We start from the raw sequence: 71855 nt of genomic DNA, 5'->3' as shown, positions 1-71855 counted from the left end.
CTCGTTACCCCCCAGAAAAGAATCGAAAGAGAGTTTCATATACAGAGGTTTTAGGCTGAGTTTTTTTTTTCGTAGGTCAAGGGCAGAAAGGGATGCTCTATTTTTTTTAATCAAAAATTCAAATTCTCCATGGAGATAAAAATGGATTAGCTGGAAACAACTCCAAAATGTACGAATTTCAACGGGTATTCTGTGAGGGACATTCGATTTCTACTCTAGGATGAGAAGGACGTTGGGATTTTGCAACCTCATCTCGTCCTTTGTACGAAATCGTATTGAAATGCAACAGGAGGATGAAGACGAGCGACGCTGCTTTCCGTCCAGCTCCGTTTGTTGTTGCTTGCTGGAAATAGGTGCGTCAGGGAGATGGTGCGCGTACGATATCAGGTGGTGACATTAACGCGTGTATTCTCATTTTCCGTCAAAGTGCTGTGAAAGAAATTCGTAATATTGGGAAGCTGCAGCTGCTAACAGGCTTTCTTACCTTGATTGGGCTGGGTCAAACGAATTGGATGGGGCTAAAGAGGAATAGAAATAAAATAAACCAATTGAAATGGGATGTTGGGCTGCTACTATGGTCTCCAGAATGATCTGAATAGAAGTGCTGGAATTAATTGCAATCTACTGAAAGCTGCGAAGTAATGGTTGTAATTTGACAAGCCTCTAAAAATAAAATAATTGACTTACTCATAAAATAATTAATGCAAAACGCAAGCTACTAAGGATAAACTAAATAGAAACGCATACTAATTATTTCAAATCGCTAAAGTTGAAGAAGCATCGATGAGTTGATTTTTTTTTGGGAGGGGGTTCCTATATATATATATGACCCCCCCCCCCCTCTCCAAAAAAAATTAACTCAACCATAATGTGTCCCGTGAAATAACTATGTCTAGTTGGCTTTGTTTATTGTTAACTTATTATGTTTTGTCTAATGACAACATACAGAAAATAACATAACAAAGACTGGCTATCCTTCCCAAATTCTGCTGAACAAGAGTTACAGAAGGAAAGGAGAAATTCCTAAATGTCTAGGATGGACTGAAGATCAACACTGATAAATCAAGCAAAATTTCAAGGAAAGCATCTCCAGCAAATCATCCAACAAAGGAAAGAAGATAGGCTTACCAACCAGAATTGAACGATCAAGCCAAGATTCAACGAAGGCATTCCCAGCAAGCTAACTAAGAAAAGGATTGATTTAATCATGCATATATCAAATATAGACATGATTAGCAAATAAATTCCAAAATCAAGGAATCAATCAAGTGACCCTTGATTGATAAATCCCTTGAATTTCCGAAACAAAGCATCATCCTCAAAATTCTATATAAATCATTCTAAGACCTAGATGTGAAGTACACAACTGCACTTAAACTTATTTGTCATCCTCTTTCATATTTGATAAAGCTTTGTACACATGAGTGAACAATTGTAAAAGAAAAAGAGAAAGAAAGATACTGAGAGTAGGTTATAAAAGTAGAGGCTGTGTCAAGTTTAGAACATCTTATTTGCACATCAGACAGGATCAAGAGTCTACTCATTCTGAAACCCAAGTTCATTGAGTTCTAAAGGAAACTCTTGAAACCCAAGGGGACTAGACTAGGAACCACATTGGTGATCCAAACCAGTATAAATTTTTAGTGTGCTTTTATTTACTGTAAATTCGCTTATCGTATATTGTTAACTAATCTGCAGGATAGTCGACTGACTTTTAAAGGCAGCTGATTAAGAGAATTTCAATTCACCCCCCCCCCCCCTCTTAAATATTATTTATAACCAGATTGTTGGCTGATCAATGAGATAGGTTCTTGTGACACCATGAATTGGATGCAACAATTTTATAGTAGCGGAAACAAGCGGGGACTTTTTTGTAGCATATATGATTAAGAAGAATTCTAGTGTCTATCTACAGGCATGCATTGGGTTTACATTATGTAGATGTAACCAATCTACCAATAATTTTAAATCTATAACTTAACAACCACATTACAAAAAATTGTACAAGGGATCTCGTGTATTCTGTGATTAGTCAGCTACTGGCAGATGCAAATAAATAATACAGAAATTTATCCGATTTATCTTCTAAAACAGAGATACTCTTTATAAAGAAAGAAACTTTTTTATGTGAGATAAAACAAATAACAACATGAAGAACAGAGAAACTTGTGATAAAAGGAAGGAAACAAGTTAATCTAGATAAAGAAAAATACAGTAAACAGGAAAAATAGAGCAACTCTTCATAAATAAAGAGGAGATTTTTGTTCTTACCTGCAATGATATATTTGGTTAAGGGACAGAGAAGAGAAACAAATTAATGGAATAATGACATGTTGTTGGAGATATTTATATAGATCATTCAATATCTGAAAAGGTTTTGGAACAACTGATAATAAAAGCCATGGAACATGAACATACGAAAAAGACGGTTACGGTAATACTAAGGGATAGCACATTATAAAAAAAGAAAAAAATCCTAAATTTGACTCCGTTTGGAAGTTGCACACCAATACTGCATTCCACCAACATAAAACTACTCTTGCTTAGCTGAAGTTCTGATTCAATTATACCTGCATTAAGGTTAAAACCTTATTTATTGTTATGGTTATAACATACAATTACAAAGAATTAATAAAATTACAACTATATATAAATAACTAAATAAATGTTTTGTTATGTGATAATTACCACTCAAACTCCAAGGTTATTTGATGAGTGCCTTCTCTTGTTATTTTAGAAAGGTTATGTGAGGCTAAGATGCACTGATGTTCTCGTCCTTTCTCACATCCTACACAGAGCGGGCGTTTACCATTTCGGCCTTGTCTTTCTTGTTCTATAACTGTAAAAATATTGGGTAAATCTACTGATAGCCCCTTCAGGTTCGACCCTTCCCCTAAACCATCACATAGCGTGGACTTATCACACCGGACTTCCCTTTCTTTTCTTGCAAATGCAATTGATCCGAGGATTGCAAAGTTTTTCAATGCACTGTACCAAAACATGTTCTCACTACATTTGTAACGTTTAGTGCCGTCTTTTTTCCAGCTTTTAAGCTCACTCACTAGGACCTACAAATTCATAACATAAGTGAAGATGGGAAATTCTTGAGGTGAAAAATGAGGTCATTATAATATTGCATAATACCTGTATAAAGTCATGTTTTCGGGCATCTGGATTCACTCTCACCACCAAGATCCGCGGATGGAAGTAACCAAATAATTCAGCAAGAAAATATTCATATCTTGGTTTTAATGAAGGTTGTATTACCAAAGTTATGCGATTGATACGAAGTGGTTCAAGGTTTACTGGATGAAATGTTACACCCTTCAAACATAATGAAAAATAACATTAAACACAAAATGACTTGTCAAACATGAAACAAAATCGAATTGAAAAATACTAAAGATGTAAGTACATACCTTTGCTCCACTTGTGCAAGTTTCCAAGGACAACGTGGTATTTTCACCCAAATTTTCAGCAAAAGTTCTCAACTCAAGCAAGTTATTGGTTGCACGAGCACCCATTTCAACTTTCATTTGCCTTGATCCCACTATGGGACATGGGAATTTGAACTTAAAGCTATAAATTATGTTAAACAATTGTAAATTAGGAGTATCTATGAATGTTTCCTCCAAGTCAATGATGTTATTCAATGTCAAATTCTCCAATAGAGGACTCACAATTTTGATTTTTTTCAATCCTCTACATAATATAAGACATAAAGATTTTAAAGATGGGAATGGTGAGCAAATGTCATAAGGAAATGAGTCAGGAACTTTTGCAGAATCTATATGGAGGAGTTGTAGTTTAGTAGAAGCGGACAAATCAAGTTTTGTAACGGCAGGAGAACACAAGTGAAACTCGAGGAGATTTTGAGCTTTTACTTCAACTTTTGTTATTTTTTTGCGAGTATTGACATGAAGCTTTTCGAGACAATTGAGATGGGGAACTGCTAATTCATTAAGGTTGTCACAATTTATCAAAGTTAACAGAACAAGGAGAGGACACTTGGGTATAAAATTGGAGAAGGTGTGCGAAAAAATGCAGACAGAATGAAAATACAACTCTTTCAATGAAGGCATTACATTAAATTTTCGAATAATATTCATGTTGCAATTTCCTTTTATATGGAGAACGGTTAGAAAATTGGAATCTAAAATTTTGGGAGACGCACAATACCTAAAATTAGGTGGTATGAACAAATAAAGCTCTTTGAAATTGATCTTGTCTGCAGCAAGTTTAATAAATGGATCGACATGGTAGAGATCAGTGTCGGAGCATAAACAGGACTCTTGACGGTCTGATTGAGAGGAGCCGCAATATCCACAGGCTATCTTTGCAGAATAATTGTAAACTAAATTGAGATCGTCTTCGAATGATTGTATTATTTTCCACCATTTTTTGGAAACAAGAGAAATTGTTGGTCGCTGTTTTAGAGTTACACAAGACAGTATTTTCTCGATGATGTCTTCTGGTAACTTGGAAAATATTTGATCGGAATCAAAAAGCGTATCGGTGGCCATTACAAACAATGTAGGGTTTTGAACATCATTTCTAACATATGTAGAGAGAGAGAGAGAGAGAGAGAGGCGAAAATAGATTTGAGAAATCTATCATTTTTATGGAGGAGTTGTGTATTTAATAAAATAACACAATGGTTTAGGAAGTTGGTAACTATTATGTCTATCAAAAATAATAAAATAATAATATTAAATAATTATATCTTTACATATTTTTACTAATTAATATTATTCTTGATTGGCAAATATACATATATATCATCTTACTTCTTTTTCATAATTCTCTTTAATAAAAAGAGATTGTTTTACAAAAAAGTTGCTACAAATTTGTGATATGACAAAGAAATAAACAAGCAGAGTCCAGGAACGTTTGAGAAAAAAAATAAAATGTGTTTTTAACTACACATCTATCACGACTTGATTTCTCGAGTCATGATGGCGCCTACTATAACCCACCAATAGGTAAGCCAACCTGTAACCCAGAACAACAAGTAATAAAACTGAGGGTTGAAGGTAAAAAAGAGTAGGAAAAATTTAAGATAACAATATAAACCGGCAAAAGCAAACCGAAACATATATACAAGTAAAAATCTCACCTAAAACCTGGAAGTTACTAGTACGGAGCTACCAATAAAACGAGTATAGGTTCCAAAAGTGGACCACATAAATCGAACTATCTCAAAAGGCAAAAGACAAGGCTACATATACAGATGGAGACTGAAATAGTACAAAACATTGTGTGCTCACCCCCGTCTCTAGGTCAGATCGCTCCAACTCATTATTTTTGCAAGAAATGGAGATGGACTTGCGCTGGGAATTCCAAAATCAACCTCAAAAATAGGTTACATTCATTTCATCGAGCTCATCCCAAAGAGTGACACGATTCGGGGCTCGAAAATATCACAATATCAACATGCAAACAAAACCCAAATTTTCTCAAGAACTAGAAATGTGACAGCGGATGAATTAGTAATTTACCAGAAATAGGATGTTTACTCAAAATAGCCATTGGAATCAAATTCAAACTTTGAATGAGGAAGAAATCAAGTAACAAAATATTCCACATGATGAGTTCACAAAATAGTCATGACAAAAGGTGAAAGCAATAATTTATAACAAACGAGGTCCCAAAGCATCTTTCGAGCTCATCAACACGTTCTTCTCAAAAAATTTCACAACCTAACCTCTTGAATCACCCAGTGTGGATCTCTAAAGTTCAAGATATCACATTTTTAAAATGAGGTCTAAAAGCTGAAATTGAGCTTTAAAATGGCGAATCCAGTCGGTAAATAGCCCAAAAATCTAGTCGTTAAAAAGGCTGTACCAGATTTCAACTTTTCCTATTTTTTTAAAGTTTCCAATAGGGTGCTCCGAATTCTTTTGGAATCTCTTGCGCAAACAGACTATGTTGCACAAAAAAATGTGACGTTTCAAACCCAATGGCACGATCGAAATTTCCATACAAGTTCATCATAACAAAAAATAGGTAAGGCTATTTTTAACCAAAAACCACCGAAGGGCTAGGAATGAGCCAAGAGGCCTTGAGAGTCGAATGAAAGGTTTTTTTTAGACCAAAATCGACATTCTGGAGATAACCACACTATCAAAAAGTTTCATTCAGGCACGTTTTTCAAGCATGTTGACCAAAGCCAACTGGACAGTTTTCAAGGTTAAAATGCTAAAAATTGTTTAAATTGACACAGAAAGCCTCATGACTCAAGTCAACTACGGCTCTCTCCTAATTTGTCCATTTTGGAGTAGATGAAAATGTTAGAATTCCATTATGAGGACATTTTCCTAATAAACTGACTAAAATCACTTTTTAAGCTTCTAGGTCTCAAAAACACAAAAAGTTACATAGAATTCAAACGAATAACCCCGAACTGTTAGTCTCATAAATGACTTGGGATTGCTTTAGGAATATTATAAATGAAAAATAGAGGCGTTAAGGTAAAAATGACATGTAGGGTCATTACAACATTCACTGCTAAAAAGAGGACTTCCGTCCCGAAAGTATGAATCAAGAAGTACCTGAAGACTCAAATATGTTGGAGAACTGCTCCCACATCTCCTGCTTAGTCTCCCCGGTAGCCTCCTCGACTAGATGATACCTCCAAATAGTTCTTAACAACAAGAATGACTCTCAACCATAACTGCTTGACATTTTTGGCTAGAATGGCACTGCTTCTCTATAAAGGTCAGAGGATCATCCAACTCAATTGAATCAACTCATAGGCAACCACACTAACTGCCTTTAAAATCTCAAAATAAAATATATACCTAGGGTTAACTTTGCCCCGCCTACGAAATCTCATCACGCCTTTCATGGGCGATACTCGGAGAAATACTTAGGCACAAACTACAAACCTCAATTGCCGACGCCTCTGATCCATGTAACTCTAATGTCTACTATGGGCCGTCCTGAGCTTATCGTGAATCACCCTCATCTAATGTAAGGCATCCTGAAGAAAATTAGTATTATACGGCATAGGCTTTGTAGACTCAAACCAACCGAGTGGAGAGCGACAACGCCTACCATATAAGGCCTTAAATATGTCCATTTGAATACTAGCCTAGTTGTTGTTGTTGTTGTTGTATGGAAACTCCACCAAAGGAAGGAACTGGTCCCACTAACCTCCAAATTCTATATCACAAGATTGCAACATATCCTCCAAGACCTGAATAGTATGCTCCGGCTGGCCATTAGTCTGTGGATGAAACGATGTGCTAAGGTGGACATGAGTGCCCCCCCAAAAATGTTCTCCAAAATTTGGGAGTGAACTGTGAACCCTGATCTGGAATGATAGAAACAGGCACGCCATGAAGACGAACTACCTCCCGAATATGTATACGAGCCAACCTCTTGGCACTGAAGATAGTATGAATATTAAGGATGTATTAACATGGTTAATCGATCCACTACATGTTTCCTCTTCAAACATGTCTTGTTTCCTTTTCAGTTGCTTAATCTAGTGTCATGTCTTTAGTTGAAGCACATTGTTGATTGGGACATCCTTCTCTAACCTATTGAAGAAGCTCTACCCTCAATTATAGAATATTCCATCATTGAAATGTGATTCATGTCAGTTTGCAAAACATCGTCGTCACTCAATTGTTCAAGGGTTAATAAGTTAGTTGAGTCGGCATTCGAGTTAGTTCATTCTGATGTTTGGGACCATGTCCCGTCGTCTTCAAAATTGGGCACAAGTATTTTGTCACTTTTATGGATGACTTCTCTCGATGACTTGTATTTATTTTATGAAGAGTCGCTCTAAAGTGTTTACTCACTTTCGTGCCTTTTGTGCTGAAATAAAGACGCAATTCAATGCTTCTGTGCATATTCTGATAAGAGATTGTGCAAGAGAATACATGTTAGAATTTTTTTGGTTCTACATGGACAACACAGTGTTCTCCATCAATCTTCGTGTGTTGATAAACCCTCTAAAAATGGAGTTGTTGAGAGGAAGAATATACATTTACTTGAAACATCTCGGGCCCTCTTATTCCAAATGAAGGTGCCTAATCATTTTTGGGTCGATGTAGTCTCAATGACTTTTTTCCTATTAATCGCATGTCATCTGCTATGCTTGATGATGATATGCCTTAAAGTGTTCTTTTTCTAAACAAGGCATTATTTCATGTGGAACCTAAGATATTTGGAAACACATTTTATGTTTGAGATGTTCGACCATCTGTCACTAATTTAGATCTCAAGGCATTGAATGTGTTTTTTAGGAATTTTCTCGCCTTCAAAAAGGGTGTCGGTGCTATTCTACTGAACTTGGAAAATATATGGTATCAAATGATCTGGTATTCTCAGAGACTACACTATTTTTATATGCACCTCCCATTTGTATGAGTCAAAGGAAGAAGATCAATGGTCAGCCTATTAGGTTACCCATTCTGTTTCTCCATCTCCCAGTTTTCCTAATTGTAACAACCCTAAAAATGAATATGCTATGTAATGCTTAATGGTCTAGAATGACTATGATTAGACTGGGTTCACACTGATTGATGCACGTAGAACCGGACCTTTGAACCCTTGATACAGCCAAGCCAACTAACTTGGGGAGTTATTGGATCTAGAAAAGGTTGTGTCCAACCATGTAGGGCTCTCGAATACAAAGATTTACTTGAAGGAGTCTTTACCGGACTTAAAAAGGGAAAATCTTAGGTTTGGAGGGTCTAGGGGTAAAATGGTCTTTTTCCAAGCTAAGGGTAGCATTGTAATTACCCTAAATATATAATTAATTAGTTAACTAATAAGGTGGTGGGGCATTTTGGGGAGAGGGACAAAAATTATCTCTTGAAGTGAAGTCTTGCTCCACCCGGGTTCGAACCTAGGTGGAAGGAATGAATTAAATTGTTTTCAATTTAAGTTGGTAAATTAATGTAATTAATTTATATTTATTATTTATTATCTGATTTAAATTAAAAGGAAATAAGATTATTAATAATTAAATAAAAACCTTAATTGACTAAGTCCTAAACTAGACTCCTAATCCTAAGGAAACTCTTCTCTCCCACGCTCATCTCACTCTCACACATCTCTATCACTCTGACTCACGATTCTCTCTGCCAAATAACTTCAAAAAAAGTACGTAAACCAAATTTCTTCACACTTGAAGAACTCACAACGAAAAAAATAAGAAAACAAACGAAATCAATCACGTAGGCAAAGAGAAGTTTGTCCGTCGAGTTGGTGTTGACTTTGAGGGAATTTGGACATGATCTTGGGTGAAGTTTTTGGGCAGCAATTCGAGGGTTTAACTTAAAAAAGGTATGGGTTCTCTTCTCTCTTGGTCCCTTTCCCAAGAGACCCCCTAAGGTTCAGACGAATATAATCCAAAAACTAGGGTTGTTCCCCGCTGCATGTCCCTGTCACTAGCTTCCATTGAATCATAGGTTGGTTATGTTCGCTGGTAGAAAACTATGGGATGAAATGTGTTTTCGTGAAGATTATGTGTTTATATGTATGTTCTTAATTATGTGACTTATGTTGATGCTTTTCTGAAATTATGTGTACGTGTATGTGCAATGTGAACCGTATCTATATGCCTCGGGTTAAAGCTTTAAAAATGTGATGTTGTGGTTGTATTTCATGTACAAATGATCATGTAATTCGTGATGTTCATATGAGTTGAAATGTGGCTGATTTGAGTGATAATCTATTGGCTAAACGAATCCATGAAAAATGCACCTAAGAACACATTAAATGATCTACGAATTACCCTATGAATTCACGTGTAAATGTTGAAGGAAGTGAGATGAATTTCTAGTAAATTACAAGTTAGTTTGGCTAAACATAGATGAAAAAATTTGGAATTCTAAATGAGTATAAATTAGGTGAGGTACTCAGGAATCGAACCCGCGACCTCACCCATGAAAAGCACTAAAAAGGTGAATAAAGAAATGGGGTTGAGGGGGGTTCGAACTTGGGTACTCCTGGCTGGAAATTAATATATGAAATTAAGAATTGAGAGGAGTGGGATTCGAGCCCACAACCTTTCAATCAGAACTTAAGGAAAAATGAAAAGAAAATAAATGTGAGACGTGGTAATCGAACCCACGACCTCAAGGCATAAGAGGAGAGTAAGATAAAATGAAAAGATAGAAATGTGATCTGTGGGAATTGAACCCACGACCTCAAGGAAGTAAAGCAGAGTTAAGAGAAAATGAAAAATAAAAGAAATATAAGGCGTACGAATTGAACCCACGACCTCTAGGCAGCATAGGCGAATTAAAAGAAAAATAAAGAGAGGATGTGAGGGTTTAATCCCACAACCTAATGGTCAACTCGAGATAGTCAATGAAAATTTAAAAGAAAAATAAAAGGGGTTGTGGGGGTTTGAACCCACGACCCCTCGGCCAAGAAAGAGAATTTTCAAAGGATAGAAATAAAAAGGAAATGGTGATGTTGGGGCTCGATTTAGGGTCCCAATGTCATGTGGACTGGAATTAAATAAAACGAAAAATGTTAAGTGTTGTCCAAGGGATTTGAAACCGGGGGCCCTTGCCCAAATTCCCTATTGATACATAAGTCATACGTGAATTAAATATTCAAGAATAATGCTGCCTACTTAGATTGAAATCGAGATCTTGGCATACATACAAAGATGCGTAAGTCTTGTACCACATAATCTTAGGAAGATATGAATCACTTAAACAAACTATGAATGAAGCCTCATGGCTTGTATGTATAGACCCATAAGTCTAGCATACGTTTAAAAATAAGTGAATCTAAGATGTATGTAATGAAATGATGTAACCCTAGAAGGGTTAAGTAAAAGTGTAAAACACACTAAATGTCCAAGTGCATTGGCACGTGATCAAATGAATAATGAAATGATGAGATTAACAAAGAAATGATGAAATGAATAATGAAATGATGAAACCCTAGAAGGGTTAAGTAAAAGTGTGAAACACACTAAATGGCCGAGTGCATTGGCATATGATGAAATAAACATTCACGTAAAATGGGGTGAGTAATTATGAAAAGAAAATGTGTTAATGTTAATGAATGTGGTGACAGCATGATATGAGGCTAATATAAAAGATGATAGCAATCTCAAATGAGCCTAAGTAAATGTTACCAAAAGTACTCAACTATGAGAGTGCAAAGTTAATGAAGAGACTAGTCTCTATGAACACTCTAATGAAAGTATTGAGATTAACAAACTTGATACTAATGATGAGATGAAAAATCATCTATTGAGTTATGATGTCCTCATACTAGAAGCCAGCTTCCATGACATATGAGTTGAATGTAATGGAACTTTATACTGAGTATTGATAGATGAGCTATGAGCGGTGATGCCTTCTTTTGGGAAGGGCGCAGGTTCTCGCAACTCTCATGAGATGATACTGTCCAGCATGCCGGGTATGGGTGTTCTTATATCTCCTAGTCTTCGAACCTATACTGCCAATATAGGGATCTAGCAGGGTTCAATTCCCATGTACGCTAGCATGTTTTGGGTCACTTTGGCCGATGATTCCACCTCTTTTCGGTGTGGGGGAGACATTAGATTTCATAATGCTCACATGATCTATGTCGGTTAAACTTAAAGTTCCCTTTAATGAATGAGGTCAGCCTCAAATGATGCACATAATGAAATGAATGATATTAAAGGTGTTAGGATAGGATAATCAAGAGGTGAGCTAGACTTAAGTAATGATACTAGGTCATTCTAAATCATTGTACAGCGAACCCGATGAAAATCTTAAACTACATCCTAGGTATAACTGGTGTTACACTAGCCTATGAATGAAATGAAATGAAGTACCTATGAATGAATGAAGCAGGCTCTGTGTTTGCTAAAAAAGGCTCCCTAGTTAAGGTCCCATTTGTTGAGCCCTCATTTTTGGGATGTCTTGATGTCATGATTCCAAGGTCTCATGGCATATGAACGAATTATATGAAAAATGTTATGTGTTATATTCAATATGTTATATGCTATGTGCTAGATGTTATGTGTTGTGTGCAATATGATAAGTATGATGATACATGTTACTTTCATGGCATGACTTTCCTAATCAAAATTTGGAAAGTTCTCTCACTTTCTTAATCCAAATTTGGAAAGCTCACCAACTTTCCTAATCTCAATTTGGCAAGTCCACTGACTTGACTTTCCATAATCATGTTGTTAGGAAAGAGCTATTCTTACTCATGCATATCCTTGGTGTGTGCTTGCATATATCCATACTTAGTACAAGTGTGTACTAACCCTATACAAATCTACAATTTTAGGTGTAGGCACAGGTGGACGCTAGAGCTACATGTTGACGCTGAAATTATCCGGACGTGGAGCATTCATTCAGACTTGGTAGGCCCTCATGCATTCGAGGATGTATACCGTTATTATCTAGCTTAGATGTTGGCTATAGCTATTGGAGCATGTTCCATAGTGTTTCTTTCCATTTTTGTTCAGACATTATATTGTGCCATTTTGGCAAATATACCTTTAATGCTATATTAAACTATTTCTTTCATTTGATGATCTTAATGTTAGATGGTTAATGGTGAACAATTCTAAATTTAATAGAATGATTAGTATGTATGTTAAGAAACAAAAAGTTTCAAATTTTCCGCTAAAATTAACCTAGATGAAGTAAGAATGACATAAGTAGGCTTGTGTGCGACCTCAGAGAGGTCAACGACACCGGTCTCGTCTGGGGTCTAGACTCCAGTCATGACACTAATTAACACCAATAGAGTATTTTGCCTTTACACCTGCTCCATCTACGCTAGCAAAATAACCAATTCTTCAAGTTTACTCAAGTAGAAGAGACATCAGTGATAAATGTGTGGCACCAGTTTCTTCATCATCAAATCTTTTTTTGCTTGATCCTTCTGAAAACATTGACCTTTCTATTGCACTTTGTGAAGGTACACTTACTTGCAAATACACATATTCAACTGCTACTTTTGTTTCCTATGACCGTTGGTCTTCCACTTCTAGATCTTTGGTTGCTTCTGTAGACTTTATCTTTGTACCCCAAGATAGTGAAAGAGGCCTTGAGTCATACAAGATGGTCTAATGCAATGCTTGAGGAAATACATGCCTTAGGGGAAAACTACACGTGGGATTTGGTGGATTTACCTGAAGGGAAGAAATCAATAGGATCTAAGTGGGTGATTACCGTTAAAATAATCATGATGGTTCTGTGGAAAGACTTGTGGCTAAAGGGTATGCTCAGACTTATGGGGTGGATTATTTAGACACCTTCTCTCCGGTTATCAAACTCACTTTTGTCCGCTTGTTCATTTCTCTAGCTGCTTCCGAGAATTGGCCTTTACATCAATTAGATATCAAGAATGCATCACTTTCATGGTAATCTTCAAGAGAAAGTGTATATGGAGCAACCACTTGGTTTTGTTGCTCAGTGGGAGTATGGGAAAGTTGTCATTTGAAGAATTCTTTGTATGGATTGAAACAGAGCCCCCGAGCTTGGTTTGAAAAGTTTAATGAGGTGGTTCAAGAGTTTGGTTTGAAAATGAGCAAATGTGATCACTCAATCTTATATCAACAATCAACCACCGGCATTGTGCTCCTTGTTGTATATGTAGATGACATTGATTGCATCCCTCAAGTCTTTCCTGCATATGAGATTTCATACGAAGGACTTGGGACAGTTAAAATATTTTCTAGGAGTAGAAGTAAATACTTTCACGTGTCGGTAACAGATTTTCCAGCATTTTGATGAGGTGGCACGTGTAAGTCTGATTTTCCAGCAATCTGGAGATTGGATCTGATTTCATTTTGGGCACAGTCGTGACGTGGATAGTACTTGATTCTATTGTCAATTGTGAAAACTTTGAGTACGCCAGATTCTACCCAAGTTTTTAAATTCAATCAATTTATTTTCTCTGTTATTTGGCTGCTTGATGACATTCTTGGGGAAGCTTCTGTTTCATCGTTAAGATTTGGGTGTCAGATTTGTTCTCCATTTCAACTCCTCAATCTTGTTTGCACATTGGATTTATCAAATGGGGTGTAGTGTGCTTTTCATTGTTAAGGAAAGTGATTATTCTTTGATCTGAGATTAATCTGTTGGTTATTAACTTCTGGTGGTCCAACTTCATTTATTAAGATATTGTTATGATCTATATCTATATCTATATCTATCTATATTACTTTAAAAGCATCAATTCCTAACTTAAAAGTTGAATTACTATTATACCATTACCCCACCCTTTACCACCTGCGCTGAATTCCAATCACCCATTCGCAAAAGCCGCCACTTCAAAACGCAAAACACAACCTTGACCAAATGCCACCACTTCTAACTCCTTCACTTTCAACAAACTTGTCTGACCAGATTTTCCAAGCCGACATACCTCATTGGTTCCCACTCTATATAACTCTGAAACTTAGATGGTTCTCCACATTGAACACCTATCAAGTAACGCATAAGTTTACATCAATTTAATTCCTTCTCCTTCAAAATTTCCGCTGAAAGAATCTATCCTTTTACTTAACCAATTCATTTGTTTGTCCTCTATGCAACAAATTTTGAAGCACAAAATATGGCTTTGCTTTGGTATTTATCAAGTTGTAAGTCATTCCCTTCTATATATTGCGCTATTAATTTCAAATTTCATTAACACGGCTGTTGTTTTGCACCATACAATTTCTCCCACCATTCTTAAAGTAGAGAATGTACATCACATCCCACATTGAATATTGCTATGACTACAGCGTACTTATTCCCTTGGTTCATTGTTAATATTGCAAAAATAGCATTCATCAAATACAACCCAGATGACAACTGAAATGGAACTAGCAAAACAGACTGTACCGATAAACAACATACCTAAAAACTCTGTTGATTCAGTCATGCGAGTCTTAGTTATTCGAAGAGGTTATGTTATACCTAACAAGAATTCAAGGCGTGAAGGAACTTACATAACGATAATATTAGTTGACAAAGAGGTATCAACGTTGATGCTTTAATTTATCTTAAATTACAATGGTTCATCTTTGAGGTACTTATCCCACCACTAAGCTGCTCGATGATAGGGGACAAATAATCAAGGCACACTATTTAATAAGCATATTGAAACATGGAAGGACTCCTTCAAGAAAAATAAGAGTTACTACATTTTATAAGAACTTTTAGACGTCAACCTCATATACTTTTCTGTGCATAAAGAAGTTGAATTGGCCTTCACGGACATTACAATCATAAAGGAATCTGAACATGAGGTTCCAACAGACAAATTCTCTGATGGCTTCTCTTCGTTTAAACATGCTGATAAATTACCTATTCTAGGTAACTATCCACACTATCTACCTCTTATTTGGTTGCCCCATTACATTATCGTTTTGACTAATCGTCATGATCTGATTGCAGACTTGATTTGCATTTTTTTTGGTGAATCTCCTAATCGAAAATGAAAATTCAAAGAGACGAGAAATAGTGGTTACAAATGAGTTGTAAGTTGCAATGCTACATAACATTATTCAATTTTAACTTTTGACGAATAATCCAGCATGGAGCATACAACCATTACTCTATGAGGAGATTTCGCAGAAAATGACGGGGCATTCCTAGAAAAGCTGAAAGATGATAAGCCTATAATTGCCTTATGTAACGTTAGAGTATCAATCTACAATGTATCGACACTGTATTGTGTGTGTTTATCAACTATAAAATGTTTATTATTGTTGTTTCTGACTGTTTAAATTGTCCTGTTGCACTAGGCCGATTTGGAATCTCTACTATTCCTGTGAGCAACATCTTGATCAATCCACTATTTGAAAAAGCAAACGACCTTCGAGCATGGTACATTAAAACATTCACTAATATGTTCCCACTATTAGTTTACCCCCGCTCCCGCAACTATCAAGTAATATTTGATAGTGCATGTGAAGTTTCAGAAAATCAATATAAATTCGATAGTGCCACGCACCAAACAGACCTCACTTTAAATGGGTGATACAGTTTAGTAAACTCATTGTAAATCCGAGCATGAAATCATAAAGGCCGACAACAAAGATATTATAATCACACTGACAATGGTAATGACAAGAGCCATAGAAGTATCGTTGGAACATATTTTGGATGGGTTGTTGGTCGATGCACAGGTACACACTAACATATACCTGCACTACCCATTAATAAAATTCATTGTATATTCTCAAATATGGTATAATGTCAATTTGCAGGATTGTATGTACAAGTTCCAAGTCACAATTGAGGACATACTAAATAAATAAAGATGATCCATGGAATTCGTCATGCAAAAGGTGCCACAAGAAAGTGAAATTTATAGAAGAGACTGCAAGTTGTAACAAATGTAATACTGAGAATGTCAATTATGAAATGAGGTTCGACTGCTTTAAAACACCATTCAATATTTACTAATTACTGACCAAATTATATTAAAGATACTTCCACATATTTTGCAGGTATTGCTTATGGCTTGAAGTTTGTGCAGGAGAACGACGTGCGACAGTAATTCTATTAGAGGCAGCTAAATATTTACTAGGCTGCAGCGTGCAAGAGTACATCAAATCAACGTCAGTAAAGGTAAGGGATTATTTACGTACTCTATTGTGTCTCTTAATGAATCCTTTCCAACTAACATATCCAATTGTTTACATATTATCAAAGCGGGAAGAATGTTACTACTACCGCAAATTGATGTTGAGTAAAGACAAACGATTCAACTTCCTTGTGCGAATTGATATGAATGATTCCAACAATAGACGCAACATAATTAATGAAGAAATACATCAAGCTGAAGAGCAAGCACCAATTATTGTTGATGGTGAAGTCAAATCAACGATGAGGTATAGAAAGAGCGGAAAGAAAACAACAGCAGGAGTGTCCCAATTCAACAGACACAACATAATTGCCAAAGAAACACACCAAGCTGAAGAGCAAGCACCAATTATTGCTGATGACAAAGTCAAAAGAGTGAGGACGTACAGAAAGAGGGCCAAGAAAACAACTGCAAGAGCGTCCCAAGTCAAACCGAACAAACCAAAATCCGTCAAAAATAGATGTCTTTCTGAATTATGTAATATGTAACTAAACAATGTGCACATTTACAAATAATAATCCAATGTTTGAATCGTATTTAATACTTTGTCTGAATGTGTAATTGTTAGTTTACTATCTAATTCAAATGTTACTACTTACAAAAAAATTGTTGTTGGCATTCTTATACTAAAATCTAAATTCACACGAATCACTGATACTCTAAAACACTAGAATCACGCTAGACTTAACCAATACGATATCACAACCCTTAATTAAAAATAATAACACAAAATATAGCGACATATCAGGAGCGAACGACCATTAGTGAACAATCACAACTTTTCAAATACATCGGAACTTTCTGATTATGTTCACAACTCTCCGCAAAAGTTGTATACTGTAATGTTGCCACCACTTCGTCAAACTCATTTAAAAGGAATTAAGACACTCCCAAATCACTGTAACATAATTCTACAAAACAAACACCTTAATCAAGTTATTCAATATTTTTCGAATACTATACTCGTCACATACCACAGTTTCATCTGTACAGAATAACTTCACATTTTGAGTCACATCGCCTGTGTTCTGCTTTCATTAAAATAATGTGTTGTTTATTATTCATAAAAACATATTAAATGTTTAAATTCATACTATACTAGCACACCCTGTGACAAAATAAACTACTAAATATACAAATACAATTATTTTCATACAGAAGTCAATTACCTTTAGGGCACTTCAATTAACCATGGAAGTTCAACAGGATGAGCAAGCCAAAACTAGAGGTATGTTTACTATAATGATATTTCAATGGAAAACAACATCTAATAAGCCAACTTAAGATTATAATTTATAATAGCATCACGACATTTTTGTTACAGTGTACAAGCGAAAAACAAAGACAGATGTTGAAGCATTGCGAAGGGTTCACAAATGCATAGCAGCAAATAATCAAATAGAAGATGCCCAAGTTCATGAACCACAGGTGAAGAAGCGGAGAAATACAATGATTTGGTATGATGTCAAATGTTAACTAAGTCGAATCTGTGGTGATGAAAATGATACTATGTTGAATGTTAAAATGTATTGCAAACATGGAGATCTACTTCAGTGCAAACTTCATGGTCAAAAGACAATCCAGGTCGCAGATTTTGGTCTTGTCCACGATATCGTGTATGTATGTTTATTTATAAAATATTTGGAGACTTTAGATCTCTTTATTTTTTTAATAAAATTTATTTCTTAATGGTTTGTATTTTAGGAGAATTCATGCAACTTCTTTAGATGGAGGGATTGTGAAGATGTTGATATATGATCCGAGTTCGTTATTCTCCAATTGACAAACAAAATTAAGGAGTTGGACACTGTTGATGAAAGTCATATCAAAAGAAGTATCGAATGGGGGATGAAGGAGAAGAAAAAGACCAAATTAATGAGTTGGACACTGTTCATGTACTAAACAATACATATAAAAGTGTGCATGGATTTACCTCATCATTCCAGCACTTATTGGGTTGAGACATTACATAGAACCAGTCCTTATTCATTGAAAATGCAACTACTAAATCAAGTTGGTCAAATTCAAGTTTTGAGAAATTGGCTAAGTATTGATCCTCCTTGTTTCCTCTGCAATTGTGTAATCATTATTTATTGGACAACAATAAGAAATTCTAATAATAGTTTAACGGTCATACTTTACTTACTTTTTTGCATGATGCTTGTAAAGACCCTCGTTTATCCATTGCGAGAAGGATGACATTAGTTCAGCTGGACCCTCGCTGTCAATGTTAAAAGCTTCAAATGGATATTGTCGCTTCACATCACAACTGACAACTTCGACTGTCTTCCCTTTCTTTTTCGCTTTCGCTTTTTCTTACTGCTTCACCTTCTCTTTCTCCTTCTTCTTCTCCTTCTTCTTCTCCTTCTCCATCTTATTTGTCTTCTTCTTCTTTTACTTCTCCTTCTCCTCATTTTCCTTCTTCTCCCTCTCCTTCTCCTCCTTTTGTTCTTCTTCTTCTCCTTCTCCTCCTTTTCCTTCTCCTCCTTTACATTCTTCTCCTTCTCCTTCTACTCCTTCTCCTTCTTTGTCTTCTTCTCCTTTTCTTTCTTCTCAATAATCATACAAAGTGTTTGAGAAATAGATTTTTTCAATCTCCTACATTTCAAAGGTTGTGAAGTCTTCTTGGATCATTGCACATCAATAGTATGAGATATTTTCTTTAAAATATCAGTGAGTTTTTTAACACGACTAATAAAATAATCATGTTGCTGCTCACATTCTTCGCATAGACAAAAAGAGTATTTCATGTTAGAAGATTGAGTTGTTGTTATGGATGAAGCTTTTTTTATCATTTCATCTACAAGGTAAATAAAAAAATATTGAGATTTTACAATTCATTATAAAATATAATAGCAGTATGTTGCAACCGATGGGTAGTCTGTTGCGATAAATTAACATTGTGTTGTCACATTTGTACTTGTTGTTGCGCAACATATACATGTTATGTAGCAATAGATGCATCATATGTTGACACATCTGTAGAGATTATTGCAACATTTGAATTTTATGTGGCAATAAATGACCAACATGTCACTAAAATGTGGCAACATACGCTAAATATTTGAACAAATGAAATATATTTTGGACGCCTGAACAACACTATATTTCTAAAATCATATCAACAAAATGACCAAAAAAAAACAACAACAACAAAAAACGACTATTCACTGAATGATAACAATACATATACATTTTCTCAAAATAAGGATTTTTTGAGTTGGCTGATTTTCTTTTAAAAAAATGATAAATAATACACACCATTAAGTCGATTATCATTTTTTACACTTACAGAAGATTTTATTGTTCATTAATTCAAGAAAAAAACTTCAAAAATTATAAAGTATTTCAAAAAAATAACTTACCCATTTCTAGCCGAATACGATTACAGTTCAGAAAGATGAGAGAGTAATGGAGGACTGGAGAGGAAGAGTAACAACTATAGAGGAAGAGTAACGACGAATTTCTGAAATTCTAAGGAAGAAGAAGAACAATCTCCCAAAGAAGGAAGAAAAGAAGAGAGAATAGACGAGCAAGATGAAAGATATTTTTATTTTAAATGATTTGGTTTGAAAAAAAAATGTACTTTTTTATATTTTATAAAAGATTAAAAGATTTTTAAAATATAATTTAATCTCATAACTAATTAATTACATTTTAAAAATAATTTGACCAATCAATCTCTCAACAAAAATAAAAACAGACTTATCTGACCCTTTCCCTTAATTTTAGAGTATATAAGAGTTCAGTTTAACAAACGATGAAAGCAAACAGCACACACATTTTGCTAATTCAAAACCAAAACTAATTTGTATACCTCTACCTCATTTTTATCTCATCCTTTTGCCTCTTTCTCCTATAAAAAAAATTCGAATGGAGTAAATTGGGATGCTATAAATTGGAGTTCTAGGCTATCAAAATTGAACTACATTTATGCAGAGATGTTTGGAGTTGGTAAAAATGGTGGAAAAAGGCATTTCATTTCCATGTATTGCTTCAAACATGAACTCTCTTGTTCCTCCATAACTACACCCAATTTAATGCCAGAATTTCTAGTGAATTCACTTGGCCTCTCCACAGAGAAAGCCATTCTGCTAGCTCCAAGGTAACTTGCTTGAAACCCGGAAACAACAAGCCTAATTTAGTTCTCAATTTCTTCAAACAAATCGGTTTAGACAACACCCAGATAAAAATCTTGGTTTATCCGGCACCCACATTGTTGTTTGCTGATGTGGGGAAAACCCTTGAACCCAAAGTTAGGGTTCTTCAAGAATTTGGTTTATCTGGGTTGGATTTAGTTAGGGTTATTTCAAAAAGTGGACCTTTTCTTAGAACAGGTCTCGATACTAGAATTAAACCTAGTCTTGAATATCTTAGGAAGTTATTGGGTAAAGATGAGACTGTAGCTAAAGTTCTTAAGAGATCTCCTGCATTGCTTCATTATCGTCTCGATAGAGTAATGGCAAGTAATATATTGTTTTTTCTAAATCATGGTTGTTCCAGTTTGGACCTTGAAAAGCTTATTCTTAGGAATCCGATAATTTTTGTTCAAAAGCTTGAGTGGCTTGAGGATATAGTCCAAAGAGTGGAGAAGGAGTTTTGCATTTGTAGGGATTCACGAATGTTTTATTATGGAGTGGAAATGCTTTCCTCGCTTAGTAAGCCGAGTTTAGAAATGAAACTTGGAATTTTCAGGAGTTTTGGTTGGTCTGATTCTGATATTATTACAATGGTGCAAAGGCTTCCTTTATGTTTGACTACATCTGAGGTTAAGCTCAGAAATGTATTGAAGTTTTTCATGGAGGAGCTTGGGTATGAATCTAGTTACATAGTGAGGCATCCCACACTTATAATGTTCAGTTTGGAGAAGCGGGTCTTGCCCAGGATTAAAATCTGGGAACTTCTAAAGGAGAAACAGGTGATAAAGAAAGTGCCATGTTTTTATACAGTTATCAAGTGTTCTGAGCGGGAGTTTTTAGAAAATTATGTACTTCCCGTAAGGGACGAGATCCCTGAGGTATATGAGTTATACATCAAAAACAGAAACTAAGATAGAGTGAGCTTATTGTTTTCTCTCATACATAGATTTCTTGGTTTACAAACAGTATTCACTGAATGTTTTCCAAGCTAACGGCGAGACCATTACTGTTTTTAGTTTTAATTGTATTTCTGGCAGCTATTGTGCCAACATTTTACATTCATTTTTGAAACTGGTAATTGAGGACATTATCTTTCCGAAATTGTGTCATCTTTTTTTGGTTTGACAACAGAAAAAGTGATTATTGTTTTGATGTTTGGAACCTCAATGATGTGATTGCATCTCTTAACGAGGGCGATTCTTGTTTATTACTGATAATGATGTATGATTGCTCCTTAAGACACTGATACATGAACTGGTGAAGTTGATCAAATACTCCGTGTTAGATTGGATCTTGAGATAAATTATCTCTTTATTTATAGGGAAAAAAGGGGGAGAAAAGCTTGGATATTGAAATGCTTGATTTAGCGCAGCTGTGTCACTTTGCCCTGCATTTCACAATTTTTAAGTACACTCTAATGTTTGGCGCCTGCTTGTCACGGATCTGATGTAATAAGAGAGAGAACCACAATCACAAAAGGACATAACGGATGCAAGTCACCTTAAATTGGGTTAACCCGTGGTACCTGAGGGAGAGAGAAGAAGAAATGAGAGCAGTTATATTTAGCTACAACGGTGTCAACAAGATGAGATTTTTTTTCTTCCTTACTGAGACAGCACTTGTTTCCAAAATCTTAACTTCCTCAGAGTCTTTCATGAACCTGGAGAGCATCTACTATGTTGAGAAAACGGCACGTAATTTCTTTCAACCTTCCTATTTCTCTTGGTTAAATACCATTGCATGAACTAACATTGCATTTATTTCAGTGTCTGCTTCTCCTATTATTTACTTAAATAGCTATCTTTCGCCTATGTTAGATTCTGCATAATCCATATCAGCCAAGTTCCATCTCATAATTTCCCTTGTTTCATTATAGTGAATTTTTATCATTATATTCCCTCAGGATGCATTTGACGTTTGTGTTGTAGGTTCTAAAGACTACTTAGTACCTTCATTTTCTTGGATAACTTCAGCATCATATTCATTTCATTATTAGAAGACTTATTCTTTTCATATATGTGAAGATTACCTTATGATGGTAACCATAATCTTCATTGGCATTTTAGGTGTTTCTCGGTTCTTGATATACTGGTTAGTGCCTTTTTGTTCGTTTTGACTCAAGATTACTCATGATGCATTGATTTTCTTCACTCTTCTGAAATCTTGCTTAAGAGTTTTGAAGATGAGGGAAGGCCCATGGCAAAGGCATATTTGGTTGATTATAAATTTTCTTTCAACATGTGTTGATCATATCCGTGTGTATTTTGGTTGATTGACTAAAGGTGTTTAACTTCGTGGTTATTAATTGACAGTCCGGTATAAACATTGAAGAAGTTCAGAACTAGAATTCTAACTGGGGAAACAAATCACTCTCTTTCGTCCCTCGACTCTTGTCCCCCTAGAGTAGAAGAGAATGCTTGTTAGTGTACAAGAAATACTGATGATATGGTCTCTTTACTTCGTAACAGCAAAGAGCGTACACATAGCTGAAGTTGATTTGGGTTGAGAAATGAAAGTAACTCATAAAAATGCAGGTCGCTGTGGGTAGTGATTCAGCCATGGTCAGGGTACTCCGTAGCCTCTAAATCTCTTCCATGCTCTATACTCACTGGTTTACTTCTCCCTATCAACTCTTGTGCACTGGTTTCTGTTCTTTGAGGGGCCAATCAAGCAGGGGGTAGCTTCAGGGTGTTGGGCTGGAGGTTCTTGGGAACCCAATAACTTTTGCGCTGATCCTGTTTTAGTATTGAGAAATCCAGCAAGTTTATAAGAATTATGAGTTGGGAACTCATAAACGAAGTGTATAATTGATCTATTGGCATTTGTTAAGCTTTACTCCCTTCTTGGTTGAGGTTAGAATCCCCTTGGTCACCATGTAGGCTTTTGTTGCCACCCTTAATTTTTTAAATTTGATATTGGTAGAAACTCACGAACTAAAAGTTCTGAATCCGCCACTCTATCAGCAAGTAAGGAAGAGCTAAACTAAAGCTTGTGACTTGGAGTAGGAGATTGGTTTTATAGGCTATTTACTATAATTTTCAAAAATTATTATTATTATGTCTTTTTTACAAAAGTTTTGCGTAAGTGGACAAGAAATCTGAATTTCGGAGCAGTTTTAGGACTGCCTTTGTCACTCTCAAAGAAACAAATATCCTATCATCATTAAGAGTTTGTCCTTTTCTTTCTACGTGATTTTCAATAATTTTTTTGATGTCAAACTTTAACCGTTAAATCATACAAATAGCAATCAATAATTAATAAGTTAATATCTTAATAGTTTTATAATAATTTAGCATGTTGATGAATCGACAATCGATAAGGTAATTTAATGAACTTTAAAATTAAATCAAACTAATCGATAATAGCTTTGATAAGCGTTCCATTCCTATTTCTAAGGTTGTGTATTCAAGGGATTGGGAGGGGTTTAAGAAAAAAGAGAGAGAGAATAGTAGTTTGGCTTGATTAGCGAAAATAAGTTATTAAGATGTTTGAATTTTAAAAAGTCAATGCATTTAATTTAGTTAGTTATGCACGTTACATATCTGGAGTATTAGTTAGGTGATATATGAACCTATCTAACACTTTCATATGGATTATATTATAATTAGAAAATTATTTAAAGAGTGAAAAAAAATATTTTTATAGGATGAAAAGATGATGATATTATGTAGCGTCTAAAATATATCAGGAGAGAGATTAATGTTGAAAAAAAATATTTTATCTAGCTTTAGAAATGAAATATCAAATACAAAGACATTGAATGAATGAGATAAATCGAGTATCAATTGAAGAAATCTTTTTCTATCTTAACTCGACCACAATAATATAATTTTATAATTTAATGAATCTTAATTAGTAGAACATAAGTTGTAGACTTTGTCTCTTTAGATAATATTAAAGTTCCAGGATAAAGTTTGATTATTCTTTAATAGGAAAGAGCTCAAATATTTTATTAAATTTTCGGAAAATACTTATTGATCGCATCAGTTAAAAGTTTAATTTATTTATATTATTATTATTTTTATTTTTATTTTATTAAAAAATTGATGACGTGATCAGATTAGAATTAATCATGTGTCAAAATGTTTATGCAAAATCACATTATAAATTAATGATATGAATGAGATTTTTCTTTGACGGTAATATTATAAATGAGTCAAACTTTTAAACATTTTCTTGGAAGTTCGATAGCATATTTGAACCACCCTTATCCCTTCTTTAATTTAGCGTAAATTAAAACTAGACACACAAATTGAATCGTACTTTTGTTTGTTTGGTTTGCTTACATGTTTGTACATTTATCTGGATAAACAATCTCCTTCTCCTTCCCCAAACAAAACCCTTTCCAAATTGGGATTGACCTCCATAGAAGAATCCACAGCTTCTCTTTCATAAAAATGGCGGATCTTAGCTCACAATCTCAGCTCATCCCTAACCTCCCAGACGACATTGCCTTACAGTGCTTAGCTAGAGTTCCACGTTCCCATCATCCCGTTCTCTCCCTCGTCTCCAAATCTTGGCGTTGCATCCTAAGCTCCACTGCACTCTACACCACCCGATCAATCCTCCGTACTACTGAAACCTTCCTCTACCTTAATATCCGTGTAAACTCCACTTTCCACTGGTATACTCTCTTCCACAACCTTACTTTCACAAACCCAGAAAAACCCAGAAAGCTTTTTCCACTTTCTTCAATACCCACTAAGCCGATTGGACCGGCTTATGCAGTTTTAGGCTCAAGAATATATGTGATTGGTGGGTCTATTGGTGATATTCCATCGAATAACGTGTGGGTTTATGATTGTAGGTTGAATTGTTGGGAAATGGGCCCCAGAATGAGAATTGGTAGGGAGTTTGCAGCAGCTGGTGTTGTGAATGGGAAGATTTATGTAATGGGTGGGTGTGTTGTTGATAATTGGGCCAGGTCGATGAATTGGGCTGAGGTTTTTGATCCAATGACGGGGTTGTGGACTGCGTTGCCCAGTCCGATTGAAGTTAGGGATAAGTGGATGCATGCTAGTGCAGTTGTGGGTGAGAAAATGTATGCAATGGCGGATAGGGGAGGAGTGGTGTATGATGTTGGGGGATGTGAATGGGGGAGTGTGTCGAAAAGGCTTGATTTGGGTTGGAGGGGACGGGCGGCAGTGGTGGGAGGGCTGTTGTATTGTTATGATTATTTGGGTAAGATTAGAGGGTATGATGTGAAGGAAGATGTGTGGAAGGAATTAAAAGGGGTGGATAAGGGGTTGCCTAAGTTTCTGTGTGGTGCCACAATGGTGAATTTTGATGACAGGTTGTGTGTTGTGTGGGAAGGCAAAGGGAGGGGTAAGGAGGTTGACATTATGTGTGCGGAGATCGAAGTGTGGAAGGATAAAGATGGAGGGTTGAGTGGGAACATTTTGTGGTCGGATATGATTCTTGTTGTTCCTAATGGTGCCTCAATTGTGCAGTGCTTGGCAGTTGACTTGTGATGATTACTACAAACAAGGTGCGGTCATTCTCAAGATTATGCTAAGTATTTTATTGAACTAGCATGCGATCAATGATAATTTGACTGTTTGCTGTTGTCGTTTCATTTATCTTATTTATCCTTTTCAGTGTTTGGTGCTTTTGCTCCGAAGCTAGTGCTTCTGATATATTAGATGGAATCCACAATTCACTTACTAATATGTAGTGTGTCTGCTTTCTGTGTTAAATGTGCTTATTGTGTTCGTAGCATACTAGTCATTGCTCTATCTTGTTTTGGTAGTTCCTTTTTTTTATATAAACACTAGAGGAAGAACTGTGTATTAAATCCAAAAGTAAGAAAGAGGTAGAGTGGTGTGGGAGCGCAACACTAAAATACTCTAGTCTTAAATTTGTATGGATACAATGTGTGAAAAAGACAAATCTTTATTACTTTTCCAATCAAATGTGTGAAAGAGGAATTACTGTCAATTGCAACAGTGAACAAACTCACTTGTTTTTATATGCAATAAGATGGATAAATCAAGAACTGATATGGCTTAGCATTTTTTCCCCCCGACACTTTCATGTGCTGAACATTGTTTTTCCTCTTTCTAAGTACATTATTTTTCTGCTGTTTTTTCTTAATAACATATTTCCCTGTTAAAGTTTAGATTAAAGTGATGGTAGCATCAGTGGTTCTGGACAATAGATATCTTAGTTGTAATTTTGCATTAATTATCCTGTTAATCTAGCCTGTACGGCAACTTCATTATATAAGAAGTTTTAATGACTTGGACGTGGAACCATGTCATTTGCTCAAAAATTTTGCCGCCTGTGTTACTAGACGACAATGGGAGAGACGCTCAAATCTGTAAACTTTTCTGTCAGCAGTTGCTACAAAAGAATATTGAAGCAAGTAGTAAGATGGGAGGAAGAATGGCCTTGGAAAATTTTTGTTACCTTCAAAAATAAAAAAAGAATGACCATGAAAAATGATTTGTTCTATCATTATCTTATTCTTCAGTTTTAATAATTGTTGTTTCTTTTACTTTGGCTGTCTTGATTATTATTGTTGTCAATATTTTTCTTTTTCTTCAATATTTTCATCATAGCTTTTTTACTCTTGTGCTTCTCAAAACTTTTTTGAAAAAACAAGTCTCTTGAGCCAAGTGTTTTTCTAAAGCAGCCTCTCTGCCCATAAAGGTAGGGGTAAGATCTGCATAACCCCACCCTCATTATATATTGTTGATTCGATGTGAGTTTGTTAACTTTCATTATATGCTGAATCTCTTTGAATGGAAGGCTGATAATTTTCTATGCAGATTGAAGGTGCTGGTCATGCATGTAATGAGTTTTCTTCTCAGATGCCTGCTTGTTTGGGTTGCATTCGTCTTTGAGAGTTAAATATATGAGTGCACAAATTCAGATACTTGCAGGAAACTTCAAGTCTGAACCCTCAAGAATTAATATTTCAAAGATGTTGAATTGTTTCATATGCCATTTTCCAGATAGAGGTAAGTGCTTCTGGTTCAACTTCCAGTGCCGGATTGAGCAGCTGTAAATTGTGAGCTGTGTTTAAAACACAGTTCTGGAAAGTTGCTGCGTAAGTTCTTGGAATAAATTTGTGTAACGAAGATAGTGAGCAAAAGTTTGTATTTGTGCATGAACTCTGTTAGAAAAGGATCAACAAACTTTTAGACAAGAACCAAACTCCATGGCTGCTTGAGTTGCAAATATTTCAACCACTCTGTGCAATTCGGCTGAGGTTATGAAACAAGCGTAGGTTGTCTGCTCCTTGCAGATTCAAGTGCATTTGTTACAGCCATGCTGTATATTGTGGACGTTCAAGCTTCATGTTCGAAATACTCAGTTATCTTCAACAACAACTAGTAGACCTCAATCCCTAGTTATATTGCTTGTTGTCCATGTCGCTCTATTTATCCCATCTCTGTCCAGAATATAGTCTGGTGTGTTTAAACTGGGAAAATACTACTGGATCCGAATTGTATAACTTTCATGTATTATAATGTCCCCTTGCCTAGGTCTATTTTGGTACTTCACTTTAACATTGTAATTCCAATATGAGTTTCTTTGCGATGTAAATGAATTGCATAAACTACGCATTATATTGCTCGTACTTTTCAAAAATGCCATTGCGTCACATCCTCTAGAAATGCATAGAGTTTACAATTTGGTATACAGACTTCCTCCTTCCCCTTTCTCAATATTTATGTCTTGTGGTATAAGTTTGAACGGTGGTTATGTATTGTTTAATAATATATTGTTATTATTGATAAATTGTATAGCTCTCCATCATTACATAAATATTATACATCTATGACTTGAATAATAAACCCACTGGCTACAAGAAAAAAAGTAGGTAGGATTAAAAGTAACGATGTGATTATACTAAATTGATCGTTAAATAAAATGAAACTTTTCATTGTTTTATATGATATGATACAATAAATTTAAGTAACAATTAAAACAAACATTCTATTAAAACGAAATGTAACTAGTTAATTGGCATCCTTTTCATTAAAATGTTCTCACAAAAGAAATGAAATACCACTTCATTTCCACTACCATGGCTTAAACTAAATGAAAAACAGCTGATCTGTGTGATGTAAATGGGAGCTTGAAATTATTGGAAATTTGGGTATTTATTTCTGTTACAAACTTTGAAACAAACGAAATAACTACTGAGTTTGCATTCTTAGTATACAACAATTGGGCGCTTAGGATACACTACAGTTCCAAAATTGGTTTTGATTATGTACAATTACATATCCAGTGCATAACAGAAACAAAACATTACCAAAACCTCAATTGTCTCGAACACCTAAAATCGTACCCTGGTCAAGAGAGTAGAGCACCAAACCATCCACCTCCACACGATTGGTAGTGAAAAAGCTTATAGCACAACTACGCTCTTTTGTGTCTTTAAGAAGTTCTCAATTTGTATAAGAACCTGCGCACATGCATACAATGACTGTAGTTTAGACCAGAAGTATATCGAATTTGGCCCAACACTTAAGGTCTATTGACATTGTATATGAAGCAATGAGCTACTGAAAGAGTGTCAATAAATGCACAGAATGCACGCACAGATGGAAATTCAAAAGAGAAAATCGCTTTCAGGATGTCAAGAAATATGTACTAGCAATAACACGCGTGCATGCAAAGAAGTGCAGAAGCTGAGAGCCAAGAGAGGGTACAGACCTCTAAAGTAATTTCAGCAGGTGTAATATGACAGACATCTTTTTCCCTTTTCAATGCAATATCTGCAGAAAAGAGACATACACATCAGCATACAGGCCACAAAAAGTAACATTCTGAAGAAGATTGTGTGATGCTTCGTTGAGAAAAATTAATTCTCAAAGAGAAACTTATGGACAAGAAGAAGAAACGAACAACGAATTCATACTTTCTAGTGAAACCCTGGCACTTGCATTGGCATAATTTTCACCCCTCGTCTCCATTAAAGTAGTTAACCGCTTCAAAGTCTAACCAAAGCCAAAGAGGTATCAACAGGAAGAACTAAACATGTCTGTTTTGGTGCAAGACATACAAATCAAAACAAGAAATCCAAACAGCCTATTGGAAGGAAAAAAATACCGTATCATAAACGTCTCCTGATTCTTCATGTAAAAGGGGGCGAGATTTAGTTCCTTCCGTGGTAATTCTCTTGGCCAAAGCTTCTAAAGGAACATCTAACCAAACACTAATACCCTTGTGCATATGCCTCCTGAGAAAATCATTAATAGCAGTCAAATAAGCATATTTCAACAGAAAGCCACAGCACAGGATCAAGGAGTTGCAAAAACTTCACTAATGTAATTTGATTCACGTACCAATTAATGGGACGAACAACTGCACCTCCACCCGTTGAAACAACAAGCCGATGCATCAAAGATAGTTTGTGCAATACCTCAGTCTAAATAAAAGATATAGAATGAAAAGCCATTTATTATCGGGAAAGAGGGAAAACAAACAATCAACTCAATGTTATCCACAATAAAAAATTGTTCACTGCATGGAGATTTGATATTTTCGATTTATTAAATAAAAATCGCCGAAAGAAGGCCATGAATGATACAATGAAGAAGTGGCAGAGTTGGCTGAAGTAATGTAAGATGTAATGTGTCGAGAAACGGCACATATCAAAAAGTCCCCAACTTCATATTTTAATTTCTAATATTCCAAGTTACAAGAGCTTTTAACATTCCAAAATCCTTGTCGGAATTTATAAAATTATGTCCCGTACAAAATATAGGTAATAGTTTCTTTTTGGTTATTATGATTCATGAATAAATACATCGGTATTTGGTAAAGTTGTTACAGAGTTAATATACAAAGAGTGTACCGTACAAGGACTGGATATTGCTTTTATAAGTAAAAAAATGTTACCGAAGAAAAATATAACATAAAAAAACTATTATCCATGAAAACTTGTCATTTACACAAGGTCTACTTATACTTAGGTGCATCAGATTAAAAAGAAATCTAACCACAAAAATCATGAGGTGTAGAAAACTTAGTCCCCGTTAGCAATTTTCACTTTAATATGCAGCAGCAAGAACAAGTTAAAGCAAAAGAAGAAATTTGTACCACTCCTAACCTCATTATCCCTGAAGAAGCTCTCTCCGCGAAGCTCAAAGATTTCAGCTACAGTAATTCCACCAACAGCCTGCTCTATCAGCCTGTCACTGAAGAAAGGAGAAAAAGAGAATAACTCACTCTTATTAGAAGATACAATCACCACAAACTGGAGTAGAGGTTGTCAAAGGATTGTTAATGACAAGATGGAAGCTAGGTACTCGAGTTTCACTAATCATGTCATTACTTAAACAGACAGTCCTAACAAACTGTTGAAATGACATGTCTCATGAATCTACCCTTTCCAGAGAACAGAATCCAAAAAATGTAAGTTATTTAAGCTAACCAGTCAAAAAAGGAATATCCCAGTGTTTCTGCCAAAATCCGGCCCACAGTTGTTTTTCCGCAGCCCATCATTCCTGTAATTAGGAAGAAGTTTGTATTATCTAACATGATACCAAAATTGGATAAGCATTTACATAAAAGGCTCGTAAATATAAATGAGATCTAGCAGGATTTGCATGAGCCATAATCTATTTAGAAAAATTTATTTAAGCAAAAAAGTCATAAGTGAACTGACCAACAAGGTATACACATCGTCCATCTAGATATTCTTCAACTTCTTCTGCTTTATTCTGGAATTAAAATGAAACTTAAGCTATCAGAAGCCAGTCCAATACACAAAGAGACATCTTATTTATTCTTGACTTTCTTTGAAAACAGAAGGGACGGAAAAGGAGACAACAATATTTTTTTCTTTGCTCTTTGGTTAAAGTGAAAGGGGAAAGAAAACGAAGGAGGAAAGTGAATTTAGCAACTTGCTCTCATTCTTAGTAGAAACTAAATGATAAATTCTCTGCAACTGTCACTTAGTGTTCTCTTTATATATGCTCGTTCCCCTTCTTTTTCTTTTCATTTTGAAAGTTTCCAATTAAGGTAGATCTCCTATTGACAAAGAGATTGAATAGATAGGCAACGTGAAAATATATGAACAGACATGAGAGTTCAATACAAATGTTAGATTATCTGGGTGAAAACGGTAAGGGTGCAAAAGGACATATAACTATACCTTTAATGTCTCGATTTCATCAATTGATGCAGAGAAACATCCTGACTCCAGAACTGAAGCTATAAAACAACATTATAGTTCAATAAGAAATCGATTAGCATATTACTATGCTTTAGTGTTGAATTTGCTTATCCTGCTCCTTAATTTTGTGGCGATTTTTTTTTCACTTGCCTGCTATTAGGTAGTTTTAGGTGCTTCCAAAAAACATCCATGCATGAAAGGTATAATAATGGGCATATAAATAAACAAAATGTAAATACCCCCGTCCCCTCCTTCCCATCGCTCTCTCTCTCGGTTGTCAAGATTTATCATGGAAGAAAACAAAATGCAAAACGTGTTGACATGCTTTGGTTGACAGGGAAGTGCTGCAATTTGCTGAACAACTGTATAGGAAAAGCAGAACCAACAACAGGTTTACGTATGTCATGAAAGGCATCTGGAAGTGTACTCACTTCTTCCTGGAGCCATATAGTACAATTTAAGTACAGAAACCCATCGAAAGTATGATATTGAAATTCATTGCCCTTTTTTAATTACAAGCATGCTTGTAGAGATAAAATCATCCTTGGTGAAATATTTGCTATCCAAGAGGACACTAGAACTTCACAGATATATAATTATAGAAAAAATAACTCATATTTACTGCCCGGGGGAAAAACAAACAAAACCTAATTGCGAGATTAGCTCCTATTAAGCAGCGAACCATGCCTGAAATTTATAGCTGACAAAACTTGAAAGGCAACATGAAGCTCCCAAAAATAAGATACAATACTGGCAAACATGATCGGCTTCCTATTCAAATATGTTTCAAGTGGATCAAATTTCAAGTGAAATTCCTACATCAATTCTAAGTGCATTTGTTTTGAGAAAAAGTATTTGCATTTTTGTCCTTGTTTCTTTGTGATTCCAGAATGAATAAAGCCCACACCTCAGTCCTCACATAGAGTATCATAGATAAACAGCAATACTAAGTTATTCATCATTCTCCCTAAGAACGTCCGCTGGTTGACTTCTAATTTAGAGTTCTAACCTTTGGGTTCATAAAGACCTGTCAACAGACTTTTATTGAGGACTTCTGGTATTCTAATTTTCCAACAGACTACCACCTTGTCATCTGACAACACTGGGTAAATTAATTTATTCCACTGAGTTAAGCATTGGTAGAATTGGTGCAAAGCAACGTTACTTTCACTCAGATGTCAGTAAATTACAGGTCAAGGCAATTAATAAGTTTTTGGAGATTTGAAAAACTTCATGTGCATCATGATTAATTGTTCAAGCGAGATGGCAAGAAGGTGGCAGCACAATTGTTCAAGCGAGATGGCAAGAAGGTGGCAGCACACGAGACCAAAGAAGAACACGAACTGCACAAAGAAAATTACAGTCCAAAAAACAAAGCTTAGTTTCACGCTCCCAAGTCTAAGGGAGTAAACGACTAGACCTATGTGTGGAGAGTAGAAGAAAGTGTTGCACCAATCAAGCTGGCTGCACCTTCTCAAGACGCATGTACTAGGCCACGGCCAAAATTCTCTCCCAATTGAAGGAGAGTTTTCAAATAAAATCAGTTGATACCCTTAGTTGTACTTGTATATAAGTAGTCAACATGATCAGCAGTTGGGAGCAAACACCAATATCTTTTTATAGCAATGGCTTTTAACACTAACAAGCATGTAATTATTTTTCACCTTCTTCGCCTAATGGGTTGCTGAGTTTAAATTATTGATTAATCCATGCAACTTTCCTGAAGCTCCTTATGATGCAAAGTTCAATTAGGAATATTAAAAGGTACAGAGAATGAGAAGAAAAGACAGTTCATTATTATCCCTCCAAAATTCTAATGAGAAGCATTTCAATTTTAAACAGAAGCAGGAATGATAGTAAGTTCAACATTTCCCCACATGAAGTCAGTTTAATATTTCCCTTGTTTTCTTTGGACTAAGAAATTACCAAATGAAATAGGTTGACCATCCCATCTTTTCATGTGTCTACATTTTCAGGCGTGGAAAGAAGAAAAGGTAAAATAAATTATAGAAATGAGTTGCACATGGTTGCGGAAAGGGGAATATCATCAGTAACAAAGAGCCAGATGTTCAACCGCGTGGAATTTAGCTGTTCAAGGGGAAGTCCTAGTTGTAATAAAAGGTTATCTTAGTTATCAGATCAACAATCATTCTCATCCAAAGAATAAAAATAAAAATAAAGGAAGAAACAAAGGGGAATGGGATCTTAGGATTTCACCAGAAATTTGACACCAAGTAAACTAGTGTTCTCAAACATTTCAACCAGTATTCAAACACATAGGTATAATGGGGCACAGGCTCACCTACACGTTATCCACAAAAATGCAAACTACTCGAAGTCTGCAACAATCAATTGCATGATTCAAGCATACCACATACAACTAAAACAACTACTACGCCTTAGTCCCAAGCCAGTTATGGTTGGTTATATGAATCCTCCACATCCATTTGACACCATTTGGTCCCACTTCATTCAACTGAATGTGTGTATGAGTGTGTTTATATACTCACACCTGAATGTTGCAAGCATACAATGAACAACTACAATGTCTTGTACTGAAATAAATCATGAATATTTACGGAATACGGGACTGCAAAAACTAGTAAGTACCTTGAACATTTTGAGGAGAACATGAAACTTTCAACTGTACTCGTCTATCAGAATGTGCAGCTTTTCTAGGCTGTAAATGGCAGGATACAACTACCCGATGCCTTGGTTTTTCATTCCACTTCTCAGAGAAACGCAACAAACCACTCGGTTTCCTTACTACCTTATCGGAATTTATCCATGAGGACAACTGAAGGCTCTGCGAAACTCTAGCCTCCATAGTCTCTATCCACCAACACCACAAGAAATTTTTTTAAAATTAGAAAGAGCTGAAGAGTGCACTCTATACTGTCAACAAGCTTCTGCTGCCTGCTAATCCAGATATTCCAAGAACTCACAATTAATTACCTCAAAATTTACCCCAAAAATAGCAATATAAAACTTTTAAAAGAAAAAAAATCAAGATTTTGCTTACCAAATTTCTAATAGGGAAATAAGAGTAAAAATAACAAACAAAAAACGGAAAACATGAAAGCCATCATTATACTATAGTTCCGGTTTGCTTGTTTCTAGTCCTCAAATACTACTCTGCCCCATCTGGCCTCATTCAGCTATTGTTCCTTTACGGCTATTCCCTATTGGTGTAGCTGGCTTCATGTCTTCCACATTTCTTACCCTTAATCTGAAACACCACATAACATCGGCTGGCGAAAGGTGGGTCTTCATTGTGGCTTCTATCTTCCTATTGCAACTTACTCTTGGTTTGGTACTGAGCATTTACTTACTCAACGTCACAGTAAACCTATGAAACTATTGAAATGTGTCTAGGGTCAGTTTGAATATGCCATATTAATCACAGATAAAGGACATTGTTCTTCATATCAACTTGACTGCAACTATGTTTGGTCATTGGGATGGAACTGTATTCATTCATTTTTTACAATATACAATACTTTCTCTGTCCTAATTTGGATTTCGAGAGTCTAACAAGACAATCCTTGACCGTGATTTATTCATATGCACTTAAAATTTGTTATTTCTTGTGACTAAAAGTACTTTTTATGTAGCTGCTAAATATGTAAATTATTTTTCAAAAACCTTAAAGATTGTATACCCGAATTCATGGTCAAAACAAAAAATTTCCGACTCTTGAAATCCAAACTATGTCATATAAATTGAGAAGGAAGGAGTAATTTAGTTTCACTTTCACCAAAAAAAAAAAAAATTGATTGTTCCTTGTCTCGATTTTTTGGACAATTAAACAACTGAACAGCTCAATACTCTAAAGAACACATATATATCCAATGCATCAAAAATTGAGAAATTTCTTAACTTACCCTCATAAATTAACTTCTTAAACAGGAAAAGCTTAATCAAAATAATAAAACTCCCACTAATTACACTAATTCAGCCTCTTCTAACAACCAATTAAGCCCAAAACAAGAGCAAAAAAAAGGACAAATTTTTACATCTTAAAAGAAAAAGTAGTAGCATTAACAAAACCCCACACTAATTTCTTAAATGTTAATTTCTTCTACAACCCAAAACAGAGCACGGAAAAAAATCTGAATTAAATCATTGTGTGAATTGAAGAATTAGGGGGGAAAAAACATACCCTGAGCAGAAGAGCAATGAAAATTGGAACAACAAGATTGGGGGAAAAATGGGACTTTTTTGGGGGGTGATTAGTTAGGTGAAGTGTTTGTTTTAAAATGAATACTTATTATATGTATATAAAGGTGTTATGTGTTAGGTGAGATGATAATAATTTTGTGATAAAAAGAAAATATATATTTATTTATTTTGTTTTTGGTCATGAAAATATATATAAATATTTTTTTCATCATGAAAATATATAGTATCACTAAAAAGGAACAATATGTTAGATTTCACTAAAAACATTTATTAAGCTTTGCATAATAAATTATTGGTAATAATAAAAAATTTAATTTTGGTTAGATTTGACTCATCGTGATAGAGTCAAGAGTCAATATTTTCATAAAATGGTTTGAAATATAAAGTAAATTCATGAAAACTGGAATGAGTTCAATATTTATCATATATACATATTTAAAAAATTATTCATGTATAAATAATATAATATTTTCGTTTTGACGACTACATATACTTTGTTCTCATCAAATTTCATTTTATTATATTATATACTAGGTATATTATTGTTTGTGACATAATTTGGTATTGCATTTGCATAATGTTAACAATGTCAAGTTGGGCAGGTTGGTAAGGGTCAACTTGAAGACTAGTTTTCTGGGTCAATTTTAGTTATCAAAGCGAAAAATTTAAGCTTTATGCCAAACATTTAGGGATATTTTATAAATATTGTGAAAAAAATTAATTGTCACTAACTTAAACACTACAAAGTTTAAGTATAAAGTATTTCGCGTTCATGTAAAATCAAGAAAAATACTGTACTTCAAAAACTATGATAAACACAATATACTGTAACAATTTTCAATGTTCAATGCTCGAACCGTAATAATATTTATTAACACGTGTATACGGCTTGCTTAAAATAATCAAAAGCACTTGCATCTCCTCCAATGTTCTATTAATTTTGAACGAGTCATTTTCCTTACCAACTTCACAATTCACCTAACGGGTAGGTCATAATTTTGGGTGGTTGTTGAGATATTGCTCCTTCGTAGAAGTTGAATGATGTTATACCAATAAAAAAAAAATAGTTGAATGATGTTGTCGATATTCATCAGGTCATAACACCAATTAGCACGACAAAGTGAAAAGAGACTTAGACTCTTTTCTCCCAACTTTATCGACAACATCCATCTCGTTTATTTTACTCTCAAAAACATATAAATAGAAGGGTGTCTCGTCTTCTCCAGGGACTTCCATTCCATCTCGTTGACTGCTAGACGACAACCTTGAGTGCAAAAAGGAACCAAAAGTAGGACATTATACAACCAATTAAAGCTATGATTGCAACTTATCCAACCATCCAGGGTAAAGGAAGAGTTGAAACAAATGTCCATTTCTAAGGACATAGAAAAAGGGCATAGAAATGAGCTACAAGTTACATTCAAATACATAACCAATAGAAGGTTATTGTCGTTGCTCGAAGCCATGACTGGACAATAATGAGGGAAGACCATTACGACTCTCAGGCTTCCAAACCTCTTTGATTTCTATGTTGATATATATCGTATGCTGGTTCTTCATCTTCTGCGTTGATCCCGGTAGGGTCCTTCATCTTCCTGGTCTTTCAAGAGGCCTAGGAAAGCAAGAAACCCGAAAAAGAAGAACCCACCTTTCCAATTGCCTCCGCCACCCCCACCTCCACCTCCGCCTCCATCATCATCTCGAGGGGGGAACCCAGTCCCACCATCATCAAGGTCAGGAGATTTCTCCTTTCCTGCATTCAGACCAGACACATCAGCATTCAAATGATAACTTTTTTACACTGTCTTGGGGATCTTTTGTTGATAAACATTACTGAATATCATTGGTTAAGTAGGGCTAAACTGATCAACGATCTTTTTATAGCGCCAGGACGGAATGCAGACGCTACTAGCAAATTGTTTTATTTCCATCCATTGTTCTACCAATTGCTAGTAAAGAGCATGAAAAAAGATTACCTTGAACTGGTGCAACTGTAATGGTCGATGATTCCCGTGTAACCGTCTGTGTCTGTCCTTCAGCACATCTCGCATTCTGCAGTGATGCAAGAAGAAAGGGTCAAACATAAATGGCTAATAGCAATAAAGTTTACTTCAATGGTGTAGGGAACAGAAGCACCAAATGTGGAATGCACGGTTGCAAGTAGTAGTAGCAACAGCATCAAGAACAACAATATACATTTTAGTAATCAGTTCCTATTTCCGACTGTCTTGCCTGTAAATCCATGATTTTCGTTTAGCCTTTCTAGGATCGGGCTTGTATTAGGGGGTCTAACCACTTTCAAGTAACAACCAAACATAAAATCTCCACATTTTACCTTCTCAAAAAGATATAACTCCAAATGTTATAGATTCATATATCTACTAACAATAACTAGCAAATAGAGAGCTGATAAACTTGATTTCAGGGTACTTGTTTTAGTAAATGCAGTTGATTTCAATAAGCTGACTGCAGGATCTGCTTGGCATGCGGAACTACATATACAGAGACATACCGTAAACCCAAAACCAGCTACTTGCAGTAGCATTCGGTAAGTCGGAAGCTTCTCACAACAAAATTTGCACAAGATTAATAAAAAAGACATGACAAGTAGACCCACTAGGATCACTAGAGGTATGTAATTAGCTGAACAAGGCACTGGCAGTAATTATACAAAAAAAATACTAAAGAGACTGATACCAGAGCAGAAGAACATATAATTGAAGCACGCTTTTGTTGAGCAGGACATATCAATCGTCTTCTATTGTTAATGAGTTGAGACTGCATGCCAAGCGGATGGAGGCCAGCAGGAACTGATGCTATTGGCTTGAATTGCTTCCGGCATTGATCCCCTGCTCTCACTATGACAACAAAATTCAATGATTAACAACATAGATAACATGTGTTAAAGGTTTGAGTAGCAAATCTTCAAAAGGATTTAGCCAAAACTGGATTTTAAAGTACAAAATGTCTTCATGGCATTGTTGTCACACCTTATATGTGAAGTTTAATTAGATTATTAAAAAAATGAAAATATCAATAGATTACTTCAAAACCTACACACCATCATATCACGTTAACTAGAAAATCAAAGAAAAGAATATTTTATTTTCATTTTTTCCCCTTTCATCCAAAGAGTTAAAATAACACCAAAATTTGAGCAAGTTAGACTATAGATCATAAACCAAAATTTTCACTTCTACAGTCTGCACTATAAACATATTATATATTTGACATGAGCCTCAAATGAAGTAACATGGACGATGAGAACTCATATAGTTGACCACAACTTGTTTAGGATTTAGGCATAGTTGTTGTAGTTATTATTGTTGTAGTTATATATTTCACAGTGAGTGGGTGAACACCTATTTGTATTTTCATACGGAAATAAACGAAAGCTAGCACAGTCCAATAAGATATGCAGAACAGCAACTACAATATGACAAGAGGATCATTACTTAATGTGACGGTCTTAACTCCTACAGGCTACAGCACTTACACAGCAATTCAGATGCTCTTGCATCTAGTGTGGCAAAGGCTTCTCGGTGAGCTAACAGCAAGAGATGCTGATCTATTTAATTATAACAGGATCAAGAATATGACAGTTTTCCCAGTGTGATCCGAAATTGCATGGAGACATCAATTCTCACATCCCTCCTTTCTGAGAAGGGGACATGTATATTCATAGAATCAAGTTATTACTTGTATCCAATATTTACAATTACAATTTAAAACAGACCTTGATCATCTTACAAAAATTCAAAACACCAATGCTAACAATCCTTCATAAAACATGTGAACGTACCAATTAAAAAAGTCAATCAGGGATATATACCCACATACATACCTATTGGCAAAGTAGCCGCACTCATGGTTGTACTGGCAGTTAACGACATCTCTTAGCAATAATCTGGATCTTCCTGAAATCAAAAGGAAGATAGATTCAACATGCAATTTATACAGGATAATAATTGCACATGCAAGACAATATCATGAAAGAAATTGTTTTTTTCACGAAAATGCAAAACCTTCCTTGTCTTTGGCACACTACAAGTGTTCTCGGTTGGCAAAATGTACAAGGATGGTAAGGTCCACTATATAAACTATGACTTCATTCAGTTATTTAGGTCATGTGTTTGAAACCCAGTGAAGCTTATGCATATATGGAGAATCAGCCAATATATTTCCGGCACACTGTTATTCTTGATAAGGTACAGTTAATGCTCAGTGAGGCAACTACACTTCTCCATTACCAATTTCTACATTTGCTGTCCAAAGGTAACAAAAATACCATCAAATTAGGGAATGAACATAGAGGGCCAACTCTATTTCAACTGCCCACAGCAAACCACATTTTCTCATGTTCCCTTTATCCATCCCACACTCTTAATAAGACATTACAAATTTCAACATGGGCACTGTAAGAAAGTCGACAAGGCAAAATTAGATGCATATGAGGGCAAAATTAGCAAACAACTCCTCTTTCTTAGGCCTTTTTCTAGCTTGGTCCATGAAAACAACCACCATTCAACCTAAATTCTAAACTTCGTATGAAAACAAACCAGATCTAATTGAAAGACTGAGACAAGAAATCCCTTTTACTCATCAAAAGGTTAATCTCCAGGAGAGATGTGCAATTTATTGATATACACTACTATCCAGACATTAGCAGCTCCATAGATTCAAGCCTCCAACTTGGAGGTAATTGTTATGCATTTCAAGGGCATTGTCTCAAAAAAAAAAATAGTACTACAATAGTAACAGTAAAATAACAGACTTAATTGCAACTTCTTTTTTGAGAGAGGAAACTTATTACAAGTTATGTTATTATCTTATAAAATTGTAAATAAACCATCTCTTAGATCAGATGTCACATGTATTCTATTGCATAACCAATCAGAGACAAACCAAGCATCCCTTCTTAAAAGGAGGCTCATAATGGCTCCTATTAGAGTATAGAGTGTACTGTTAACTAATCTGGACGCTAGCAGCTTACACAGGATTTTACAGTGTCTATAATTCCTCTTGTAAGTGTGTTTGGGTCTGAGACCTTGTCGGTATTAACGTTTACTTTCTGTTTCAAATTATGTTGGTATTAATGTTTTAAGAAAAAACAACATATATATATATATACAACCGCATATATAAGAAAATTTTCTGCAATGATCTGGATGGCGTCTCTCGCTCTGCTAGATGTAAGGCAGGGCAACCTGTACTTGTTTTGAGATATTCTCAAATAGACATATGCCTCTAGTTTAAGCTTCAATCATATTACTTTCATCTGCCTTTACGTACTCATGTGAAAAGGTCTTACCTTGCTGCGTACTTCCAGCATATTCTAAAAAATAAAGATCTGTTTTTTATAACCCTGGTGTCCTGGCTCAACTTGCACACACCTCGACTAATTCGTGATTCCATGGTATATCTACAACCTCCCACCACCAGCAGGTACCAAATAGAACAGATGGAAAGAAATCAACAAATATTTTCCCTCAACTAAAATTTAAATATGGGACTTCATGGTGCTCAACCTACTTCATTAACCACCAGCCACAACCTTGGATTTAGCACCTATAAATCTCTATTCCTTGCTAAAATATTCACACGGTTTCACCTCCATAACATGTCAAGAACAAACTTGATCTTCCACCACTCTCCTTATATTGCACAACAACGAAAGTATTTATAGTTATATATACATAAACCAACAAAGGGTGTTCAAAATGCATCATTACTTCCTGCCAAGAAACTCTAAGCTACAATATACAGCACCTTTTTCCTATTTAGATTAACTGACACATACCTTACATAATTTCTCCTAGATAAAGTTGCAATTACTCCCAAAAAACAATAAGACAGACCAATACCACTAAACCCCAAAACATATTCGTCTACATCAATGGAAAAATCCAATCTTTTCATAAAACGAAGTAAATCTAAATGATTATTCACAATAATAAAAAAGGAAAAACTGAAAACAACGAGTAGAAGCACGAACCTTTTTCAATGACTCTGCCAGTAGCCCCAATGAAGAAAAAAGATAAACAGAAGGGAAAATCCTTTGCTTTTCGTTTGGATTGCGGATTTCTTAAAAGGAGAAAAACTTTGAAGCTTTGGATGAAGTTTATCGCTTTACAGGGGATTTGCTACGTCGGTTCGGATTTCGGGTTATACCAAGACCCGTTTTAGGGAGTTTGGTAGAAACGATCAAAAATTGATAATTCGAATCAACAGAAGTTATTAGTTTATCAGTAATAAATTATTGAATTAGCGATTATGGTAATGATTTTAATTTTTTTTTAGTTGTCGGATTAAGAAATCTTAGAGATTTAAGGTTTTTATTCTAATTACTAACTAGGTAGTTTGTCCTCGCTTGGTGACGTCATAAATAATAATTGTATTGAACTTATGAATAATTTTTTATAATACATTCATTAAAAATAATGGAGGAATAGGTTCTTAAAAGAAAATTAGCAATATTCCAATGTGAATTTATTTGACTATTTGTCATTATCATATTATTCAAAAACTTTTAATGAATGAATTATTTAGTAAATAATAAATCATTGGTTCTTTAATCAACATTGAAGGAAAATAAATAAGAAAATAAAAATATATATTTAAAGACAGTTTGCAAGAAAAAATAAACACATTTAAGTTGCATAGATTATAAAATTGTGATATATGTCAAAAAGATTCAAAAAAAAAATTGACATATTTTTTTGGGAAACTTATAGCAATAATTTTTTTTCACTTGATCACTTTTAATTCATTTATAATATAAGTTTAATATATATTACAACGATAAATTTATTATTCAAAAATAATATAAGTTTTATTGATGGATAATAGGTTTATCACACATTTTAATGCATTTATAATACAATGTGACAGTTTTTTACCAAACAAACATAATATATTTCAAAAACAATTATAATTTAAATATATTGCGTACATAATTCACTTTTAATACATATTAAAGATTTATCACAATATTGCTATAAATGGTAATAAACAAAAAGTATCACTAAAATCAGTAATTATTTTTAAAAATATATTAATTTATGTAATTTTTCCTATTTTTTAAAAAAATTACGCTTGAACATGAAAGCAATTATAATTTTTGAAAGGAACTTCTTCAATTAATAAGTGAGGAATTTCATATCTGTGTATAAATCGATAATATGTAAGCTTATAGGTGTGTTTGGTATGAAGGAAATGTTTTCCTAGAAAATGTTTTCCTGGAAAACAAGTAGATTTTGGACTTATTTTCTCATGTTTGATTAGTGAGCAGAAAATATATTTCGAAAATGATTTTTAGTGTTCGATTTATGAATGAAAAATATTTTTAAGCAATATCTTTTATTTTTACTAGAATACAAAATAATTTATGAAATTAAAAATATTTTTTAAAAACAAATTTTTTTGGGTGGTGATGATAGGGGGTGGAAGGTAGTTGGGGGGGGGGGGGGGGCAGAGGGAGGGGAGTAGGAGTGAAAAAATAAAAATTTGAAGTTGATAGTATTTTTAAAAAATAAAATTAACTTTTTGGGGGGTTGGGGTGGGGTGGGGGGGCTGGTAGGGGTGGGTAGAGGTGCTGGCCGAGGGGCGAGATAGGAGCTTAAAAATAAAAATTTGGAGTTAAAAATATTTTTAAAAAGCAAAATTATTTTTTTGGGGAGGGGATGGTGTTGAGGAGGGGGGAGGGGGGAGGGTGGTCAGAGATCGGGTGAAAAAATAAAATTTTGAAATTGAAAATATTTTTTAAAAAATTGATGTTTTTTCTCAAAAAAATAATGTAATTTAAAATTGGAGGAGAGCTTTGGAAAATGTTTTTCTTAATTTTTGAAGGAAAGTCATTTTCCTTAATTTTGAGGAAAATGAGTTGATTTGGAGAACATTTTTCAAAACTTTTGCCCCAACCAAACATGAGAAAATTGAAAAATATTTTCCAGAAAATGTATGTTTTCCTTCATACCAAACACACTGTCTATATATAGTACTTTTAAGTTATATAATTTTATATAGAATATCAAAATATGAATTCTTGAAACTGAATACAATAATCATTATCTGCATAATGAACATACATACTATATGTATATATGTTCAATAAAATTGCAGACAATAATTTTGTAGAAACATAAATAAAAAAGTTCAAAACATGTACTAAAAAATAACAACTGATATCATAAGTATAAATTAAATGACTGTAAATAAACATATCAGAATATGTAAAAATATAATGAAACAAAAAGAAAAAAATCGAGTCTATTGAGTTCACTTATTCCTCCCTAATACATGAGGTTAAAAGAATTAGATTCTCTCAGGATAGACGATTTCATTCACCAACGTATTGATACAAAAACAATAGTGCCACAAGTCATTCAATAGAAGCAAAATACATATATATTTAATTGTGTAGAAGAAGAAGAAGAATAGGAGGTTCAAAATTTTTGTTGTTTTAAATTGAGAGAAAACTCCTCTATTTATAAACAATAAACGATAGTGTGAGCAAATATTTATTGTGCTTTATCATTACAACTATTTGGAAAATTGCAACCCTTAGAAAACTGTCTTTCATAAAAGTCATAATTTTTTTTTATAAAAATCGCAATTCTTCATTAAAGTCATAATTTTCCATCATAATAATAACTCTTCTCAAATTTCACAACTTTTTATAAAAGGAGAAGACTAATATTGTAAATAATGACTTGATTTTTTTTTATTTGTGATGGCGTCAAATAGATCGATTTAACATTCTCTTTTATATATGATATAATTATACATTGGGTATAATGAAGAGAAAAGACATAAAGACACCATCGAAGTTGTCCCATATTTGCATAAAGACACCTAAACTTCTGAAGTGTCCTATCACACCACTAAACAACTATATATCGTTGTAAATTGGTCATTTTTACCCATTAACTCATCTGGGTTGTTTACACGCACGTTAGGCGCGTTATGGGCCATTTTTCCTTTTTATTTACCAGTTTAAAACAACCACATGTCATTTTCTTTCTTTAATATTAATTATTTAATCAATTTTTGTATCTTCCCCAATTTAAACTCAAAAATAGTCGTTAGTAGCCCTAAAATTTTGATTTCCTGGCAAGAACAATATTGGTGCTCTCTTTTTGACAACTTGCATATCTTCCTCAAGAAAATAAGGTAGGAATTCGTCTTTTCTCTTTTAATTTCCAGTAGAAACGTTAATTTGAAGTTTTTTAATGGTTGAATTTCTTCTCAATTTTGTGGTTAGTTTTTGATTGAAAATGTCAAATGCAATGTTGAATCGTATTTGTAATGATGAGAATGATCTGAAGTTGCGAGTGAAACTGCGGTGCAAACATGGTGACTTACTATCAATGCAAACTTCATGGTTGGAGCATAACCCAGCTCGAAGATTTTGGTCTTGTCCACGCTATCGTGTATGTTTACTAATTTTTTTATTGAGATCTTTTGTTTATGTATTTTTCTTTAATTTGTGTTTTGCGTATTTTAGGAGGATGCGTGCAACTTCTTTAGATGGAGGGATCGAGAAGAAGTTGATATAAGATCCAAGCATGTTATTCCGAGATTAGCAAAGAGAATTAAGGAGTTGGAAGAAATATTGACATCTTATGAAAGTCGTGTTGAAAGTAACCAAGTCACGATGAAGGAGAAAAAGAAGGGCAAATGTTGTAACTTGAAGCTAATCGTCTTGATCATTATTGTGTGTTTTCTATGTTTAAGTCTAACCAAGAATGTGAAGGATGGAAGTTGTAGGTGTGTGCAACCAAAATTGCCATAAACATGTTTAGTTACTTTCAAATTTTTGAAATTATAGGTGTGTGTACCTAGAAGCTAATTGTCTTGATCTTGCTAGTTGTAGGTGTGTGTAACTTGAAAGATTGTTGAATGTTCAAGTTATTTTTGTTCTTTGTTGTCGAAATTATTATGATTTGAACAATTAGTTAATGTATTTGGTTCTCTAATCTATATTATCGTGGCAACCATTTGAGAAGCTTCACAAATATGTCAATTACAATTAAAAAGGCAATAACAAAACTGACAAAAAAGAAGACTTCATAATCGAGTTTGATTCCAACCATTCAAGTTTGTTTGGTTACACCAAAAATTGAGTTTGTTTCCAGTAAAAAAACAACATAAATATATGCATAGTTAAATTTTGTTTGTCAAAATGAACAAGACAACATCAAAATGCCCTACTTCCATGGCACAGAAGTTTTTCTACTTGAAGTTGTTTGGCCTTGGCTATTAGCAGCATTAGCAGCAACTACAGACCTAGTTTGGATAACCTTTTCAGCCCTCATTCTTTCTAGGTTGCTACTGGTAATAGTTGTCTTCCCCTTCCATTTGAATCCAGTACTGGTGTGTAACCAATATCACCAGTGACAACATCAGCCCTCTTTGTAACTTTTGTACCAGTATTGATGACTCTTCTACTTGGCAATCCAGGCTGCTTAGTCAAATAAATACACACTCAAATATTACACAATTAGGTTTGCAAACACAATTGTAAACTTGCATTGATAGTTGTAAACTTACATTGAGAGTTGTAAATCCATCTTTAGCTTGGTATATGCCAACACCTACCATTCTTGGCCTTTTAAAAGGTCTTGTTTGTCCTCCACTAGTGTCTTCATGTTCTACTGGTCTCTTCCTTCTTCCTAGGCCTCCTATACTGTAGTTTGCTTCTGAACTAGTTTGACTATGTTGAGTCATTCCTCTTCCTCTACTTAGTCCTTCATTCACATTTCTTTCTTGAGCCATTTCTCTTTCTGATCCTGTTCCTCTACCTGTACCTCTACCTCTACCTCTACCATTTACAGTCTGTACTTTGAAATCAAATATTAAAGCATATCTATATTATCTAACAATGATATAATAATTAGATATATTACCTCTGTGTTTGTAACATTTTCATGTGATTGAGCTGGAACACCTCCTGCCACTTGCTCTTCCTGTTGTTGCTCTTCCTCTTGTTGCTCTTCCTGTGCCTTTTCCTCTACCACTTTCAGTAGCTTGTATATCAATATATCAATATATATACATCTATATATAACATACATTTGAGAGTAACAAATAAAGTACCTGTGTATGAGAAGATGGTTCAGATGACTGACTTGGACCAGTACTTCTTGCCTGAGAAACTGGTTCAGTTGATTGACTTGGATCAGCTTGGTTTCTTGTAAGACATCATCTTTTATTGTGTCCTTGTGTGCCACATTTGCTACAAGTCATTACAGCACCTCTTTTGCTCAACTTTCCAGTTTTTCTGCTTTCATTTGCTTCCTTTATTTTAACCTTAACTGGTGTTTCAGGCAACTTTCTAATCTTTGGTGGCTTTACAATTGGATTATTTGAGGTTGACCACATTTTCATGTTATTCATTGGCTGAATAAAATGGGCATATGTGTTAAGGTAGGTTACCTTGCTATAACAGCCACATAATGGATTGGTTCCAAGTTTTTGTAATGAAGGGCAGCAACACCATGAGGACAAGGAATTCCCCTAAGCTGCCAGGATCTGCAACTACACCTCCTATTAGCAATGTCCACAGTGTGTGTAAACCCATGGTGTTTAATCTCAAAACCTCTTTCTCCATTCCAAATCAAGTTACATTGCATAGACTTTTGAATGTTTTCTTGCAAAATCTTCAAAGACATAGGAGATATATCAGTGATCCAAGTGTTTGAGAACTCTCTCAAATCACTAATTCTTTTCATCATCTTCACTCTTATCTCCTCGAGCATTGTAATGATGGTTTTATACCTTGCAGACACTATCCAAGCATTAAAGCTTTTTACCATATTGTTGTCCACAACATCACATTTGCTATATTCTTCAAAATACTTCTTGCACCATGTATTCAAATTGTACCATAAAAGATTATCTAAACCTTCTTGTCCTAACTTCCTCATTGTCTCTATATTGTCTTTCATCTTAACTTCAAATGTGGATTTAGCAATCCTCCAAAACACTCTTCTTCTTTCAACTCCTTTCCAATTTTTTGACCAATTTGTAAGAACATGTCTTGCACATTTTCTATGTTCAACAAGTGGCAATAAAGTATTCACAACAATTTTTAGTCCCTAACAAACCAACATAACAGAAAAAGAATCAATTAAAGTGCAAAACTCAACAACAATAAAATAGTAAGATGGATATGAGTAATTACCTTTTGCATATCACTAATGATGGATAGTTGATGCCCTTCTCCAAGTTCAAGATCATTCTTCACTAGTTCAAGAAACCATGTCCAGGTATACTGATTCTCAACCTCAACAACTGCCCAAGCAATAGGGAGCATTTTGTTGTTTCCAACTCTACAAACTGCCACTAACAACTGGCCTTTACACACACCTTTGAGAAAACACCCATCAAAACCAATCAACCTTCTAGCACCTCCAAAAAATGCTTTCTTTAAAGCATTGAAGCAAACATAAAATCCTTCAAAAATTTTCTACCCAGTTTTAAAATCTTCTCCAACCTTCACTACACAAGTACTACCTGGATTACTCCTTAATATTTCATCTCTATAATCAAAAATCCTACCATACTCCACAATGTGATCACCCATGATCTCTTGTAACACTCTAGTCCTAGCTCTTCTCACTGTTGTCCTACTAACATTAATATACAACTCCTTTCTAATAATGTCCTACAACAAGACAATGCTGATGTTTGGCTGTTGAGTTATTCTTTCTTTATATTTGGTGGCCAAAAACTTTGAGTTGCACAGGTATTTATGAGTTGATGTCAAACATTTATGGATAAGGTTGTATGTTTTAACAATGAAATCTCCACTAGTTTTATCCTTACTTGCACACACCAACCAAGGACAACTCTCTTTACAACATCTCACTCTAACTCTGCCAGGCTCATTTACATATTTTTCAATTTGAATATGTTCTTGGATTGCATATCTTGTCACTGCCACTCTAAATTCTTCAACAGTTCCAAAAACCAGTCCTAATTCCCAAACAATCTTTTCAGCAGTTGTATCAAACACAACTCTATTTGGGGTTTTCTTCCTCCTAACAGGTTTATGCACTACTTGATCAACCTCTTCACCATCTATTTCAAAGCTAGGAACTTCATCACTTAGATAATAAGGTTCATCACCTCCTAGCTTACCAACTAAGCTTTTCCTAATACCATTATTTGTCTCATCATACCCTATATCTGGACCTTTCTCATTAACATTAATCTGATCTGAAGTAGTTCCCCTACTTCTCCTTTGTGATCTTTTGAAATGCCTCTTGGTTGCCCTTATATCTACATACTCTTGATGAACATCACTGTCAACCTCAGTATTTTCACTAGTATCCCCTTCAGATCCTGATTCATCTTCCACTTCATCATCAGTTGGATCATCATCTATTATAGGATAATCAGATGAAGGAGGAGGCACAATAGAAGGAGATGGTGGAGGCACAGTAGAAGACTGAGCTTCAAATGGAGTGTTGGAAGTTTCAGAAGGACCAGTTGTAGGGATGGAAGGAAAAGTAGAAGTAGGAGGCTGATTATTAGGGTTAGAAGTCTCATTAAAAGATTCCTTACCTACCCCACTTTCAGTCACATGGGGGACAAACTCCAATTCAAGTGGGGCCTGATTAGCTTCACTAACCCCATGAAAAACATACACCTCCACTGTATCCCCATCATTCACCATATTGAAAAGGTCAAATATAACCTTATCATTATCAACAAGGACCAATAACCCATCCCACTTGATTAAAAAAAATCACAATCTATTGTATATCCTAGTTCCTTTATGTAGTCCCTCAACTCAAAATAAGACATCCTATCAACATCTACATCTAGGAATTCTGTCACATGCCCCCCAATATATTTAGGTGGTGGACCAAATTCTATTCCCCCCCCCCCCCCATGATACCATCTTAAAGTTATAAGAATAAAAGCCATCCTGAAAAATCATGTAACAACAACAAACACAATTCAAACACACATTTCAATAACTAACTCTAACAAGTTGTACACAACAAACATAATCACTAACAAACAACAACAACAGAAACACTAACTAACAAAAGTAGAATAAAGCACTAACATTAAGCTTTAACAGTACTAACAGAACAAAAACACTAACAATAGCAGTTGTTAGTGTACAAATTGAAGTCTACAAATGTATAAGAGACAAATAATAAGATTCGAACTAAGTGGATAACATCTAGCCCTAACCTAAAACACAATCACAAAACCCTAATCACTAACAGTTGCACTAAGTCAATAACACAATACCCTACACTAACTAAGTCGATTACCCAACATACTCAAAAATATCCTAACAATGGCAATTGTAGGAGATCGATTCTAACACTTCTACACTATAATAATGCATAAAATCAGAATAATCGAAAAAAAGTGCAGATTTTAGAACCCTAACCTGTTAGACCTTCAATCTCCAAGAATCTTCACAAATACACATCAACAACGATCTATAATGATCAACAACGAGATTGTCAACAACAACACTATCGTCAACAAGAACACTGTGTATTTCGTTTGATTTTTTAGGGAAAAGTTGAGAAATGAAATGAAAAGAAGTTCACGAATTTTCTTCAAAAAAAAGGGTCGGGTCGGGTTACCTAGAGAGTGAGCAACACGCGCATTACATAGACGATGAAATGAGTAAAAATGACCAATTTACAATGATATATAGTTGTTTAGTGGTGTGATAGGACACTTTAAAAGTTTAGGTGTTTTATGCAAATATGACACAACTTCGATGCTGTCTTTATGTCTTTTCTCTATAATGAATAATAATTATATTTGCTGATCTAATTTTCGAGCAATTGTAAGGGGAAAAATGTATTGATAAGCTATTTTGCTAAATAGAAAATGTTTTTGTATTAAAAAAACACAAGATAAGACGAGTTTTTGAACAATAAACTGAATTAAAGTAAATAAACAAGATTATAAACAAAATAATAAATTTTTTCAAAAAAGAAACCAAAAATTAAGCAGCAGCGTCGCAAAACCTTAAAAACACATTGGAGAAAACTCCTAATTCTCAGCGCTGTCTTTACAGTACCCCTTTTTGCCCTTCTCTTCCGGCGAAACTCTCCGGCGTTCAAATCAGCAACAATGGCGACCGTCATGCAGAAAATCAAAGATATCGAAGATGAGGTATCAAAAATACACTTGATTTATTACTTTTTGTTTCATCGAAATACCAAAAAAAAAGGGGCAAAAATTCCTATTCAGATGTTTGGATGTTAGTCTAGAATGAAATTATCTTATCAATTCTGTCAACCACCATAGTAGTTTCATGCTTTCCGATACTTATTTCAGTCTTCAAAAAATTAACCTTTTAAAAAATGATTTTTTTGTGAATACTTCTATATGTAAACTCTGCTGAAGAATGAGTGCTTAGTTGAAGTTTTCCGAAGTAGTGTGTCTAGGTTTGTTGTATCTGTCTGAATAACTTAAATCGTTGACATGACATTGTCCCAACGTTATTACTTATTCTGAATTGAGAGGTGGGACGGGCAGAATGAGAAAATTGAACGGGAAACAGGTGTATGGTTTTTTCGAAAAACCCGCAGCCGCTATTTTTAGGTGTGCACGGGTAAAACTCCTGCTCCTATGCAATAGCTGCAGACCACATAGGAGAAACAGGTGTATACTTTTCTGTGATGGAATTTCAGAAATAAAGGAAAATGACAGGGAAATATCTCAGTTTGATTTCCTAATTTGATAATTATTAATACTAATAGCAAGGTTTGATTAAACTGATACAATTTAGTGTGACTTTTGCGTCTCATTCAATTCCAGTTTTCAGATGATTTTTCAAGTTGGTAGTTTATTATGTTGCATAAGCCGTAAAGCATAGTGGATGACTTCAAATGATAGATGATCAAGTTTCAGATGTGTGAAATCCGATAAGTTTGAAACCTTAGAAATAGATTGGAGACGTGCATGTCCACCTGTAGATGGCTCTAGCCTAACATATCTTCTGGCTCTAAATCCATTTCAGCTGTTGTTAGTGGGTTTCTTGACCGAATTAGCTTTTGCTTATTTTTTCATTATTATCAATACTTAAAACTTTGAACATGATGTGTAGACTTGATAGTTTCAATGTTAATGTATCTAAAGTCAAAGAAGAAAAAATCGTATAAATAGTTCAATTCAATTCTGCTTCTATGAATCTTTGTATTTGAATGTATATTGGAGCCTATTCTTTAAACTTTTTTGTTCAGTTTGTATTCACTCAATTATAATGTCCACAGAGATTTGTGTCTAGTGGTAGGAGTGTAGCATATTATCCGTGAGTTAGGCACATGTCACGAGTATAAACTCTACCACAGAATAAAGTCTGGTATATTTGTCGAGAAGGGTAAAAGGGGGTGGTGGTGTTATCTGCAAAGTTCTGAACCTTGCATCAGTGGCCTTTCAGGATTTAACGGCTACAAAATAATATGCCTCTAGTAGTATGACACCCTTTATTTCCATGCACTGAATAGGCATTACTGTTGACTAGAAAATGTAAATTTTTCTCTTTGATTGCAGATGGCTAAGACCCAAAAGAACAAAGCGACTGCTCATCATCTCGGTTTGTTAAAGGTAGCACATTCACAAGAATTTTCTTGCTTAATTTATGAGGTCACACAATTTATTCTGCCAGGTCATTGATATGCAATTGGGTTGCTTATGTTCTACAGTCGTATATTGTAGACAGTCTCACTCTAAATTTATATTTGGACTTTGGAGGTTGCTTTTTTTTAAAAAAAAAAATCACTGTCTGCTTTATAATCAAGAATCATAGCCATTGACAGTTGACTTTTTTTCACAATCAGGTTTATAATCAAGACTCTTAAGTCTTAACTATACACAAGACATAACCAACAACTGGCAAACCCTTTGTGACCAAACTATAATTTATTCTTTTGTTATCATGCTTTCTAGTACAATACTATAACAGTGATGCTAGTGAATGCCTTTCTGCTGTCCAAATGTAATGACAAGTTGAAATATAATGTCCCCAAAAATGCAACCCCCCCCCCCCCCCCCCCAAAAAAAAAAAAAAAACAAGAAGAAGAAGAAAAACAATCCCCATGTTTGACCTATGAAATCTGCCAATGCTTTGAGTTGTTTTCTCTAGTTTAGATATTAGTTAATCTGAGAAATATCTGTTTTATATACTTATCAGAAAAAAGAAGAACTCTCTGTTATAAAGTGATTTTGACTTTTTAAAACATTTAAGGAGATATTTAGGGGAAACGTGAAGATTAATGCTAGTTTGGATCTTAAATTCTTGAGTTATTTTCTGCATACTTTATACCTCTGTCATTTAATGCAATGCGAGATGCTTTTAGGGGGACCTCCGAAGCTATCCTAATCTTGAAGGCTAGAAAACCTTTTTCCTTGGTGTAAAAACTGAAATGCAAATAATATTTATCTCTTTTGAATTTCCTTGGCTTCTTAAGTTCTGTATAGAAGCCATGCTTCTGGTAAATTGTTTCTTCTGGATATTATTAATAATATAACCATTATTTCATAAAACGGAAACTCTTCTGTTATTCTTTTCCATCTATTAGAAAACTTCGCGTTTACTATTTTCATCGAATTATGTTTTAATACATTAGTCTTTTTGCTCTTATTGCTTGAATAGTTCATTTCATTTTCATAAGCTGTGACATTTTCCATTTAGAGCTACTTGAATTAGCATAAAATAATAGTCTTAGATATAACTGATGTTGTAGTTTGACATCATTGTAACACTTCTTGAACTCCAAAACTTGATTTTCTTTATGAACTCCATTTTGTATAATATCAGAACTTTTGCTTTTAGTTTTTTGTTTGTCACGGTCTCGAGACTTTTAACATGTAAGAACTAACTAGGTAAATTCTGTTTCTATGGTTATTTTACTGCACAATCAGTTTTTCATACTACAAAGTAATAGTCTTGTATGGTTGTCAAAAAAAAAAGAAAAAGAAAATACTTGTCTTGTGATGCAATGCATGGTTAGGCAAAGCTGGCAAAACTTTGAAAGGAGCTGTAATAGCGTCTCAATTTAGCATAGGATAATTCTGTTATGTATAACTCATGGTGTTGTTTCATATCAGTATAACACATTTCTAACTCCAAACCTCGATGTTTTAATTCTTTTCCAGAAGTCTAGTTGGTATAGTATCAGAATTTCTGCATTTATTTTTTGTTAATAGATGCAGTAACATGGGATAACTATATCTAGTTTCTCACTCTCATTCATCTCTGGTTTTGTATCTATTTTTTCACACTCATTCTTTGCTGAAATCTTTACATGTATAAAATTAACTAGGTAAATCTACAATCAATTTGAAGAGATTTCACTTGCTATGGTTATTTTATTGTACAGTTACTTTTCATAGTACAAACTAACCGTCTTGTGATGCAATTCATGGTTAGGCAAAACTGGCGAAACTTCGAAGGGAACTTCTTACACCTACGTCAAAAGGTGGTGGTGGAGCTGGAGAAGGTTTTGATGTTACAAAAAGTGGTGATGCAAGAGTTGGTTTAGTAGGTTTTCCTTCAGTTGGAAAATCGACTCTCTTGAACAAACTGACAGGAACTTTTTCTGAGGTTTGTAACCATCCAGTGATATTTATGTTAGTTATCTAGTACTTTGATTGTCTTAGTATTGTATTTTGACTTGGTGCAGATGTACCATAAGAGGTAAAGTTTTATCACTTTTGTGAAAACTATGAAAAAGGGGTCTTGCATTAGCTTTTCAGAAGTTTGAATTTTAGTATCAAATAGCATATGGAAAAGTTTTCAGCTGAAGGTCAGCTTTTCTTAAGAATAATTTGAAGGAAATGATGACAATCCTTTTTTAGTAGAGGAAGTACCAACTACCATGAAGGAAAACCCACCCTGGATATATACTTCAGAGGCATAATGCACCAGATGCAGTTTTTATGAGAAGCATGTGTAAGTATATTTAGATGATATTCTAATTAAAATTGGCTGGATTTAGTCGAGATAGGGTTGTTCAAGTGAAAGAGACCTCCACCTTGAACCAGAGGCTGGATATCCAACTTACCAAGGGGAAAAGCTGGACAAAGCCACTGTTGGCCCCGGACCCTTGTTTGGGTATGGTGGTAGTCAGTGGGTGTTACCATATTAAAATATGCTTTGGTTTTATGAACCCTGTAGATCTGTTGAATGTGCCCTTTTTAGAGTTATATTGTGTTAACGGGAATGAGTTTGATCTCTGGCTCTTATGCTGTGTAAGAGGATAAGTATTGCCAGATACAATTTCAAATGCTTGTGGATTGGAAGTTCATATGCTTTTGGAAAGAAGACAGATTTTCTAAGGTCTATGAGTAATGAACTTTACATTGATCAGAAAGCAGTACAAAAATGCAAAATGATGTTGTCTTTCAGATGAGGAGTTGTACTCTTCACAAATGGTTAACCTGATTGCAGAATGAAAGTAAAAGCAAAAAAAAAAAAAGAGAGGAGAAAATATATAATTCTTCTAGGAAATGCAGTTTTTTAATGTACATGAAATTTAGTCTGTGACATTAACTGAAAAATTTAATGATGAATGTATTAGGGAGAATGAAATATCATCTAGAATAGAAGAAGCATGAGGGAAACAAATTAACACTTTAGCTCGACAGATGTACGAAGATGCTTTCTTGCATTCTTCTTTCTTTTTAGCGTTTGCAGGTGATAACATTCAACAGAAAAGAATTGCTTAGTAGGTTAAGCTGTTATGGACGATGGATGAATTTCCTACCAGCAAAAAGATAATCGCCTGATCTGGATCTTCTTTACAGTTCACTGCAGTAGGATTGCCATGACTAGAGTCTGAATAGAGATGGATATGCACTGGAAACATAGAATTTTATTTGAATATAATGTTGGACGAGTCTACACATGGAAGTTACATTTAATGTCAAATTCTGTTTCTATAGTTGTTTACTGACTTTTGGTAGCTAATTAGTTTATTCGTTTTGAACTTCTTAAGATAATGATCAGAGAACAGGGAAATTGAAGTGACAGTGTTAGTTATGGAACAAACTCCTAATCGGGGTCCCTAACTTGATCAATTTGAATGCATGTATGATTAGCTATAAATTTACTTGAAGTATAGTAGAACAAGTTGCTCAAGTTTGTATTTCTGGAAACTTAACTTTGTTCTTATATAATGTTTTTCCTTGTCTACTGTTTTCTACTTTTATTTCTTTTTTCCTCTTTTATGGATGGGAGTGGACAAGAGTTTTACTTTTCACTATACTTTCTAATTTGGAAGTTAGATCTAATTTCTTTTCACCTGGTGAGCTGCCAATCAGAACATATTCACTTCATTTTGATTCTTGTCAGTCAAAAAACACACAATTTTCTACTGTAACTTTTGGGGACCACCAAAAGAACTTTGAAGTAGTGGCAAGAAAAGGTGTGGGTAGTTATTAATCCTGAATCTGGTCCGTATTTTAAAACCGAAAGAAACTCTTTTCTAAGTAAGAATGACCTATGATCATTTGTCGTGCGTGCTACTTCAATCTGTTCTCCAAGAAAATATAATCTAATTTGTTAGGTTTTGCTTGACACTTCTAGGAACAATATGATGAAACTTCACACTGCAGTCAGTTTTCCATATGTTTTTCCCCTAACAGCCTTTTCTGTGGTTGACAGGTTGCTTCATACGAATTTACCACCTTAACTTGCATTCCTGGTGTCATCATGTATCGGGGAGCTAAAATTCAGGTACCTGACACCTTTATGATTTTTTTAATGCCTGGCACTTGAGGACTCTTCGCAGTTCAGATAAAGTTTGCTACCTGTGCAAATAAAACTGTCAACTTGAAAAAGTGCTGCTCTTTCGAGGAGTATAAGAATTGATTTCTTTAAATATAAATACTAATTTCATACACTTGTTTCCAGAAATATTTGAAAACAGATTCTTGTAATAAGTAAAAGAAAATTTGAAAACAGATTCTTGTAATAAGTAAAAGAAAATTTGAAAACAGTTTAAACTACTTACTCTGCAATTAGATTTTCTTCCTTGAAATGCGGTAGTAGATCAATTAGCCACTCCTCATCTCTTAGCTTCAACTGTATAATCCAGATAATCAGAGGAAAGTGAACTCTGAAAGGCAGTCACCTAACTTGTCGGTCCCTTGAAGTGTACTTTTTCTCAGTTCCAATGGGAAGTATGTTGAATAATGTTTATGTTGATATCACACTATATGTAAGACGTGGCTTCACTAATAAAAAATGTTGTGGTTTCATCTGTAAATTGTTTTTCTTATATATCAGTAATGATGTGACTCTTTCCTTTTATAAGCTAAAAACTAGTGCTATTCTCTGCTAGCGTGAGTATTATAAATTTGTCTAGAAGAACCTGCACTTCTTGCAATTTTATTCGTGGCATCACATATTACAAGAGCTTTTCCCCATTAATATTCTCTTATTGGTCTTTCGTTCATGGACTTATTTTGCAGAGATTATGATGCAAGTATTTCTTTTGGTGATAATAATGTAGGGATTGATTACTTGTAGGGATTTCTTGTTTTGATTAATTCATGTCCATGTACCTTTTTTATTCAACATTTATCTTGCATAAAAGAATAGATAGGTTCTTGCATAACTTATGCATGTGTTGACACCAACCTAATGCTGTATTGAGTTGTATGACATTTATTTTGTTCTTGTACAACCAAGATATAACTTAAACATAATATTATGTTGAGATTTTCTTATTAGTGAAGTAAACTAAATGAGCCCTAAGTTAAAGCATTATTGGAGCCAAGTGCGCTAAGCTGGCCTGGATTTTGAAGGTCTTGCCTCGAGAAGGAAAATGGTCAAAGACAAGTCGACGTGGAATGAATTACATTAAATGCTTTTCAGTGCAAAAGACCAATGTATATGGAAAATTTTGGGTTTTGGCCATCAAGGGATTAATAAGTTGTGATGTGTTATGTATTATACCATCATCTTCTAAAAATTTGCTCTCTGTTTAAAATGTCGGGCATAAATGTACGTATTCATAACATTGGGCTTCTCAAGCCAAACCGGTCCATTTCCCTAAAATTAACCCAGCATTAATCCATTTTTCATTTTTCCCCTTGGCCTTTCTTTAAAATTTATAAGAGAGATCTCCCTGCCTGGTGGCAAATACAGGCAGTAAAAAAAAGCACTAATCCTCAAACAAGATATCAGTGATTAAGAGGATGTAAATAACTCAAGTTGCAGATGCCAGGTGGTGAAGTAGTACTAAGTTTTCCTAATTCATAGAACTCATTAACCCACTTCTTATTATTGTAAATAAGTAGGATACATGATGAACAGTAGGGAAGACTAATTAGCTTTTACACTTGGTATCTTTGTTTATTCTGTTTTCCTTTGATTTGTGTTTATTGACATCCTAACAGATTATCCATCTCACAAGCATCAAAATATTGTTAATTCTTGAGTTTTGTTTAATATAAAACTCTCTTGCTTATCCCTTTTGCCAATATGCTTGGCAGTTGTTGGACCTCCCAGGAATTATTGAGGGTGCCAAGGATGGAAAAGGTAGAGGAAGGCAGGTAAAGTATTGCGTTTGCAACTTCGCTATCTCGTGATTTCTTTAGTACCACATATTTTATCATAAGAAAAGGTAGATTTAATTCATAAGGAATCTGTATCCAAGACTATGAGTAGATACATTTGAAACCTAAGACAATGATGCCTAAAATGGATTGCTCACCAGTCATGATGAGCGTCAGTCGAGAAGATACAAAGATATTCCACATTGAGTATGCCCTCTGCTTTCGCTTCTTATTTGTTGTCCCAAAATGAGTATAAAATTTTATTTTTTACTTATTTAGAAACTATTTAAACTGTACAAGCCTAAGTTTCCATTAAAATGAGTTGTTATACACCCAATTGAATATAAATTACAAAAACAAACATCAAAGAGTAATTTGGTAACTAATGCATTATAAACTTATTTCTCAAGAGTCCGTCTTTCTTAAAATTCTTGTCCTATCAGAGAGTTCCAAATAATTTGGAGTAGAGAGGATGCACTGATAAAAAAATTGGAATGGAGTATATGAAACCACTAAAGGTCATCTCTTAAAGCAAATACACCACACTGATGATACAGCCAGAGTCACATCCAGCTTTACATTTGTTATTTTCCTTTTCTTACTCTACTTATAATGAATAGATATGATATATGCTACAGATCAGTCAAGGGTATATTAGGGTAAAAAAGGACCCGAACAATTCAGCTATATTGAAGATGTGAAAACTACTGTAAAATTACAGAAAGAAAGGAGAAGGTTTTGATATTACATACTAACTAGATACACCATATCTTGGCCGACAAAGTCCCATTCCCTCAAATCCCTCTGTTCCTCTTTACTCTTGTAAGTAGGTCTAATGAAATGGTGAGAGATCGTGACTATTGTTGTATGACATAGAACCTCGAGTCTTCACCTTCATCTCAAGTTCTTATTAAGAACTAGTTGGTGAGCTTAATATGGTTTACCTTGTGATTGATGACAAATGCAGGTTATCAGTACTGCCAGGACATGCAATTGTATACTTATTGTCCTCGATGCAATAAAGCCAATCACTCACAAACGTCTCATAGAGAAAGAGCTCGAGGGATTTGGCATTAGGTAATAGGCTGTTATGTATGTGTTTGCCTTGTGTAGTTCGCTTCCCCCCCCCCCCCCCCCACCCCAATCGATTCACAATTCTTGGTGCTTTTCCCCAGGTTGAACAAGGAACCACCTAATATGACATTCAGGAAGAAGGAGAAGGGTGGTATTAATTTGACGTCAACGGTTACCAATACCCATTTGGACCTCGACACTGTGAAGGCCATATGCAGCGAATACAGAATACATAATGCTGATGTTCATCTTAGGTATGATGCAACTGCTGATGACCTGATTGATGTCATTGAAGGCAGTAGAGTATACACACCTTGCATCTATGTTGTGAACAAAATTGATCAAATCACAATGGAAGAGCTGGAGATTCTGGATAAACTTCCGCACTATTGTCCAATCAGGTAGGCATCCATGTTTTACAGAAGTTTCATGGGTAACAACATAAGAAGACCTACGATAAAGTTGAATGAAATTCATTACTGCCTAATAGAAATGTAAACTTCTTTAATATTTTTCGATGAATTCTATCAGAAATATGCACTTCTTTAATAAAACTTAGAGTTTCTTGAAGATGAACATACATCAGTGATCAGACTCCGTTATATTGGTAAAATCCTGATTAGTGCTGCGTATGCCACTTTATTCCCTCCATTAGCATTTGAGCTGCACATAGTTTTTCCCATTTTAGTTGACCCTACTTCTAGTCAATTTTTTTCTTCTCAATTTCCAGTATGGTCAGACTCGGATTTCATTTGGCTGGCAAACATCATGTTGCAATTACAAGTATCCAATAAGAGAACATATTAATGTGTGTAGTTGAACCAGTTCTACTAAACATCACTTCAACTGCACCATACTGTAAAGAGGCTAGGTATTTAACTGCTAGATCTTTTCAGGAGATTGGATTGGTACCATCCACACGAAATAGGCTTGGCCATTGAACCTCATGAATTCAGGGTTAAGGATTGCTTAAAAAAGTTATAAATTGATACGAGTGCTCTATACATTTTCTGTCTGTGTTTCACGACTCTTTTTTATTTACATTTCTGTGAGGTTGCTCTTGACTTTTTCTCATTGCATGTGTTGTGATTCAGAAGAATTAATTTCGTTATATTTCTAGATTTACAACATATCGAGATTCTTTGAACGTTAGTAAGAGTAATAGATGATTCTATTTTGTATTTTTCTAGTAGAAGTTACTTGATTACATTGGGTATGTTGTTGTTGTAGTAGAAGATTACTTTGGTAGTAAAGAACAACTACTTACCACATTGCATATATAACCAAGACACTCATATATGAAGCTGTTATTATATATTGTTACAAGTTACACTCAATTCAGAATAAGTTCTCGGACTTTTTACATGGTATCCAAACTTGAAGCTTCTACGGCCTTAGTAGAGATCTAATCTGCTTCACTTACTGTAAAGTGACATAATGCTCTGCTTTTCTAACCATGACTGTTCCACCAACATTACTTCTTCACGGAAATTTATGATTCTGCTCAAATTGCTATGTTTAGAATGTGGTACCTGCTGGAATCATTTTTATTTCATGTTTTCTCGTTTCCCTTAAGAATATACCAATATTATTGTAAAATACTTTTTGTATGATTTCCAGTGCTCATTTGGAATGGAATCTTGATGGCCTGCTGGAGAAGATTTGGGAATATCTTAGTCTAACCCGCATATACACAAAGCCGAAGGGAATGAATCCAGACTATGAGGATCCAGTTATTCTATCATCAAAGAGGAGGACAGTGGAGGACTTCTGTGACAGAATCCACAAGGATATGGTTAAACAATTCAAATAGTACGTTTTTTCCTCACAAAACTTCCCTACATTTTACATAATGGAATAAAAGTACCTTTTATATGTGTTGTCAAGAGGATGGGCTTAAGTATGGCATCTTTCTTTAGAAAGAAAGGGAAAGAGACCCTAAAGCGAGACATGACGAGGGTCTTGTAATTGTCAAGGGACAATTCTGCATAAATTTGGGGGAAAAGTGTGATCTTTCGTTTGTGAACCTCCACCTTGAACGGTAAGGACCTTCTCTCCCATGGCCCAAAAATGGCAACGAAATGGAGAACGGATTGTGATGGGAGATGGAGATGGGTGCTCGGAATTTCATATAGTTACTGAAACTCCAAAGGAACAGGATATTGCAAACTCTTGACACCTTGGCTAACCTTCCTTAAAAAATTGAACTTGATTTACTGCTAAGATGTATTGTTACCATTCTTTTTCTAAAAAATAGAAGGAACTGCTAAAATGCTTCTTGAGCTAGGAACCAGGTATTGCTAGCCAGATAGATGCTTAATCTCATTTCCATTCCCCTTCTTTTTTTTTGTTTTCTTTAATGATGAGAAACAGGACTACATCTGGTGAAACATTAGTGAAGCATAATTAATATAAAAATGAAGCAATTTCATTTATAGCAATAATTGGATGAAGGTTAAGAGACTGTTTGGATTGACTAATTTTAAGTGCTCTTAAGCTAAAATAGCTTTTAAGCACTTTTGGAGTGTTTGGGTAATTAAAAAAAGTGCTTATAAGCACTTAGTTTTAAGCTAAAATAATAAAAATAAGTCAAAAGACGTAAGTTATGATTTCTAACTTGTGGCTTTTGGCTTACAAGTCAAAAATCAAAAGCCAATCCAAAACGGATTTATAAATCAGAGAGATTTACAATCATGAGTTCTAACATAGTTCTGTGCGCTCTCCTGATCCATTTGGTTGAAGCTTCTTTTATCATCAGTACCTGCACCTGGGAGCTGGGAATCAGCATTTGAGCTTTAGTGTTATACTAACTCACATGCTTAATGTGCTTTCTCTTTGAGGATTTTTTTCCATTGGCTTCACATCATTGATTTAGTAAAGTGTCATAGAATTGTGAGCTTTTAGGTTTGATATTGTTTGGTTGCTATTATCTGCCTCCTTTAACAAACATTTGCCTTGGTTGCTGCAGTGCCCTGGTTTGGGGTTCAAGTGCAAAACACAAGCCTCAGAGGGTGGGCAAGGTAAATTCTTCTGAACTGCTTGTACATTTTATCCAATGGTTTCTTTGTTTTCTGCAATTATGATGCCGATCTTTACTCCTTCTCTGTACCAGGAACATGAACTAGAAGATGAAGACGTCGTCCAAATCATCAAGAAAGTGTAATTGCAGAAATTGTATCTTGATTGCTGAAGTTGATGCATATCTATAACACTAAAGCTTTCCATCACATGTTGAGGTTTGTCCTAGCTTGCAAAGCTTGGTTTTGTTGTTCTTTTTCCGGTACGTAGATCTAGTTTGAACAAAGTACAGCTTGATGTGTACGTTGTCACTGTCAAGCTATATCGAGTATCTGCACGCATGCTGGCTAAATCATCTTATGTATCATCTAAAAAAATTCCATGACAACTACTAGTGTTTTTTGAAAATTTTGAGTTGAATCTTTCTTCAAAATCTGCATTACGTAAATGAGGACTTCCCATGCGTTTTTTTACATGGTGCAACTTGGTTTTTTTACATGGTGCAATTTGGATTAGTTTTTCTTCAAATTTCAAAATATGCTGGTAAGTAAATAAGTACAAGATTGAAATGCATCAACTCCTGACTATCAAACTTGCCCAGTACATATGACGGGTCAATTTTTGTGTACCTTGACTAATTCCACGAGATATCTGCCCTAGGTAACCTTGTCTAACAAGGTGTTGTTTAGTAAAGTAGTTTATTAGGAATGCATGCATTAACTCTTGTATTATTAGTCCCTTATTTGGTACACTTTACGGTGGTACACTATAGGGGTCGTTTGGTTACTCCAAAAAAGAGACATCTTATTCATGTATAAAAAGTTGTTTTAGCTTTAGTATGTTTGGTAGAGTTTTGTATTAGCAGGGGTGTGCAGTGGTCGGTTCAGTTTTATGTATTATTTGGTTTGGTTTTCGGTTTTTAAATATGCTACCCGATAATGAACCAATGTTTATCGGTTTTCGGTTTATTCAATAAGAAAATGTCCGTAAGATATTATATGACTTCTCACTTCTTTAAATATAGTACAAAGGCTATAATTAAATGTCATCGTCAAAACATAGTATGGGATTTTTTGATGTTAATCAAATTACGGATCGTTAAAAATTTGCAAATGCTACAACCTACAATTACAAACTAAACTAATATCAAATAGTCCAACTATACTAAAATTAAAATCAAATAGCTACAATAGCGAATCCTTACTTTATTCTTTAGATTTTTAGTAAACAATAAAAACTAGTAAAATGGCCAAGCGTGAAGTGGATAGAGTAATAATTTGATATAGTTATAGTGTCTAGTTATATATTAAACTATTAATATTTAATAATTAGGTAAAGTAAAATAGTAAATTATTATCGTTTTATTGGGTTATCAGTTTATTTAATAATCCAGTAGTAAAAATCGATACCGAAGAAATAACTCAATAATTTTTTTATAAATCCATTAAAAATCCAATAACGCAATAATATTTTTTCGGTTTGATTTTTGCAAACGCCTATGTATTAGGTATATAAGTCAACATAACTTATATCATGTTTGGTTGCATTTTTTATAGTCCTACATAATTTATACCAATATAACTTATGAGGGAATCTATGTGTAAAGTTATGCAGGGTAGAATGTAGAATAAGTTATGTGGGTAATAGTTATACATGTATTATATGATAAATTACATATTTATCCTATTTATTTATTTTTTTGTTTAATTGGAAACTTTAATGTTTTCCTATATTTACGTTTATATATATATATATATATAGGTCATTTTTATTTTTTTTAATTTCTTTTATTTTTAATTGGAAATTTTATTGTTTCCTATCTACATGTGTTGTTTTTATTTCTTATTATATAGATTATTTTCATTTTTTATATACTTGCAGTTTTCATTAATTTATGCAAATATAAATAATTTTTTAATATTAAAAATTGATTGTATATTTTTAATGGTACATATGCTAATCAAATATTAGCATTATATATTATTCAATATATTCCACGTTTTATTAGCATGTATTATTATTTTATAAATAATATATATTAATAATTTACAATAAGTTTAATATTCAATAGTTAATAATTCATGTATTGTAATCTCTACATAACTAAATAACACATACATAACTAATATCCACATAGTTAATACTCACATAATTAAATTCAACATGACTAAACCATGCACAACTAAACGTTGTATAAATAAACTTTATTTAGCTAATACCTGCATAACTTTAACCAGTAATAAAATGATCCCCTAATGTTACGTATAGTTGTACACTCTATTGTGTATTGAGGAGTGTATTATTAATTACATGAATTTTTAGGGATTAGTAATGCATAGAGACTTAATACATGCATTAGTATGATTAAAGACACAATTATCCCTTAGAAGTACTTTTTAATTTTTTTTCACCATAATTATGGAGGATATTTTTGAAAATAAATATTTGTGTACGATGCATGCTATTTTAATATACCAATCAAATAATGCATAAGAAATAATATATACATAATTAATACAAGCATTATTAATACACATTATTTCTATACACTCTATCAAATGATCCCCAGGTGTTTGTTTTTTGTCTTTGTTAAGTTTTGAACCTAAAACTTTAAAATTTCAACTACTTTATTGAACGCTAGACCACATCTAGGTGCGACAAATTAATCTGTTTAAAAACTATTTACTTCTAATATTTGGGAAACTAATCTAGTGGGAATTGTCCTTGTGATTAATTTTTTTTAAAAAACCATTTACTTCTACTATTTGGGATACTAATCTAATGGGAACTGTCCTTGTAATGAAAAGGAAAGAGAGACTCAGAATATAATTTCTCATTTTATTTAGATTTGTATATGGTCTTTAACATCAGTAATAATATTTTATTTAAATTATCTTTATCTCTACTTATTTTATATTTCACTAATTTGTACAGAAATTGATTGGAGTAAAAAAAAAATAACAAATATTGCTTGCTTTTTTTTTCTCTTAAACATCAGATATTTTGGATCAAACTTTATTGTCAAAAAAAGAAGAAGATCAATATTTATATCTGGAACTAGAAGGAGCAATTACTATCATGGTGCAAATCCAAAATATTGACATCCACTACCATTGTAGTCCAAAAATTCGACAACACCAATTAGAATTGTCAGCTCACTTTTTTTTTTTCATTGAACACTATTTCCTCTATTGTAATAATTGTGGAAATGGCTAAAAAGAAGTTAAAATGTGATGAAGAAAATAGTTGAAAATGTTCATGTCTTTCAAATAATAAATGAACAAATCATTATTTTTTTAAGAATCAATGTTCATGATGGGTAGAACTCAAGAAGTGATACGTATAGTTGGGGTCGAGTTCTCTACACATTTAAATTTAAACATTATCAGAAGCGAGTTTCTATAGGAGAATGGATTTTTTCTTTTTGCCTACATAGGAAATTTGAATGGTGAACTGAAGGATCCATTTGGGAATGGTGCAATTTTCCTTATATCGGAGTATGAACACGATCCTCTGGATGAAACAATTTTATCATTGCACGACAAAGTGTTTTTGGTCTTATAGCAATGATATACGTACACAAAATAGACAAATATAGAATTTGCAAAATTATTCGTGTGAGATTACTTTGAGCACTTGCAGTCAAGGGAAAAATTCAGATTTTGAACTATCTGAAAACATTTTTTTAACATTATTTGCTTAGTAAGTAAAAAAAAGTGAAACTTTTCTGAAAAAACACTTTTGAAAAATGTTATAAGCTGATTTTAGAAAGCTATGAAGTAACAATCTGCAACATCTTTTAAACATACTAAGAACGAAATTATCGAGTCGTAATAAAAAGAATTCACAATCTTCACAAGCCAGAATAAGTTGCTATTTCTTAGATGAGTTACCATAAAGTCACCTTGAAACATTATCATTACAGCAAAGTTAGAAAAATACACAAAAATCAATCCCAATCAGCTTCAAGCTTTCACACAGCAATTGAAGTAGCTGAAAATGCTTCTCCTCGTCTGTCAAAAAAGAAACCAGAAAACGAATGAATATCATAGAAAAATTATCATTACAGAACTTCACTTCATCTAATCGACATTATATCAACAATATGACGATTTTTCAAGGCATTCAGACAAACAAGACTTGAGATTGGTAACGACGACTTGTGACCAAACATGATTTCTAGAACACATTTAAAATTTCTTATTCTTTTTCGGTCACACATGGTGGCCCAGGTTGAGTGAGGAGGAAGGAGACGGGGAGCTCGTAGTATTTGATCTCTACACGCCATTCTGCCACCCACATCAAAGGCCTATTTACTAAGATGTGCAAAATCAAGATCCCTAAAAGGAAAGGTTTGGTTTTTGAAGATCAAATTTATTCCACAAGGAAGTTCGGAAGAGGAGGTATTAGAATATAAACCGAGTGTTTCCACCACGAGACCAGCATTGAAGACTTGCAACAGCCAAATGCTTTTTTCTGGACAAGAAAATTGGTTACCCAATTAGGGAAACATCACTTTCTTGCAACTTGCGTACAGTTTTCATGTGATTTGGCCCTTTTGGGAGGACCACTTTCCATCACCCATTAATGAGTGGAACACCACATGGGAACAGCACTTGTACCCAATATGTAACAACAACTGACGTGTAATCCCACAACTAGGGTCTAGGAAGGGTATGATGTACCTCAACCTTTGCAGGGGAGAGAAGCTGTTTTCCAAAATGAGCCTTTTGCTTTTTGCATCAACTAAGGGTTCAACTGGTTTCGAGTTTGCAAGATCATAACTTCTAATGCATCAACAATCATATTGGAAATTGGCTAAAATGCATACACCATATTAAAGAGAATATAGCCTCAACTTTTCTTACACCAGGCCTTGCCAAAAGGAAAAAAGGCAACATTTTTGTCCTTTTGAGCGAGAGTCTATCAGAAACCACCTCTCTACCCAATAAAGGTAGGGCAAGGTTTGTGTACATTCTACCCTCACGAGACCCCACTTATGGGATGACACCAGAAATGTTGTTGTATTCCTGTATTATAGTTCCATAAGAATTACAATTTAATATTTGGTAGTACAATAATTGTCATTCCATTTGTCTGAAGATACACATGAGCTGGTATTATTTTAGTAAATTACTTGTTAATAAGAGAATATAAGGTTGTCCATAATTCCACCTACTGATCAGCAACATAATGACCCCACCACATGTATCCAACTAAATATTATTTGTCACACCCTTTATTTAATAACTGCCAACTACTTGTCTGATCCATGTATTTAATACTATATTTTTCCCAGAAATTTTCAGACACTTACCTGTTACTCTATCAGCATTTAGACTTAAATATGGAAGTACAAATATTATAAAGAAAACTAGCATTTTAAAAGCCAAAAGCTATATTGCTATGACTCTTCAAGAATGTCGCCAGGTGCATGTCGGATCCTTCAAAAGCAGTACATTTTTGAAGGAGACATGGCTGCGACAACATTATCGGAGAGTGTCCGAACAACATACGCCAAAAGAACTTACTGTTGATGGGTGAGTTTGATGGAATTGGAGATCATCACTGCGGGCTGAGTGAACTGTATTTGACTTGCTATTAGCTGTGGAAATAAGTTCTTCCTCATTTCCAAGACTGGCTCTTGATTTGTTCTGTTTCCTATTCTCTCTTATCTTTGAGAAATCCATAGAGTAGTCTGGCATCACACCCTTTTGATCCCAGTCTCCAAATTGAGGCACTGATAGCCATGGTGCAGTCTTCTGTTAGTGAAAAACAAGATTCACAGTCAATTCAATTATAACAATATGCATAAAAAATTCTCTAATTTTTTCTTTACTTGATAAGTTCAAAAATATAGTTATTTGCAACCACACACAATACAATCTTACCAAATCATTAAACCATGGTAGTTCAAAATAAGATATCGGGAAATCTTATGGCACTGCATTGACAAAGTACATATCTCCATCTTTCTTTTATAATTGAATCTTTGCAATTACAAACTTTCAAATACACATAATTTCATAAAGATCCATTAGTTAACAATAGTAGCATGAGTCTTTCTTTGCAAAACTGATTTGATTTCATATCACATGTCCAAACGTCAACCAAGTACTAACTTTAACACAATCTTGAGTGTTCACTGATATCTTCCATATACTATTTTGCTTATTTAAGAGCAAGTAACTTCATATTCAACTAAAAGTAATTCCAATTTATTTCCAAAAAAAGTGACAACAGAACTTTGAATAAGTCACTCACATTCCTTCAACCAGGTACACACTTATAGATCCACAAAATAGACTACCTTACTTAGAAATAAAGACTTTACACAAATAAAAATCCATATACTGGACCAAACTGGAAGATATCAACTGCTAGGTACACAATTATTTTGTCTTCTACTGACCTAACATTTTCAAACAACTAGTGTTCAACAGTGACAGCTGAAATTTCATAAAGATGAACTAATCTTAAAGTTCAAAAAATAATTCCACCAATCATACCAGCCAAAGAATAGTATGACAGAAGAATAATTGAGAATTTTGATTAATTTCTGAACATCTTTACCCAATTATACTATATTTTAGTTAAGATGATTAAAGTTGACCAAAATGATAAATTCTTGACCAGAACAGTAAACTATTCAACAGTTGAATCACCAAGAGATAGATATTCAAAGCAGACTAATACATTTAAGATTCAAAAAGACAAACACTTTGACAACAACAACAACAAAAGAAGAAGCTCAAATCCACAGATTCATGCATTTATATAACTCAATAGAGAAGCAAAAGAAGCTCAAATCCACAGATTCATATATTTAATACTCCCAAAAGGGTATCAAAAAAATGAAAACAAGACAGTTCAGACCACCACCACCCCAAAAAAATGTAAAAACTTGAACTTTGCAAAAGGGGTAGCCTTATTTCATGTAAAATCCAACATATGGAAACAAAGATCACATTTTGAACTTAGAAGAAACTGTTTCCCAACTTTGAATTCTCAACAAAATCAAGAAAGTAAAATCAGCAAACAAACAAAAAACAAAAACAAGAAAAGTGAGTAAAGATTTAAACTTTTTTTGGTTTTCTTACCTCCTTGCGATCATCCATTATACAGAAAATGAAGAAAAACAAAAAAAAAAATTGGATTTTTGGAGATAAGAAAAAGCAAAATATACTGGGTAGGAGAGAGTTTGTGGGTGAATTGAGAAATTTTGTAAGAATTGAGGGGCTTATATGTGTATTGTATCGTTTATCGTAATCGAAAAAAAATATATTAGTACAGTATATAAAGAGATTTTAGGAAATAAATAGGGTCTGTAGTTGTATTTAACTACGGAATTGCCATTGAACTTTCACACGGTTTTTACTCCTTTTTAAAAAGAAACTTTGCATACTGTGTATGCAAAAGCTCAATCCTAGCTGTGAATACTTTGACACGTTTTCTTAAGCCCTTCACTTTCGTAATTTTATTAGCACTCGGACTTTTCAAAAATTATTATCGTATTTATATTAGATTCTTCATTATTACTTCAAATATCAAAATAAGAGTTCAAAAAACATGTTTATTAAGGGTAAAAAAAATACAGTATAAAGGTATTTTGGAATAAGTGTATACATGCATTAGAATGATGGAATATAAGGGTATAATTGAAAAAACATATTTTACATTTCTAAGGTGATACTTTGGAACGAATTGAGTACTTTTTTTATTGATATAATTACAAGGATCGTTTGATAGCTAGTTAAGATATAATTTATTCATATATTAATTTTTGTTTAAATTATATAACGTTTGATATATAAACACATATATGTGTGTGTGTTTTTCTCGATGAAATTTTACACCATACAATGTACATCGTAATTCCATTCAACAAATTATCATATCTTATATTATTTAGATGAAAAATTGTCTATGTTGCCATTGTGTTTTTTTTCTCATTAGTTTCTATATAATTTCTTTGTTGTTATACTTTTTTTAAATAAATAAATAAATATTTTACTTGAATCGAGTATATGTTAGAAATATTCTCTTCAAAAAGAATTTTTAGTTAAAATATCAATTAATCATGTTATCAAATCACATGCACATGGGTTTGTGATGTTTTGCCATAAAAATGAAGGCATTATCTATAATTTACATATTCATATCACCTTTTTTTTTAATTTTATTTGTAATTATATCAAATATATAATTGTTATAATATACAAATAACCTTCAGAAGCAAAGAATCAAATATGTGGTTGAAAAATATCCTACAAATACTTGATATAGAGGGTGGCAAAAGAAAAAGGACGTTAAAGAGAAATTGTCATAAATGGAAAAAGAGGTTTGTCGTGATTAAATATAACATAAAGATAATGATTAAAAGAATCAAATTAAGAGGAAGCTAATTATGATTGATATTCCATTAATTTATCATTTTTATAGTTATTTTGCATTTCAAATAAATTTACACAATATATAAAAACTTTTATTAATAATATCTATCAGGTTATTATATTCGTCAAAATTAGAATAAATGTTAACTCAATTCTTCTTCTTAGTCTAATATAATATGTGAACAGAGACAAGATGAGATATATTCTGTTTTTTTTTTCTTCAGATATTTTATATTGGGATTTGAATAAATTGAGATTGCATTGTAGAATCTATTTCTAGAAGCAACACTCTCAATATGATTTTTTCATTTTCAGAGCCTCGATTCAAAATTTATACTTAAAAATGAAGGAATTTTAATCATCTTACCACGATTTGTAATAATTAAAGAGGGGTTGTCAATAGAATGTTTTTGTTTATTATGATAGAGAATGTTTAAGGAGAATAAACAAACCTAAACATAACTTAGTTACATGTCAGCAATATTTTAATTTTACTACTTAGGAGAATAATAATCTTTGGACCACCAAAACGTTGTAACTTAATAAAACAGGCAAATTATTGATTTCGACTGTTGCAATTAATTAATGAATTATTGTTAGAATGAACATTCCCCAAAAATATTAAACTAAGAATTTGCCAATATTCATCACTAATTATAGATTTTAGTTAATCCCAAAGTTACATGGTACTCTACAAGTTCTTTACAATTAAAAAAAAAGGCATAATTTTTTGGATCTAACAACACTTCTCTTACATCCATTGCTTTTGATTGCCTTTTTATTTTTTAA

The 71855-nt window shown here is 34.0% G+C and overlaps 6 protein-coding genes and 1 long non-coding RNA gene across 9 annotated transcripts; 3 read left to right on the top strand and 4 right to left on the bottom strand.

The window, feature by feature from the left end:
* The first annotated feature begins 20344 nt into the window (after nucleotides 1-20344).
* LOC138348297 (uncharacterized) lies at nucleotides 20345-22489 on the top strand. The gene is made up of 2 exons (XR_011220730.1): nucleotides 20345-20674; nucleotides 22030-22489. It is a non-coding gene; the product is annotated as an uncharacterized lncRNA (long non-coding RNA).
* A 2397-nt stretch (nucleotides 22490-24886) lies between these two features.
* LOC101255193 (F-box/kelch-repeat protein SKIP6) lies at nucleotides 24887-28304 on the top strand. The gene is made up of 2 exons (XM_004237410.5): nucleotides 24887-26196; nucleotides 27479-28304. The coding sequence occupies exon 1, from the start codon at nucleotides 25106-25108 to the stop codon at nucleotides 26177-26179; it is 1074 nt and encodes a 357-aa protein (XP_004237458.2). The 5' UTR covers nucleotides 24887-25105; the 3' UTR covers nucleotides 26180-26196; nucleotides 27479-28304.
* A 474-nt stretch (nucleotides 28305-28778) lies between these two features.
* Nucleotides 28779-36121, bottom strand: SK (shikimate kinase precursor). Of its 3 annotated transcripts, none has more exons than XM_010321391.4 (11): nucleotides 36008-36121; nucleotides 34456-34764; nucleotides 31825-31883; nucleotides 31336-31390; nucleotides 31102-31174; nucleotides 30778-30865; nucleotides 30011-30093; nucleotides 29775-29904; nucleotides 29584-29662; nucleotides 29379-29440; nucleotides 28779-29127 (listed from the first exon to the last, which is right to left on the bottom strand). In XM_010321391.4, exons 2-11 carry the CDS (start codon nucleotides 34670-34672, stop codon nucleotides 29071-29073), a joined length of 903 nt encoding a protein of 300 aa, XP_010319693.1. In that variant the 5' UTR covers nucleotides 34673-34764; nucleotides 36008-36121; the 3' UTR covers nucleotides 28779-29070. The 3 variants fall into 3 exon arrangements, with proteins under 3 accessions (XP_010319693.1, XP_010319694.1, NP_001234112.1); XM_010321392.4 differs by having other exon boundaries at nucleotides 34456-34677; nucleotides 36008-36101; NM_001247183.1 differs by having other exon boundaries at nucleotides 28803-29127; nucleotides 34456-34761; nucleotides 36008-36040.
* Nucleotides 36122-37323: 1202 nt separating this feature from the next.
* Nucleotides 37324-42323, bottom strand: LOC101255489 (protein YELLOW LEAF 1, choloroplastic). The gene is made up of 5 exons (XM_004237411.5): nucleotides 42023-42323; nucleotides 39872-39944; nucleotides 38725-38885; nucleotides 38004-38079; nucleotides 37324-37780 (listed from the first exon to the last, which is right to left on the bottom strand). Exons 2-5 carry the CDS (start codon nucleotides 39918-39920, stop codon nucleotides 37584-37586), a joined length of 483 nt encoding a protein of 160 aa, XP_004237459.1. The 5' UTR covers nucleotides 39921-39944; nucleotides 42023-42323; the 3' UTR covers nucleotides 37324-37583.
* Nucleotides 42324-46096: 3773 nt separating this feature from the next.
* Nucleotides 46097-47112, bottom strand: LOC104646965 (uncharacterized). The gene is made up of 3 exons (XM_026030728.2): nucleotides 46935-47112; nucleotides 46579-46863; nucleotides 46097-46489 (listed from the first exon to the last, which is right to left on the bottom strand). Exons 1-3 carry the CDS (start codon nucleotides 47100-47102, stop codon nucleotides 46349-46351), a joined length of 594 nt encoding a protein of 197 aa, XP_025886513.1. The 5' UTR covers nucleotides 47103-47112; the 3' UTR covers nucleotides 46097-46348.
* Nucleotides 47113-50975: 3863 nt separating this feature from the next.
* Nucleotides 50976-63121, top strand: LOC101255787 (developmentally-regulated G-protein 3). Its single transcript, XM_004237412.4, has 10 exons — nucleotides 50976-51186; nucleotides 52570-52623; nucleotides 54449-54622; nucleotides 56684-56755; nucleotides 58519-58578; nucleotides 59549-59658; nucleotides 59757-60056; nucleotides 61276-61467; nucleotides 62624-62675; nucleotides 62768-63121. The coding sequence occupies exons 1-10, from the start codon at nucleotides 51145-51147 to the stop codon at nucleotides 62816-62818; spliced, it is 1107 nt and encodes a 368-aa protein (XP_004237460.1). The 5' UTR covers nucleotides 50976-51144; the 3' UTR covers nucleotides 62819-63121.
* Nucleotides 63122-66525: 3404 nt separating this feature from the next.
* LOC101256083 (uncharacterized) lies at nucleotides 66526-70099 on the bottom strand. Its single transcript, XM_004237413.5, has 3 exons — nucleotides 69774-70099; nucleotides 68205-68435; nucleotides 66526-66686 (listed from the first exon to the last, which is right to left on the bottom strand). The coding sequence occupies exons 1-3, from the start codon at nucleotides 69789-69791 to the stop codon at nucleotides 66639-66641; spliced, it is 297 nt and encodes a 98-aa protein (XP_004237461.1). The 5' UTR covers nucleotides 69792-70099; the 3' UTR covers nucleotides 66526-66638.
* Between the last annotated feature and the right edge of the window lie 1756 nt (nucleotides 70100-71855).

Source organism: Solanum lycopersicum, chromosome 4 (genome assembly GCF_036512215.1).
Source record: "Solanum lycopersicum chromosome 4, SLM_r2.1".
NCBI classification, from domain to species: domain Eukaryota; kingdom Viridiplantae; phylum Streptophyta; class Magnoliopsida; order Solanales; family Solanaceae; genus Solanum; species Solanum lycopersicum.
This window is presented reverse-complemented; position numbering and strand designations above follow the sequence as displayed.

What these genes read in the sequence shown, in the direction of transcription:
- LOC101256083 (XM_004237413.5), bottom strand. An exon ending in ATCAAACTCACCCATCAACA is followed by an intron (nt 66,687 to 68,204) that starts GTAAGTTCTTTT and finishes CTTTTTTGACAG; the next exon opens with ACGAGGAGAAGCATTTTCAG.
- SK (XM_010321391.4), bottom strand. Translation starts at nt 34,672, where the DNA reads ATGGAGGCTAGAGTTTCGCAGAGCCTTCAGTTGTCCTCATGGATAAAT. An exon ending in GGATATTCCTTTTTTGACTG is followed by an intron (nt 30,866 to 31,101) that starts GTTAGCTTAAAT and finishes TCCTTTCTTCAG; the next exon opens with TGACAGGCTGATAGAGCAGG. An exon ending in CTGCTGAAATTACTTTAGAG is followed by an intron (nt 29,128 to 29,378) that starts GTCTGTACCCTC and finishes GCATGTGCGCAG; the next exon opens with GTTCTTATACAAATTGAGAA.
- LOC101255787 (XM_004237412.4), top strand. Translation starts at nt 51,145, where the DNA reads ATGGCGACCGTCATGCAGAAAATCAAAGATATCGAAGATGAG. An exon ending in GAAAAGGTAGAGGAAGGCAG is followed by an intron (nt 58,579 to 59,548) that starts GTAAAGTATTGC and finishes TGACAAATGCAG; the next exon opens with GTTATCAGTACTGCCAGGAC. An exon ending in ATGGTTAAACAATTCAAATA is followed by an intron (nt 61,468 to 62,623) that starts GTACGTTTTTTC and finishes TGGTTGCTGCAG; the next exon opens with TGCCCTGGTTTGGGGTTCAA.
- LOC101255193 (XM_004237410.5), top strand. Translation starts at nt 25,106, where the DNA reads ATGGCGGATCTTAGCTCACAATCTCAGCTCATCCCTAACCTCCCAGAC.
- LOC104646965 (XM_026030728.2), bottom strand. Translation starts at nt 47,102, where the DNA reads ATGTATGTTATATATAGATGTATATATATTGATATATTGATATACAAG. An exon ending in AAAATGTTACAAACACAGAG is followed by an intron (nt 46,864 to 46,934) that starts GTAATATATCTA and finishes TTCAAAGTACAG; the next exon opens with ACTGTAAATGGTAGAGGTAG. An exon ending in ATGGATTTACAACTCTCAAT is followed by an intron (nt 46,490 to 46,578) that starts GTAAGTTTACAA and finishes TTGACTAAGCAG; the next exon opens with CCTGGATTGCCAAGTAGAAG.
- LOC101255489 (XM_004237411.5), bottom strand. Translation starts at nt 39,920, where the DNA reads ATGTCGTTAACTGCCAGTACAACCATGAGTGCGGCTACTTTGCCAATA. An exon ending in TGCGGCTACTTTGCCAATAG is followed by an intron (nt 38,886 to 39,871) that starts GTATGTATGTGG and finishes TTGTTGTCATAG; the next exon opens with TGAGAGCAGGGGATCAATGC. An exon ending in TACAGTTGCACCAGTTCAAG is followed by an intron (nt 37,781 to 38,003) that starts GTAATCTTTTTT and finishes GTCTGAATGCAG; the next exon opens with GAAAGGAGAAATCTCCTGAC.